The sequence below is a fragment of the Mastigoproctus giganteus genome, chromosome 10 (genome assembly GCF_048544385.1).
Source record: "Mastigoproctus giganteus isolate SK-2022 chromosome 10, ASM4854438v1, whole genome shotgun sequence".
NCBI lineage: Eukaryota > Metazoa > Arthropoda > Arachnida > Uropygi > Thelyphonidae > Mastigoproctus > Mastigoproctus giganteus.
Window position 1 is genome coordinate 223159851 of NC_143584.1, and position 64119 is coordinate 223223969.

General features: G+C 36.7%; 3 protein-coding genes and 1 long non-coding RNA gene across 4 annotated transcripts; 2 read left to right on the top strand and 2 right to left on the bottom strand.

Moving 5' to 3' along the window:
* Positions 1 to 16859: 16859 nt before the first annotated feature.
* Positions 16860 to 23781, bottom strand: LOC150079969 (uncharacterized). Its single transcript, XR_016547508.1, has 3 exons — positions 23712 to 23781; positions 22269 to 22319; positions 16860 to 16902 (listed from the first exon to the last, which is right to left on the bottom strand). It is a non-coding gene; the product is annotated as an uncharacterized LOC150079969 (long non-coding RNA).
* A 5991-nt stretch (positions 23782 to 29772) lies between these two features.
* LOC150079970 (zinc finger MYM-type protein 5-like) lies at positions 29773 to 30543 on the top strand. The gene has a single exon (XM_090383296.1). It carries the CDS (start codon positions 29773 to 29775, stop codon positions 30541 to 30543), a length of 771 nt encoding a protein of 256 aa, XP_090239422.1.
* A 411-nt stretch (positions 30544 to 30954) lies between these two features.
* LOC150079971 (uncharacterized) lies at positions 30955 to 31707 on the top strand. The gene has a single exon (XM_090383297.1). The coding sequence runs from the start codon at positions 30955 to 30957 to the stop codon at positions 31705 to 31707; it is 753 nt and encodes a 250-aa protein (XP_090239423.1).
* An 8434-nt stretch (positions 31708 to 40141) lies between these two features.
* Positions 40142 to 58889, bottom strand: LOC150079972 (TNF receptor-associated factor 4-like). Its single transcript, XM_090383298.1, has 4 exons — positions 58672 to 58889; positions 50729 to 50842; positions 47822 to 47977; positions 40142 to 40243 (listed from the first exon to the last, which is right to left on the bottom strand). The coding sequence occupies exons 1-4, from the start codon at positions 58873 to 58875 to the stop codon at positions 40142 to 40144; spliced, it is 576 nt and encodes a 191-aa protein (XP_090239424.1). The 5' UTR covers positions 58876 to 58889.
* Positions 58890 to 64119: the final 5230 nt, after the last annotated feature.

Consider the following 64119-nt stretch of genomic DNA (forward strand, 5'->3'; position numbering starts at 1 on the left):
AAGGAAGGGGATGAATCAGATTGGTCCACTTGATATCGATGGTTCAACTGTTCATGATCCTGCTCATGTAGTAACAAACTAAATCAATATTTTGCATCTACATTCACACATGAGGAGTTATTCAGAAAGGGGAATGCCATAGATAAAGTAAACACTGGCAGTGAGCTAGATGATCTTGTAATAATTGAGAGTAAAGTGGAGGAGAAATTGTTGAAGATAAATACAAGAAAGGCACCTGGGGTGGGTGGGATATATCCAGTTATATTAAAAGAGGCAGCAAAGGAAGTAAGCAATCCGTTAGCCATAATTATGAGAGCTTCCTTGGACTCAGGGAAGGTACCCACAGACTGGAGAAGTGCAAATGTAACCCCAATTCACAAAGGAGGATCAAAGGCTGACACATGTAATTATAGACCTGTGAGTTTAACTTCTGTTCCAGGAAAATTAATGGAAGCGCTGGTTAAAGAAGCACTGCAGGATCATCTTGACAAGAATTCAGTTACAGCTCAGACACAGCATGGTTTTGTTAAGGGAAGGTCCTGCCTGACCAATTTGATTGGATACTATGATGTAGTCACAAAAGAATTGGATGCAGGGAATAACTTTGATATTATATATTTGGATCTTAGAAAGGCTTTTGATACTGTTGCACATGGAAGACTTCCGCACAAATTTGAGCAGTGTGGCATTGGTGGCAAATTGTTGCTATGGATAAGGGGATGGTTGAGTGGCAGAAGACAGAGAGTGGTAATTAATGGACACTGCTCATCGTGGATAATGTTATTAGTGGAGTCCCTCAGGGTTCAGTGTTAGGTCCATTGTTGTTTTCTGTATTTATAAATAATATTGATGATGGTATATCAAGCTTAATGTCCAAGTTTGCAGACGAAACAAAGGTTGGCAGGGTTGTTAAGGACGCTACTGACGCTATGCTGCTGCAATAGGATCTGGTAAGGTTGAGCAGATGGGCTGAGAGGTGGCAAATGAAGTTTACCATTGACAAATGTAAAGTACTACATATGGGAAACAGCAACCTCAGAGCAACGTATCAACTCTGTGGTACTACAATGACAGTGGTAGAGAATGAAAAGGACCTGGGGGTAATTGTGCAGGCAGATATGAAGTTCTCTGAGCAGTGCAGACGGGCTGCAAGAGTAGCTCATGGTGTCTTATCAATGATATACAGGAATTTTTCTAGCAGGGATAGGGAGGTGATTATTCCCTTGTATAAGGCGATGGTCAGGCCGCACCTTGAATACTGTATACAGGTCTGGAGGCCTCATTTCAAGAAGGATGTAGAGCTGCTTGAACGAGTACAGAGAAGGGCAACAAGGTTAAGTTTTGCAAATTACAGTGTCTGGAAACTAGGCACCGGTGAGGTGATCTGATAGAGGTGTACAAAGTCTCGAATGGTTTGAGCATGCCCAATGCTGATGGGATATTGCCTCTTGCTCAGAATAATCACCTGAGAGGGCATAAATTCAAATTGAGGAAAGACAGATGTAGGATAGAAGTGCAGAAATTTGCCTTTAGCAAGCGGGTTGTTGGTTGGTGCAACAGACTTCCATCGCTTGTTGTGGAAGTTGATAGCCTAAATAAATTTAAGGCTCAGCTGGACAGGTATTTCGAACGAACGGAGGGGTGAAGTGGAAGGTTTTTTTTTTGGCTGATGCTGCACAAGCTTGCTTTCTTGCATCATATGCCTCTACTAATGCTAATGCTAAGATCACATTTATCACATCTATAATGATAATACACAAATTATCTTTGCTTTAATTTAATACAATCTTTTTAGAAATTTTCATTCTTTCAAAGCAAAAATATAAGTTAAAGGTGTCCACAAAATAAGCATAGTACATTAAGTATAGATAGGCCATTACTTCAAAAACACTTCAAAAGAAAATTACAAAAATCAATGGAACATAACAAAATATAGATGAAAAATATCCTCGAAAAAAGGGGTCCTGCTTATAATGACTTCCCACTTATAGTTCTCTTTGGGGCCAGTTCATCAAAAGTATTATCAGAAAAATACATAAGATGATTATAAATTATCAGAGGGACACAGAAACGTACAATAAGTACAAACTAGTTTACAATCAAGTCATTAGCATAGGCATATGATGCAAGAAAGCAAGCTAATGCACATAAGCCAAAAAAAAAAAAACACACTCCCATTTCACCCCGCCATTCGTTCCAAATACGTGTCCAGTTCAGCCTTAAATTTATTTAGGCTATCAACTTCCACAACAAGGGATGGAAGTCTGTTTCACCAACCAACTACCCGCTGGCTAAAGGCAAACTTCCGCATGTCTATCCTACATCTGTCTTTCCTCAATTTGAATTTATACCCTCTCAGATGATTATTCTGAGCAAGAGGAAGAATCCCATCAGCATTGAGCATGCTCAAACCATTCAAGGCTTTATACACCTCTATCAGATCACCTCGCAGGTGCCTAGTCTCAAGACACTGTAATTTGCAAAATTTAAGCCTTTCTTCATAAGAGCAACCCTTTGTTCCATTCACTAATCTTGTTGCTCTTCTCTGTACTCGTTCCAACAGCTCTACATCCTTCTTAAAAAGAGGTGGTCTCCAGATCTGTATACAGTACTCAAGGTGTGGCCTGACCATTGCCTTATACAAGGGGATAATCACCTCCTTATCCTTGCTAGAAAAATTCCTGTATATCAAAATTCCTGCATTGACAAGACACCTTGAGCTACTCTTTCCTATCCTGTCTATCCTTCTTGTACACATTGTACTCCCCAAATTCCAGTTCTGCATTCTTTATATCTGTGTGACACCACATCTCTGATATCCCAACAATATCTGCCTTTGATGTTCTGAACAATACCTCAAATTCATCAAATTTATTTACCAAACTCCTAGCATTGGTGTACATGCAAGTATACATGCACCTGTTCCTATTCTTGGCTCCCCTAACACAACCCATGTGTTTACTTGTACTGCAATAACTCTCAGAAGTCTCTGAAATACCCTGCATCTTGTTTTCCAGGCTGCTGCTCATTCCAATAGAAGCAGTGCAAGAATCACTTTCACCTCTGCCAGTCGCTACTGTTAATCTATTTATCCTTGTATCCCCCCAAGCTAGCAGTTTTCCGACCCACCTAACACTGCCTCGATAGCATCAGCAAATAATCTTGCACCCTTTCTATTTAAGTGTATCCCATCCCTGTAGAAGCAGTCTCTCCTGTTAACAAGTACAGACCAGGCTGAAAAAAATTCTACCCCTTGAGCCTTGCACAATCTTTCCAGGGCCGAATTGAATGACAGGGCTCTCATCATATACTCCCTCCTATCGTGTCTGGGCAGAATTGCAGACACTTTCAAATTCAACCCTAATTACGGCTTTTTTTCAACAGAAAAAAAGGGGATCATGAAAGGGTATTGGGCAAGTTAAGGCAGATTATTATTATTATTATTATTATTAACCATAGGGTGCAAGGAAGCCTGAGGCTTATGCTGCACCAAACAAAAAAAAAAAAAAATTCTGAATTCACCAAGAAAGAGAAGAATGATGATATCCAGCTCAAGACCCTGGGTGTGCCAAGCCCATACTCACCAGATATGAGAAGCCTTAGGCTAAGAATGCAAAAAAATGCAGAGGATTTCTTGGTTGCTGCACATTGGAGCAGAGTCGGCTGAATGGTATATGGTACCTCCTCCCGCCAATGCAAAAATTTTCATGATTAATTTTACCAAATTGTGCCAAGGTTTAGTGTGTGTTGGCACACCTAGACCAGTGCCTACTCAGCCTTATCCTAAAATTGGCCCAGGATTGGAGATGTGCAAATGTCTCTCCTATTCACAAAATACTCTGGAATAGAATGGAAAATAATGCAGCCAGTGGCTAAAAACGTATTGCAGAATCATCTTGAGAGGAATACAGTTATATGGAAATCAGAGCATGTATTTGTTAAGAGGAGATATTGATTGACCAATCTGATTACCCGCTATGATGCAGAAACAAAGGAACTGGATACAAAAATAACTCTGACATCATATATTTAGATTTCAGTAAAGGTTTTAACACTGTGGCATTAGGAGCAAATTACTGTTATGGATAAAGGGATGATTGAGTGGGAAAAGATGGAGGGTGGTTATGAATGGGCACTGCTTTTCTTGGACTAATGTTATTTGTTGTGTCCCTCAAGATTCAGTTTTGGGCCTTTACTGTTTTCAATATTTATTGAAAATCTTGGTGAAGGCATATCAAGTTACTGTCTAAGTTTGTAGAAGGTTGGCAAGGCAGTCAATGACAGAAATCAAGCTGTACTACTGCAACAAAACCTAGAAAAATTTAACAGATTGGTTGAGGAAGTGACAATTGAAGTTTAACATACTATATATGGGCAGCAGTAATCCCAAAATAATATAACACACTCAAGGTGGTGGAGAACAAAACAGACCTAGATATAACTGTAGATTCTGACTTGAAGTTCTGTGGGCAATGCAGATAGGCTCTTAAGACAGCTCATGGGGTTTTGTAAATGATATACAGGAATTTTGCCAGCAGGGACAACAAGATGATTATCATGTGCATAAGGCCAATGGTTAGGTCACATCTAAAGTACCACATATAGGTATGGAAGTCTCATTTTAAGAAGGATGTGTATCTCTTGGAATGCAGAGAGGAGCAACCAGATTAGTCAAGGGCACAAAAGAGTACTCATACCACAAATGACTTCAATTCTATAAATTGCAACACTTGAAAACTAAACACATGCAAGGAGACCTGATTGAAGTGCTTAAGGCTTTAAATGGATTGAGTAAACTAAATTCATCCTTGCTCTTTCTCAGACAATATATACATGGGGAAGTAAACTTAAATTGAAAAAGGATAGCTGCAGGACAGATGTGTTAAAATTTGCTTTCATTCTGTGAAAGCAAAAACAGAGAGTGGATGATTTTTAGAACAAACTACCATCTGGTATTGTGGAAGTGGGTTGTTTGAATAAATTTAAGGAAGAATTAGCAAATTATTAGAAGGGATAGACAGATGAGGTGACCAGTGTTTTTTTTTTAGACAGAAGTTGTCTAAGCTTGCTTCCTTGCATCATTTGCTACAAATACTATTGTGTGTGTGTGTGTGTACTATACCTTATGGACTATGACCATTTTAAAGCAATTAAATTAGCATCATAGGGTTTTTTTTCATAGTTAAGGTGCAAATTTTCCTCAACTAAGAGTTTCAAATTTTTGCCAAAATTATGAATATACTTATATAAGATTCATTTATTTTTGAAGTTATTTATCAATACTTACTACAATATTTGTACTAGATTTTCCAAATTAATCACCCTCAATAAGCTTTGGTACTTGCTATCAAAACCTTAAGAACAGACATCTGCATGGAGATTTTATAGAGATAATTAAAATTTTAATGGGGCTTGAGTAAATTAAATAATGGAGATTTTATTTTTTAAAGGTATCAAAATGTGGAGGACCTTGCAGTTAAATTAAGAATTGCACATTGGATTTAAGAAAATTCCTATTTAGTCAAGGGGTCAAATTTGTTATTGGAACAAATTACTAAATCTTGTAAACCTACATTGCTTATATCAGTTTAAGGTTTTTTAAAAGCAATTCAGCTACAAAGAAAATAATAATAATATGAGTATATCTCTATAAAATTTCATTTTGGGATAAAAAAAAAAAAGAAAAAAGCAATAACAAAAACAGTGCTGTAACTAGTTTTGTAGCAAAGTTTCTGGAGTTACAAGATTACATTATCATGGGTAAATACCTCAATATTTGAGAGCTGCTGATATCCAGAGTATTGAAGGATGCATGTTAAGTTAACCAAATTATGGAATTTATTGCCACATCCCAGACAGCCAGTTTAGCGCTAATTGGTTATTGGGCTTTATTAATGGGAAGCCAGTTATTTGTGAAAAAGATTTCTAATGAAAACATACAAAACTTTTTTGCTTTATGTGTATTCTTCTTAGCTTATTTAATTTTCATTTTAGTTGGCAGCTCAATTTTGATTTCCACCTTGACTTTGGAATGCTTTTGTCTGGCACAATGTAACGTGAGTGCTTTTCACTTCATTTTCATTAGGAATCTTTTATGCAAATGGCTGGCTGATTCCCGACCAATTATATGCTAATTATAACTGAATAGATCATTTGTAAAGTTGAGAAAATTTCCATAATATGTTTACTAAACATCTTTTAAAACTTGGATAATTACTTTGTGTTCCTTTTAAATATTAATGGTTTGTGAAATTGAGGCACTGCCCATAGTTACTTAAGAATTTTATTGAGATAACAGCACATTTTTGCTTCATATATAACATATCAACATTAAAATTAGTAGACTCTGAAGAACAAAAGGGTTGGAGAAATAAAGCAATAAAAAAATATTGGCAAAAATCAGAGACTGTGTAAGCAAAACTAACATGTACCCTATATTATAATATATGCAAACTAAAACAGGGGGCAGCAGAACGGAAAAGCGATGAGAAAAGAGAAATATTAAGGAGTTAGACAAAGCAAGTATTTAAACCAATGTAGAAGTAAAAAAAAAAAAAAAAAAAAAATTAGAAAAGAAGTACTGTAAAAGATAAGCGTATCAAAAATTTAGAACATTTAAATAAAAGGCAAACGTAGCCAAGACTACGAGCCAATAAATAATGGATTTAGACCAACGACAACCTGAAACAATGCCGCGGCCAAAAAATGATATATCACGATTAAATACAATAAGCAAACCACAAGAGTATAATAGATAAGTGAAAAATATATAAAACAACTAAAAGCAGACAACACTGAGCCCATTCTCATCAGAGGACCACTGGGCAACAATAGTCATGGAAAATACTCTATATGCATCTGTATATTCCATCTATAAACTATATTAATTTTAATTTCACTTTATTGTCTATACCTCTCTCTCTCTCTCTCTCATTGGCAGTCTAACTTTGCATTTGGCAAGTGTTTAAGCTTTCTCAGTTGTTTTTACTGCATTAGGGCTTCCATAGTGTGGATCTACTGGTTTGGTGGGCTGATGTTTGTTTGTCAGTTGCCTTCTGTTGTAATGATTTGCATTGCATTCAAAATGCAGTATTTTTTTTTGCAACTACTGTTGTCCAGTGGCTTTCTAATAAGAATGAACTCAATGGTAATCCATTTTTATATTTTTTCTCTTTTATCTATTTTTTGGTTGCTTCATTTATTCCCTATTTGTTATATTTATTTATTTGTTATACATTTGTGGTTGGCTTATTGTATTTCGTCATGATATTTCACATTATTTTGGCCTTGGCATTGTTTCAGGTTGGCACTGGTCTAAACTCTTTATTTATTGGCATGTAATTGGCTACATTTGCCTTTTATTTAAATGTTCTAAATTTTTGATGTATTTTTCTTCCATAATACAGTACTTCTTTTCTATTTTTTATTTATTTTTTTGCTTCTGCCTTGGTTTAAATACTTTCTTTGTCTAACTTCTTGATATTTCACTTTTTTCTTTGTTTTTGCCTCCTGTTTTACACACACAGATCCTCTGGTTTTGGCCAAAACCAGAGGATCTGTGTGTGTAAAACTACTGCTTGTGTCCAAAAAAGAAATGCTAAAATGGGAATGGTTGCCAAGAAGTGATCTAATTCATTATATCAATACTAACAGTAGCGGATTTAGGGTAGGGGCATGTGCCCCCTGTTATTTTCAGAAAATATACACCAATCGTTTCTCTTAGTTACTCTTAATTCTCTTAGTTACAAAAAAGTTTTTTTTTAGAATTTTATCTATTTTTTGCATTGTGGCTCAGCTATTTTCAACTGACTACAGTTGGCAACACTGATCCTAAAGTGATCGATATTCTAGTGTACAAAATGGTGCCCCTCCTTTCATTTTTTTCTGGATCTGCCACTGAATACTAAGATAAATCAATACTAATGAATAACGGGGACAAGTGAGCTTCTACCTGGGGGGGGGGGAGGTAAGAATAGCCAAATCTGCTAGTCCTATAGAGAGAAAGCAGACTGAAAGAAAGAGAAAACAAATCAAATAAGTTTGCTTTTTGCTGATAAACTAAGCACAATAAAATACCATAAATAGCTAAATTTTAAAGACTATAAATTATGAAAAACTCTTACCAAATGTTTGAAAGGCCACTCTAGAGCATCATCAAAATCTCCCTTTTTAATAACAAAGGATACTGCTAGATGAGTGTCGGAGGTCTTGTCATATCCATTGAGACATACCTGCAAGCTGAATCTGTAACCAAATTGACCACCCTGGTTTACATAGAAGGATTCTGACCCTCTACAAAAACTTCTATTATTATGCAAATCTTTGTCTTCTTGTTTTTTTTTCCAATAATTGTCTATTTTCCATATGAACTCTCTTGAGCAGCTTTTTACCCATTTTACATTTAAGTCCTATAATGGCAAAAGAAAATTTGTTCATCTAAGTTAAAACAAATGAAACATTGCTACAGTCAGCTTTGTTTGATATGCGTTATAACTGAATACTAACTATGAACATACTTCAACTGGACTGAACTATGAACATATTAACCCCCAGGGGCTCACATCTGGTGAGTATGGGCTTGGCACACCCAGGACCATGGGTGTGCCAAGAATGATATCATCATTCTTCTCTTCCTTGGCAATTCCCTTTTATTTATTTCTCTCTCGCTCAAGGTAGTTCAGAAATTTTTTTTTGGCTGGTGCAGCATAAGCCTCAGGCTTTCTTGCACCATATGGCTAATAATAATAATAATAATACTTTAAGGACTGAACTATGAACATACTTCAAATGGACTGAACTATGAGAATACTTCAAATGGACCGAACTATGAGCATACTTCATAAAGCTGGATGAGGCTGGAAATTTTTCAGTGCAGATAACCCTTTCCTTTGAAAAGGAATATCCAAAAAGCCTCATCCAGTTTCAGAAAGGTTTAAAAATTTGCATTTTTATTTTCTCTGTTTCTGTATCATTACAATGGCAAAACTCCTGCTGGTTTCTTCTGGAATATATTTTTATTCATTATATCTGCCACTTCATGCAGTTTTTCAAGGAATGATGCACTTCACAATGATTATAATCTGTTAACAGTTGTGTATAATTGGCTTCACATATATGCCATGTAAATTAGATGCTATGTATTTGTGGTTGTAATATTGCTAAATTAGAGTTGTATCATCGTCAGCTGGTCATGTGGTACCTTGAAATATATTACAGGTAGTTTTATTAGCTGATGGATACCAAGGTTTATTGAAAAATAAAACTGCTTGTTTGTTCTTAATAATTCTGACACTATACTATACACATACTGGTCAAAAATATAAAAATCTTTATTCAGTATCAAACTGGGCTGCTTTGTTTTGAGTAACAGCAAGTGTGAGATGCAGCATGAATTCTATAAGGTGTTTTAGTGCATTTTCACCATTCTAGTTGTAACCAATTGTAATCATTCTTCCAGCAAAATATTGCATAGCTATGATAAAGTTGAAGGAAGAGGAGTTTGTTGCCGAATAGTTCTCTCCAGCATATACCATATATTCTCAATAGGACTGAGATCAGGTGAATGTGGGGGCCAGGGAAGATGGTGGAAATCCATACCATGTTCTCTGAACCATTCTTGTATGATTCTGACACAATGCACTGTTGCATTGTCATCCATAAAGTGGCCTTCACCTCCAGGATAAAAGTGTAACATTGCAGAGTGCAGTTGATCTGATACAAAATTCAGGTATTCCCTGGATGACACCTGACCTTCCACTGGTATCAATGCACCCAGTCTGTGCAAAACAAAACATTCCCCATACCATGATACTACCTCCAGATGCTTAGGTTGTCTTAACAAGGCAAACAGGGTTCCACTGCTTCATGAGGTTCTTGCCACACTCTCTGCCTACCATCAGTGCAAAACAAAGTGTATAATGATTTGTTGGACCACATGACTTTCTTCCATTGTTCAAATGATGTTCTCAGCACCACTGGAAGCAGATTTTTCTCCCTGAAACAAGTGGCTTCTGAATAGGTAGGTGACTAACTATTCAGAAACTTGGTTGAATTCAGATATATTTCTGAATACAGTCCTCCTTAGAATACAATTGCTTTGCTCTTAAAGTATTGTTTTCTGACACATTTATGACTTTGAGCTGTGGAAGAACTGCTTGCTTTCCAGTCATTAAAACTTTTGAAAAACCAGTTATGTCTTTTGCTTCTTAAATCGTAACTCCTGCTAAACGTGCATACCCACAATCAGTGTTGCCATTTTAGCGGTTTTCCCGCTAGATTTAGCGGAATTGCTTCAGGTTTAGCGGATAAAAATATGAAATAGCGGATAGCGGATTTTTTAGCGGGAAGAGTATAAATGTTCAGCATTTTATGTATTTTGGCAATGTAACATTTATATTAAGAAATATTCATTTAAGAAATATTTAATTAATTGTTCAATTAATTATTTAATTAACAATAAAAATAATTCATAATTGAAATAGTAGGGATATCATATTTCATAGTTTTTTTTTTATAAAGCGAAGAATCGGTTTTATATTATTCTGGATTTTCCTGAGGAGAACCCCAACAATTTTACGTAGTTACGCTCGCGGTCAAACGACCTGATCATTGGGTCATAGCTTTAAATTGTTGAATCAAATCTAAAAATGTGGAAAAAATTCTAATGACGCCTTTTTTTGAAACAGCGAAGGAATGGCATTGGATAATTTTTCTTCGTCCTATTTGTTTGGCTTCCAAGAAATGCGATCCGAATTACCGACATCTCTTTCAACGTTTCTAATAACCACAGAGCAATAAGTAATAAGTAATAATTATTTCTAATAACCACAGTGTAATAATATCTTAGTATAGTCAGTCCTCGTATAGCACGATAGTTGTATTCCTAGCAACCCTCGTGCAATGCAAAATCGTGCGTTTAGTAAATCCACCAGCCAACAAAATCAATTTAAATATTTATACAGTGCCATAAACGATGGTGCAGATCCGAAAAAGATAGTTCATTCGTGTCAAACAAGGTGGTTATCCATTGAAGTTGCTATAACAAGAATTTTAGAACAGTATATTGAATTAAAAGCCTATTTTGAAATAACTCGTTTGACTGACAAATGTTATACTGCAGAACTTCTTTATTCAATGTTCAAAGATGAAAGTAATTTAGCATATCTTTTATTTTAAAATCTATCTTATCTGAAGTACAAAGAGTAAACAAATCTTTTGAATCAAATACTGCCGATCCTACATCATTACTACATGATTTAAACATGCTATTGTCGATGATTGCCAATAAAATGTTTTTACCAAATACACATATTGAAAGGATAGAAGAAGACATTAATAATTATTTAGACCCTAAGCCATATTTAGGTTACCAATTTGAAAGAAAAATAAATGAGTTAATAATGAATAAACTTATCAGATGAAACGGCAATAAGAGAGAGAGGTCGTAATTTCTTGATTGATTTGTATCTACAATTAAACCAACGCCTTCTGGACAACATAAAAGAATTAGAAAAAATATCATTAATCTCAGTTAACAATATATTAAAGCAACAAAAAGAACCACTGATAAATTTATTACAAAACTTAAAATTGTCTGAAGTAGAAATTGAAAAAATTGAGTAAAAGTATATAAACATTACTCTCGTTAAATGGGAAAACATCAACAATACAATGAAGTTTTGGTCAGAAGTTTCAAATTTTTCGAGATGCAAGCGGTAAAAATCCATTTAAAGAAATTAGCGATTTGCATTGGGTATTTTAATTTTGCCATTATCCAATGCAGATGTGGAAAGAATATTCAGCAACTTAAATCTAGTAAAAAACAAAACACGCAACAGAATGAGTGTTGGCACGGTTAATGCAATCTTATCAGTACGATACGGGCTCGAAAGAGTTGAAAAGTGTTGTAAAAATTATGTTTTACCTGAAGAAGTGCTTCGCAAAATAGGTACACAAGAAGCATATGATGAGGAGGTATTGAATTTCGAAATTAATTTAGATTTTTAGATATTGATTTTATATTAAAAACAGAAAAATAAATAACTATTTATATATACTATTTGTTTGTTTGTTTTTATTCACTACAAAGTACGAACAAATGAAAATTCAAAAAATTTGGCGGGTCAAGTGCTAAAAATAGCGGATTTTGAGTATGCGGCTAGCGGGAAATATTATTAAGAGTTGGCAACACTGCCCACAATAAGACTTTTTTCAATGTTTGAGAGATTTCCCCATTCTGTCTTCAGATTACTGCAGTCAAACAGTATGTATGCAGTAACTTTATACTCAACAAGACAACAAATTATCACACGTCACAATTTTATTTGCATTTTTTCTGCCTGTAACTGTCTTAATACAAATGTTCATATTTTTTTTGTCAGTGTGTGTGTGTGTGTGTGTGTGTGTGTGTGTGTGTGTGTGTGTGTGTGTGTGTGTGTGTGTGCATAAGCTCAAAAACATCCTTAGAAACAAGTCTTCTAATTTAAAAAAAAAAAAATATATATATATACACACACACACACACACACACACACACACACACTGGTGTTCAAAGAAAGTTCATCACCTAGGAATTTCACATTTCTAACCCTTTTTCGCGATGGTATGTTACATTAATAACTAGCTAGTATAACATATAGAAATATAAACAAAAGATATTTATTAATAGTTAAGGCAAAGCTAAGTAATATTTGACAGGTACTCTCAAAATATTCCAAAATGAGCATTTGCAATCTTTATACAACAGTTTTGGTAAACATGACAATTATGGCTGAAATGTTATCAGAATTTGCTTCAGTTTATCATTTTCAATGGAAAACAAAATGAAAAGTTCACCAGGTGCAAACTAATATTTAGTTGAACCGCCTCTGGCCCTGATGACAGCAGCACACCGTCTAGGCATTGACAAGATCAATATCTGAAGATAATCAATCCGAATTATGAAGTTCACAAAGGGTCTTTGGTTTCTTTTTGGCAACTGCAGATTCCACACTATGCCAACAGTTCTATAGGTTTCAGGTCCGGGCTGTTTCCTGGCCAGCTAAGAGTTGTAATGGACCTTTCTTCCACCCATTTTTTCACCTGTAATGTAAACACATTACTGTCGAACCTCGAATGAAAAAATGAAGCTAAAGTAACTACAGAATGCCTACTTACACTTTTTGCCCGATGACAAGGAGCAGAGTCATCCTGAAACATGCATTTACTTGGCAGGTTGGAATGGTCTCTAATGGTTGGCAGAAATTTGCCTTCCAATATAGCCAGGTATCCATTGGCATGTACGGAACCTTTTATAATCTGCAGGTGACCTACTCCACCATGGATATGAAATGCACCCCCATATCATTTGGCTGGTAGGGAATTTCACTGTAGACACCATACAGTCTGGATGGTATTCTTCACCATATCTACAGCGAATCGTTTGTCTCCCATCAGAGCCATGCAGGTTGAATTTCTTCTCATTCGAGAAAATAACTGACTTCCACTGCTTGGGGGTCCATTTGACATGCTCCTTACACCAAATTAATCGGGCCTTTTTAATTTTTGTGTGAGGAGGAGCTTCTTCTTAGGATGACGGGCTACAAGTCCATTTTTGAAGAGGCATCTTCTGACTGTTACTGCACTTGCTACCACTCCTGTATGTTCTTCCCATTCTCTTTTCAGCTCAGACAAAGAAGCTTTATGCCAAAACTGGACCGCTTCAAGATGCGGTCCAGTTTTGGCATAGAGACTCATTTGCATCTGGTTCCTTTTTTCATACAGCAGAACTAGTATTCTTGAGTTTGGAAAGAAATCTACTCACTGTCAACTGATTACAAGGTACTCTATGAGCAATATGATGGGAAGAACATCCTTCCTCGCATAAAGCAACAATAGCACTCTTTCTTCGTGGCATCAACTGCACATAACTCACCATCCTGACACAAGCAAGGAGTGGCAGAAGACAGAGAGTGGCAATCAATGGACACTCCTCAATGTGGACTAATGTTATTAGCGGAGTTCCTCAGGGTTCACTGTTGGGTCCGTTGTTATTTTCTGTATTTATAAATGATATTGATGATGGTATATCAAGCTTAATGTCCAAGTTTGCAGATGATACAAAGGTTGGCAGGGTTGTTAAGGACACTACTGATGCTATGCTGCTGCAACAGGATCTGGAAAGGTTGAGCAGATGGGTTGAGAGGTGGCAAATGAAGTTTAACATTGACAAATGTAAAGTACTACATATGGGAAACAGTAACCTCAGAGCAACGTATCAACTCTGCGATTCTACACTGACAGTGGTAGAGAATGAAAAGGACCTGGGGGTAATTGTGCAGGCAGATATGAAGTTCTCTGAGCAGTGCGGACGAGCTGCAAGAGTAGCTCATGGTGTCTTGTCAATGATATACAGGAATTTCTCTAGCAGGGATAGGGAGGTGATTATTCCCTTGTATAAGGCAATGGTCAGGCCACACCGCGAGTACTGTATACAGTTCTGGAGGCCTCATTTCAAGAAGGATGTAGAGCTGCTGGAACGAGTACAGAGAAGGGCAACAAGATTAGTGAATGGAACAAAGGGTTGCTCTTACGAAGAAAGGCTTAAGTTTTGCAAATTACAGAGTCTGGAGACTAGGCACTGGCGAGGTGATCTGATAAAGGTGTATAAGGCCTTGAATGGTTTGAGCATGCTCAATGCTGATGGGGTTCTTCCTCTTGCTCAGAATAATCGCCTGAGAGGGCATAAATTCAAATTGAGGAAAGACATTTGTAGGATGGATGTGCGGAAATTTGCCTTTAGCCAGCGGGTGGTTGGTTGGTGGAACAGATTTCCATCACTTGTTGTTGAAGTTGATAGCCTAAACAAATTTAAGGCTCAGCTGGACAGGTATTTCGAACGAACGGAGGGATGAAATGGGAGTGATGTTTTTTTTTTTTTTTTTTTTGATGCTGAATAAGCTTGCTTTCTTGCATCATATGCCTCTACTAATGCTAATGCTAATGACGGCAACTCTTGCAGAGTGTGATTATATAGCTGAAAGTAACAGCTGATGCAATATTACATCATCACCTATGCGTGTCAATCTTATGTGATGCAGTCTGTAAGAAATATTGCCATATACTTACGTAATTCAGACAACAATTACAATTAAGGGGTGATGCACTTTCCTTGAACACCAGTGTGTGTGTGTGTGTGTGTGTGTGTGTGTGTGTGTGTGTGTATATATATATATATATATATATATATTTCCTCAACTATTCTGCACAGCCAATTATCAAGTTGTGCAGCAAATCAAAAAAAAAAAGAAAAAAAAAAAAAGAGAAATTGAAATTTTATGCATAGCAATGTTGCTGTGACAAATTTTTTTTTTTTTTTTTTTGGCTAAACTTTTCCAATTAAAAATATTAATATAGGAGAGTGAAATATCACTGAACAATCATACTGGAAGAACAATAAAATTCATAATGATGTAATTTTAATAGAAAAGTTTTACAGTTAACATAGCATACATTAAGTTCTTATGTGATTTCTCTTAGAAATCACATTACATGTATAGTAAAATACTATTCTGATGAAAATTTTGCTATAACAAAATTATTTACAGGTCCTAGCACTAAAAACAAGGCAATTTCCCTTCTTATTATTGCTTTATTAGCCTTACTTGAACAAAACTGCTTTTACGAAACATTCAATACAATGAATTATTCTGCAAATATATTTATGTATAGTTTATAACACAAAAAATTTCATGCAAAAAATAGAATGATAAATATGGATATCATTTGAAGAAAAAATGAAATTCATAAACGATGGGGAAAAATCACTATCACACTCCTATTATGTTATCCATATTTTTAAATGATTATGTTCAAATCCAAGACCCCCACCCCCGTGCTGTACACAATTGCAGGGTGCACCAGCACTCTTTCACCAAAAAAAAAAAAAAAAAAAAAAAAATCTGCAAATTTTGACATCATGCCTTCTATCCCTTCGTCAATGTCATTTATGAAAATGAGAAATTTACCCATCTCTGATTTTCAAGTTGATATTTAAGCAAATTGTCAGGAATTTCTTTTTCTTTGTTTTTGACTAGGATTGTAACAGAATAGCCAGAATGCTGCCAGATTCTTTTTATATGCTTAAAATAAAAGATTTAAAATTTATTTTACTTAATCTGATGGATACTTTAAAGCCATTCTTAAGCTATTATTTGATCCAATTTTACAAATTGTTTTCACGATTTCTTAGAGGCAAATGTGCAAAAGGAATTTACTGTTTGATTTGTACATATAATTACAGGAAATATAAAAATAACTCTGGATAATGCTATATATAACAATTAAATACTCTAATTAATTAGAACCTCTGATGACCTGAAACTGTGGTAAAAATAGCCCTGAAACTATTTTTATTATTATCATCATTAGCCGTATGGTGCAAGGAAGCCTGAGGCTTATGCTGCACCAGCCAAAAAAAAAATTTCTGAATTACCCTGACAGAGAGAACAAGAGTAGAAGAACAGAAGTAGAAGGGAATCATCAAGAAAGAGAAGAATGATGATATCCAGCTCAGGATCCTGGGTGTGCCAAGCCCATACTCACCAGATGTGAGCCCCTGTATGGTAAAAATAGACCTGAAACTATGGTAAAAATAGTCATTTTTACCAGAACACACCAGTTGTAAAGGTGTGTTCTGGTAATAACTAAAGTAAACTGCAATTAAACAGTAAAAGAAAGAAGAAATTTGAAATCCATAACTGAATAATTTGGAATTTTATTGCATATAATTTTTAAAATAAAACTGTCTAAAAATACCTCAGCAAATTCCACATTTGCAATATGGAATTTGCTGAAAGTCTCAGGACTGAAAGAGAAACTCACCTGAATTATTTTTTGAAGTGAACTGTTCTCTTCTTTAATTGCCTACAGAAAAAAAAAAAAAAAAAAAATCGCATGCATGCACACAGAAATACACACACACACACATATATATATATATATATATATATGGGGTCTTATGAAGACCTGTCTTTACATAATTTTGTTGTGTTTAATTAATGAAGCATAATAGAATTAAATGCAAAAAAGAATAAAGACAGCCTACAAATATATTATACACAATATTGTAGTGCAATACTTTGTACACTATTTTTGAACATTAATAAAATGCTTAATTTTACAGTTACTTCAATAGCTCATACTGAGTTTTAAAAAAACGAGTTAGCATATAATTCCCTTATTGACTTTTCTCTCTATTTGTCATTTCTGATAATTAAATTTTTTTTTTCCAGTACAAACTTCAGCCAAACTTTATGAAATAACTCTGCTTTCTATTAAACATTTTCCCACTAATGGTTTTTTCACAAAATAAACAGCTTTGGTGTAACAGCATATTCTAATTTATCTGAAATGCTGTATTTCTAAATACACAGTGTTTCATACTAATACACAGTAATGCAAGAATATCAGAACTATCATAGCACATTTAGTGCACCTCTTTCTGCCATACAGTCAAGACATAGTGCTTATTCCTGTTGATATGCAGATATAAATAGGTGATGTATGATCAAAACATTCCTGAACTGTATTAAAAAAATAGCATTGCAGTGTTCAATTTATGCATTATATTCCATTAATAATTTCTTAACACCAATTTCTTTGTTTTGCATATTTCCTAGACTGTAGATCATTACAATGTATTTGCAACATATAAGATCATTCATTTTGTGAGACATTTAGTACTAATATGTAGTACAGTTCTATGAACTGTAATATGTATTTAATTTTTAAGGTGATTTGGATTGCAGAAGTAATATCATACTGCTTATACCTCATATTAAAAATATTGGAAAATTATAACACCAATAGAGGAGGTAGCATTTGAACCAGCAACCTTTATTTTTTAAGGCAAGTACATTACCTACTACAATCCAGCAATATGAGTTAACATTTTGGTTTAACTGGTGACTATTGTTTTGTGGAGATTATAGGGATCACAGATACTGTATTAAAATAATTATCTTTCCTCCCCCCATACCTAAACTGTGTGTATAATCTTAAAAAACCAACATGTGCTGGGCCCTGAGGATGCCGGATTTATCAGGTTTTATTGTATTTTTCTCCATTTTTTTGACCATAAAATAAATGTATATATATATATATATATATATATATATATATATATATATCCAGCAACATTTCTTGGATCTCTGAAATGTTCTGATGTCTTGGTCCTTTTAGTGCGAATTTTAATCCTAGGAATAAGAATGCTTCATATTCAATTTTGTTCGTGATCAGAAATTGTTATACATTCAGGTCAATATCGATAAGTTTTCTTGAATGTCAAGAGCATATAGACTATTTTTTGTTTTGACCCCAATGGGATCACACATGAAGAATTTGTTCCCCTGAACTAACCAAGCTGTTAATCAGCATTTCTACACAGTTCAATGGCATATACTGGAGTGTATGATACAAAACATCTCAAAAATGGCATGCTACAGATTGGTTTGACCCATCACAACTCCTTTGCTTATACCAGTCTGAATGTAGAACAATTTATTATCAAGAATAACATGGCTTTTGATCCTCCATCCCTCTGTATTCTACAGACATAACCACTTATGATTTCTTCTTGTTCCCAAAACTAAACTTTGCCCAAACAGCTGGGAATTCCTGATATTTCAGAGATTTAGAGAGAAAAAAAAAAAAAAAATCACAGATCTACTGAAGGAGATTACAAAACAAGAGTACCATAAATGCTTCCATCAATAACAAAATCACTGACCTCACTCATTCACTTTATCAAGTCCTGAAGGGATTATTTTGATAGTGAAGAACAGAATATATATTAAGTCCAGAACTTGTTAATCACACTTTTATAATATGTACAAGTTTTAACAATTAAGTTCCAGGACTGAGTTAGTTTAAAGAAAACCAAAGATTAAAATTAAACAAAAAAAGTAACTACTTTGACTAGCTAAACACTCATCCATAAAGTTGTTAGAAATATCTGAACTTGCACAGCAAGTGAACTTACCACCAGTTCCTTTTTAACATTTCTTTTAATATCCTCTACATTGTGTTTTCAAACAGTGCTCTAAGAGATATTTAATGGGAGAGAAAGATGATTTACAATCCTTTGTTTGTTTTCATATATATTTTTAGAAAGAGTAGCAAATAATGTAGCTCACCATTGCATTTTTTTTTAATATGCAAAAGTTCTAGCAGAAAAGAAGACAGTCTGAAAAAACACAGTCTTCTAATTAGTACTTTCCAAAATACAACATTGCAAAATGTAGTGCAATATAAAAAACAAACATGGGTACATTTTGCTTAATAGAGGATTAAGTTCCTTGATTAAGTAAAATGTATTTAAGTAGTAAAATTTAAATATAACAGTTGTTAGAGCATAATGCAGAAATAGGGATAGTAGATTTACCTGTTTTGCATAAATAACATAACAACTGCCTAACTAAATAACAGTTAATGTAAAGTGTAATTATAAGGGAAGATTGAAACTGCATACATTTATTTATGTGAGGTGATCTGATAGAGGTGTATAAGGCCTTGAATGGTTTGAGCATGCTCAATGCCGATGGGATTCTTCCTCTTGCTCAGAATAATCACCTGAGAGGGCATAAATTCAAATTAAGGAAAGACAGATGTAGGATAGATGTGCGGAAATTTGCCTTTAGCCAGCGGGTGGTTGGTTGGTGGAACAGACTTCCATCCCTTGTTGTGGAAGTTGATAGCCTAAATAAATTTAAGGCTCAGCTGGACAGGTATTTCGAACGAATGGAGGGGTGAAATGGGGGTGGTGTTTTTTTTTTTTTTTTTTGGCTGATGCTGAATAAGCTTGCTTTCTTGCATCGTGTGCCTCTACTAATGCTAATGCTAATTTAACATGTAACCATCCCCATTAACCCTATAATCACAGTCAATCATAGTCAATGGTACTTCTGTTGTAGGTGACTAGGTTTTTAACCATGTCTATTGACATCTACAACAGTAACATTTGTATATGTGTTTTATTTATGTCCCTGTTAAATTCTGTTAATTCTGCTGCTCTGTAACATGCCTTCTTCTTTTTCAGCAAAGATGACCATTGGACTTTCCAAATATGTAAAAGCTTCTGACATGTCCTTGGTTGTTATTAATTTTGTGGGCTGCAGCATTGGCATTTCTTCACCCTTGCCTTGCATTCTTTGGTCTTCAAGTTTAAGGAGTTCTTTGGTAGTCAAATCTTCACCATGTGATTCAAGTAAGTCAACCACATCAGCCTCCTCAACATTATTCAATCCAAACTTTTTTTTAAATCTCCGCCACTATGTTTATTTGTATATTATATGCTGACTCTTCCAGTCCAAGGTAATTTAAAATTCTCTATTCACACTTGATTTCTTAACTTCCATCCATGCTGCTTCTTCCTTTCATGAGCATTTTGGATCCAAAATTATTTTTACTCAAATTTGAGTGCTGATGTATGGTAGTGAACTTTTTCAATATTTCTGGAAATAATGAAGGCATCATTAATAATGAGATTAAGGATGTCACAAACTGAATATTGGTGATAATTTTCAAGTGTTATTATAATGAAATGTCATTTAGCAAGGTATTCTTGTATTTTTTTTGAGAAAATAATTTTAAAAAATAAAGGAACACTGTATTATGTTTTCTGTCATGACTGTCTGGGAACATTTTTGTCCCTCCAAGTGACAGTGTGAGCCAAATAAGTCTGAAACCAGTCACACCAATGCCTTCAAGTTTTTTGTGAATAATGAATTCACCTACTAGTTGACATTATTTGACTAAAAATTATATTAGCTATTTTAGGCCAATTCATAGATAAACATGTCTCTAAAGAACCTAAGCCAAGCTCATTCCCTATCACTGGAGGAACAAAATCATTCCCAAAACAGTGATGACAGAAATATATAATGCAATTTTGCATTATGTTCTCAAACTATTTCAATAACTATGTTGAAATGGTACCATGCTTCTTTATTGAACTCACTAATAGGGGTTATAATTTATACGTAACAAAGGTTATGTTTTCAATTGGAAGTTTACTTCTGCACATTGCTTGGCTGCTAGTTTATATTTGATACATTGACAATTTGACACAAAGTCACTAACTGAGGCCACCTGTTGTCTGATGAATGCCTCAAATAGGTCTGAAACTGGTCACAATAATGCCTGTGAGTTTCTAATGAATAACAGATTCACCTATTAGGTGAAATTATTTCATTAAAATTAATATTAGTCACTACAGGCTGACTCGTGGATAAGCTTAGTCATTTCTAAAGAACCTAAGCCCAAGCTCTGTCACTGGAGAGAAAAAAAAAGGTCCCAGATTCTCATGACAGAAAAAAATAATGTAGTGTTGCAGTATAGTAGTAATGGCAAATGATGCAAGAAGCTAGCTTATATAGCATCAGCCAAAAAAAATTTATATCACTATAATAAATAAAAAAAAAAAAAAAATCCACACCTACACAGTTCACCCATCCATACCCTCCACATATTTGTCTAGTTCTCTCTTGAATTTATTCAACCCATCATCTACTTCCACAACAACAGATGGAAACCTGTTCCACAATCAACCACCCACTGGCTGAAGGCAAACTTCCACATATCTTCCCTGTAACCATTCTACCTCAACTTGAATTTATGCCCCCTCGTGTGTAGTCTTAGCAAGTGGAAGAATACCATTAACATTCAGCTTACTAATCCATTCAAAGCTTTAAACACCTCAGTCAGATCTCCCCAAAGGTACCTAGACTCAAGATGCTGCAATTTGCAGAACTGAAGCCTTTCTAGGTAAGAGCATCCATTTGTTCCCTTCATCAATCTTGTTGCCATTCTCTTCACAGGTCAGCAGATCTACTTCCTTCTTAAAGAGAGGCCCTATAAAGTATAGATTACTCAAGGTGCAGCTTAACCATTTTTTTCCAGTTATTTTCTCATTCAACTAATTTCAATACGTGTTAAAATAGTACCACACTTCTTTACTAAAGCATTTTTACTTTAACGAGTCATCGCAATTCCATAAAAGAAACAAATTCTATAAATTTAGTGAGTCACTGTTTCTATCACTATAATAAATAAATAAATAAATATTTTTAATTGCAGAGATAATGTAAACACACCCTTCGTGGCCAGTTTGGCCAGGGATTTCACAAAACTGCTTCTTCTAGATAAGAATACGCATTACATTTACTCTGATTATAAGAAATAATCTTTTAAATAGATTCATTCATGAAATACAATTAAAATAAACAAATTACTTTGAGCTCCTCCTGTAATGATTCCACTTTTGTTTTGTTGAGCAGGATTATCTAAAAATAAAGAAATCTAAAAATTAAATTACAAATAATAGTTTAATCTTAAAACTTATTGCAAACTTTAAGTAAACTTAAAACTTATTGCAGAATTACAAAATTAATGAAATATTTAATGTTTTTTGCATTTTCGAAATCATTGACATCAGAGCAGATAATCATTGTGTCTGTTCAAAATGTATTTTCATTGTTTAGTTTTGACTTATTTTTCTCTTTAAAAAGTTGAATGTTCAAATAATGGAATATACAAGCATACATTTTGTGCATAGTTTCTGCAAAGAGAATTACTGTCAATTTTCTAAGAGAAGGCATCTTAATTTTATTATTTTTAGTAGTGTCCATCAAGAGCTTCAAGAAATGGGTGGGCATCAGTCACATATTATCAAAATATAATGGTCTTCGATATAGCCCTTTTGAGTAACCCTCAAAAGGGCTATATTTATTCTGAACCCACCATGCTTAATCTTATCTTGGTGATGTTAAGCTTTGTGTCCACTTCTGTTACTAGTTTGTTTATGCCCTTGTCAATAAACAAAACTTTCAAAGTGATGTTATGAATGGATGAGGAGCAGTTCAAGAGGAATGGGCTAATAACATAAAAAAATTCATATGCTTTACTGTTTTCGATCATGATCATGGGGATCTTTCTGCTTCAACTAAAGACCAAGGTTGAGCATTTGACCATAGGTTGGTGAGGTATCATTTTTAACTTAAAGACTATTCCACTGATTTCTACTGAACACCTGCCATGAATTCTGTAACCAGAAATGTGGTTCCAGTATGATAGAACAGCTCTGCAATATGAAAGGCAGTGAAGCCTAGGCTACATGAAAATATCTCTCAGTAATGGACTGATTTTATGCTCGATCCACTGCAACAAGGGACCAATTATGCAACTACTCCATACTCCCTATCTAAATTGATCAGATTTTTATCTGCTTTACACCTGGCATACACGAGGGGTACTAACTCTGGACTAGTTACTTCAACGTTATCAGAATGATCAATCATTACTATGTCTTAGGTGATATAATAGTATACCACTGTAGTTGCAATACATGCGGGAATCACTTATTTGCTGGCATTAGGTATGAACTGAGTTAACAATAGACAACAACCACTTCATTTTTCTTTGGAAAAACTGAAATAAATTACTAAAGAAATGTAATAAATAAAAGAAAGAATGTTTAACTGCTTCTTGTCTGAGTGGTAAAATTTCAGGGAACCTGATTTCAGCAAAAAGTTTTGAAATTGCACCATATGCAGGGATTTTTAATTTCTTGACACCAAGCCATATATGTACTATTAAATATTAATTTTTTAATTCACCTTTAGCTTTCTCAACATTTGTTAATATGAATTATAATTTTTAAAATTCCATTGACTTACCTGTTGTTGAGTTTCTTGTTTTTTTATGAGATACAGTAAAGCTTCTGGATGCTGATCAAGAGATCTCTCGTGAATCCTCAGATGTTGAGTAGTACCCTGAAAGGAGAATTATTACTAACATGTATAAATAAATTGAAAGTTGAAAAAGAGAAAACCCACTAAATAAATTTAATTTCATAATTATTTTAAGTAACTTATAATAATTTACAAAAACATAAACAAAGATCTGGTGTAGAGAAGTTCTGATTGAGATTCAAAAAGCAGTAGGTGAGGTTGGAGTCAGCTGGACAGAGGGACTTCAATTTAATCTGGATAAATAAAATTATAACAAATGACTGTACCAATGGCAATAAACCCAATTTAAAAAAAAAAGATAAAAAATTAAAAAGGAAATGCCAAAGCTACAAAGGAATTATTACCTTACTATGGAAAGGGTGCCAACTGTCTTTAAAAGTTTAACTTATTTTCTAGAGTAACTCTATATTCCTAGTTACTATACTTAGTTTAAATTTTAACTTAGATAGAGATTTTGTGGGTTATTACTTAGTATCGGTAAGGATATCCAATCCATGTGTTTTAAAAATTTTACAGAGCTGGCGAACGGGAAGTTTTTTAGCTATATTTAGCCGCTTTATAGACTAACTGTTATATTAAATTATTTTCTATAAATAGCTTATAGACCTAGTCAAGATCCTTTGTTTATTCTGAATTGAGACTAGCAATTGAAAATTGCAAGAATATTTGCTGATGCTATCGAGGCAGTGTTAGTTGGGTCGGAAAACAGCTAGCTTGGAGGGATACAAGGACAAATAGATTAACAGTAGCCACTGGCAGAGATGAAAGTGATTCTTGCACTGCTCCTATTGGAACGAGCAGCAGCCTGGAAAACAAGATGCAGGGTATTTCAGAGACTGCTGGGAGTCATAGCGGTACAAGTAAACACATGGGTTGTGTTAGGGTAGCTAAGAATAGGAACAGGCGCATGTATACTTGCATGTACACCAATGCTAGGAGTTTGGTAAATAAATTAGATGAATTTGAGGTATTACTCAGAACATCAAAGGCAGATATTTTTGGGATATCAGAGACATGGTGTCACACAGATATAAGGAATGCAGAACTGGAATTTGGGGAGTACAATGTGTACAGGAAGGATAGACAGGATAGGAAGGGAGGAGGGGTTATGCTATTAGTTAAGAAACACATAAAATCCAAGGAAGTGAAGCCAGTCGACATTACTGGACAGTGCAGTGTCGAGTCAGTTTGTTGTGACATAAGTATTGGGAGATCAAAATTAAGAGTAGGAGTGCATTATAGGCCTAATGACTCTGATGAGTATAATAAGAAACTGTACAGGGAAATAGAGTGGGCCAGTAAATCAGAGAGCCTTATAATGGGGGATTTTAATTTCCCAGATATTGACTGGAATTTGTGGGTTGGTCACTCACACACTAGCAAGGCTTTTGTGGATTTATTGGATGATTGTTTTCTACATCAGCATGTTCGGGAGGCAACTAGAGGGAGTAATACTCTTGATCTGATTATCAGTAGTGATTCTTCATGCATTAAGAATCTGCAGATAAAGGAACCACTAGGTGGCAGTGATCACAATGTGCTGAAGTGGGATTTTACTCAAAGAGGTAACTACCATCAGGGGTAAAAGGAAGGATTTTTGCTTTCGTAAAGGTGACTGCGGTGGTCTGAGACAGTATTTAAATTCTATACGGTGGGACCAACTGATGATGTTACCAACAGCAAATTCAAAACGGGAAGCATTCAAAGAATTTATCTTGGAAGCTACTAGGCTTTACATACCAACTAAGAAATATTGTTCAAGGTTTAGGCCTAAATGGATGTCAGATGAACTAATGAGACATGTGGCAGAGAAGAAAAATGCATGGGATACATATAAATTAATGGGTGATATGGAAGCCTATGACAGATATAAGCTGGTCTCTAACCAAGTCACAATTAGGCAGGCAAAGGCAATTATGAGAAATCCTTGGCAAAGGATGCAAAGAAAAACAACAAAGAGTTTTTTACCTATGTAAACTCTAGAAGGAAAGGGATGAATCAGATTGGTCCACTGGATATTGATGGTTCAACTGTTGATCATCCTGCTCAGTTGGCTAACAAACTAAATGAGTATTTTGCATCTACATTCACCCAAGAGGAGTTATTCAGGGAGGAGAATGCCAGAGGTGAGTTAAACTCTGGCAGTGAGCTAGACGATTTTGTAATAACTGAGAGGAAAGTGGAGGAAAAATTGTTGAAGATAAACATAAAAAAGGCACCTGAGGTGGACAGGATCTATCCAGTTATATTAAAGGAGGCAGCAAAGGAAGTAAGCAAACCCTTAGCCATAATTATGAGAGCTTCTTTGGACTCAGGGGAGGTACCCATGGACTGGAGATGTGCAAATCTGACCCCCAATTCAAAAAGGAGAATCAACGGGCAACACAAGTAATTATAGACCTGTTAGTTTAACTTCTATTCCAGGAAAATTAATGGAGGCACTGGTTAAAGAAGCACTGCAGGATCAACTAGACAAGACTTCAGTTATAGCTTGGACACAGCATGGTTTTGTTAAGGGAAAGTCTTGCCTGACCAATTTGATTGGCTACTATGATGTGGTTACAAAGGAACTGGATGCAAAGAATAACTTTGATATCATATATTTGGATCTTAGAAATGCTTTTGATACTGTTGCACATAGAAGACTGCTGCACAAATTGGAGAAGTGTGTCACTGAAGGCAAATTGCTGCTATGGATCAAGGGATGGTTGAGTGGGAGAAGACAGAGAGTGGTAATCAATGGACACTGCTTTTCGTGGACTAATGTTATTAGTGGAATCCCTCAGGGTTCAGTATTGGGTCCATTGTTGTTTTCTGTATTTATAAATGATATTGATGATGGTATATCAAGCTTAATGTCCAAGTTTGCAGAAGATACAAAGGTTGGCAGGGTTGTTAAGGACACTAATGACAGTACGCTGCTGCAACAGGATCTAGAAAAGTTGAGCAGATGGGCTGAGAGGTGGCAAATGAAGTTTAACATTGACAAATGTAAAGTACTACATATGGGAAGCAGCAACCCCAGAGTGACGAATCAACTCTGTGGTACTACACTGACAGTGGTAGAGAACGAAAAGGACCTGGGGGTAATTGTGCAGGCAGATATAAAGTTTTCTGAGCAGTGCAGACGGTCTGCAAGAGTAGCTCATAGTGTCTTGTCAATGATATACAGGAATTTTTCTAGCAGGGATAAGGAGGTGATTGCCACCTTGTATAAGGCAATGGTCAGGCCAAACCTTGAGTACTGTATACAGGTCTGGAGGCCTCATTTTAAGAAGGATGTAGAGCTGTTGGAACGAGTACAGAGAAGGGCAACAAGTACATTAATGAATGGAACAAAGGGTTGCTCTTAAGATGAAAGGCTTAAATTTTGCAAATTACAGTGTTTGGAAACTAGGCACCTGTGAGGTGATCTGATTGAGGTGCATAAAGCGTTGAATGGTTTGAGCATGCTCAATGCTGATGGAATTCTTCCTCTTGCTCAGAATAATCATCTGAGAGGGCATAAATTGAAATTGAGGAAAGACAGATGTAGAATAGATTGTGTGGAAGTTTGCCTTTAGCCAGCGGGTAGTTGGTTGAGGGAAGACTTCCATCCTTTGTTGTGGAAGTTGATAGCCTAAATAAATTTAAGGCTGAGCTGGACAGGTACTTGGAACAAATGGATTGGTGAAATGGGAGCAGGGTTTTTTTTTTTTTTTTTTGGCTGATGCCTGTATATGCTTGCTTTCTTGCATCATATGCCTCTACTAATGCTAATGCTAAGTTCCAGCCGTGAATTACAAGCTTCATAAGTGTTTTGCCATTTTATTTTCTTAATTGTCATATTATATTATACTTTATAAGTAGCTTTATGGTTCTAGTTGTGCTCATTATTTTTTTATTTTTAATTTTACATCTTCCTTGGCTAGAACAGGCATGATCTAGCCAAGGAAGATGTGCTAGGTGCAGAGAGTGTCAATAAATTAGGTGCCAACTCAGTGTTCTGATAGGTGCTTATGAGAGTTTGAGGAGATGGGTAGATGCCTTTGAAGGTATTAAAATGAGGTACCCATCAAGCTCTCGCCCCACTCAATGCCAGAGCTCACTCTGGTGCATCAGGCAACATAGTGGCAATCCCCAAGGCAGAATGTGCTGGTCCCACAGGAGTTAGTTATTGTCAGTGACTCTACTGTCAGGGAGACAGGTAATATACTGTGTAAAAGGATAGGTGGAGTAGGACTAGGGTATGTCTGCCAGGGGCAAAAGTTGATGATGCTGTAGAGCAGATATCTTTTAAGGGCACAAAGGGTGATACTGCTGTAATTGTGACATTAAGAGCAGGAGATCTGCAGACTTACTTAACAAGTACAGGTCAATGTTCAAAAATAGTAGTGAGTTACATTTGAAAGTGTCTGGAATTCTGCCCAGACACGATAGAAGGGAGTACATGATGAAAGCCTTCTCAATTAATTCAGGCCTTGGAGAAATCGTGCAATCTCATTTTCTCAGCATGGTCTGCAGGGCCGTGCCGTGCTATGATACAGAGAGGCGGCCACATCAGGCGGCACCGTAAGGGGGCGGCATAAGCAGTGAAATCAAAATAGTTTGAACCATTCAATAATTGAAAATCTTTACGCAACGCTTTTCTATATTGGTCTATGTTATTCTGATATTGATGTATACGATTTATGATTTATCGCGTGCCTCTGCCTAAGCGCATTAGGTACCCTTTGATTTCGGTTTCTGGTGTAGGTGCATTGTTGGCGAGCGCTCGCCGAAAGACTTTTGATCTGACAGCGCGAAGCTATTATTTTTGTTTGTAATATACTGCGCGGCCACTCCTAAAAGCTGAGGCGGCAATTATCACAAAAGACAATTGCACGTGTTACGTGTTGATAGTTCTGCTTTAAGCTTACAATTATTGACAATATTTGATTTTAATGTTAGTTTGTCTCGAGAAGTGGCAAGTGGCTGCGCTGTGTTTAAATCAGTAAATCAGATATATAATATATCTGTATCAGTATAATATTTTTGCATTTAAACTAATTCAGTTTTTGTGTTTAAAAAGTAGATCAGGTAAGAGAATTATTGTTTTTTACAGCACTTATAGTTACTTATTATCATTGAAAATGATTATGTTATGACAATAGGGACTCAAAATTAAAAAGTAGCATTTGCATGGACTGGGTATATCTCAGGTGTGGAACGTGTGCCTGTGTGTGATAGATAGAGTTATTTAGGTAATATTGGGCTACTTTTGCATTCTGTGTGTGATAGAGAGAGAGTTGCTTAGGAAATATTTGTATTTGCCTACTTTTGCGTTCGTTATTTATTGCTCTATTTTTACCAAATTCATATATGTTGAAGTGGAGACAATACAATAACAAGTTAAAGAAAGGGATATGTCAAAACGGCTGCTAGCTGTCAATTTGACAGATATTCGTTATCTATTTATTATGTTCTGTTACCTACAAATCTTACTAGCTTTGCAACTCATTTTTATCGTTATTTTATCTACCCTATTTTAATAGCATGATAAGCATCATCATATTTAATCATTTTCAATGACCCCCCCCCCCTGCTTATCATCATCAAATGTGATGATGATAAGCATCATCACATTTAATCATCTTTGCGAAGGACTGTGAATTTTTATTTAATATTATTATTACAGTATGGAACAGAAAAGGAAAAAATTGTCTGGAAGTCAATATAAAAAGAAACGCTTAAAGAAAGAAGAACAAGGAAGAAAGCTAAGCTATGTTATGAAGGAATTCTTAGTACAAAAGTCCTGTTTAGATGAGCCGTCCACATCAACAGCGACTGCTTTGGATTTGGCAAATAAAAACTCAGTGCCGCCCCAATCACTTCCAGAAGAAGTTGTTGAAGAGAGCCAAAAAATAACACCATCAGAAGTTCATCAAGAGCTGGGTAGCAGTAGCAGTGGCAGCCAGAGATATTAAACGAAATTCCTTCTGATCCTGCATTATGGAATGCTTTCTGCATGTCATCTGAAACTCGTCAAATACTGGTTGAGAGAGGTCCACATCAAATTAAAGAATTCGAGTTTCCTATTAATAAAAAAAGGCGTAGATTTTCGCCCTCGCATTATTTGAAAGTGTTGAGCAATGGTGAAGTCGTTGAAAGAAGTTGGTTGATTTACTCTGTTACAAATGATGCCGTTCTTTGCTTTTGTTGTATGTTATTTGATAATTCGTCTGCTATTAGTGACTGGCCCAAAAAAGGCTATTCTGACTGGGGAAATCTTATAAGAGCCCTCACAATGCACGAAAAGTCTGTAAATCACAGAAATGCTTTTAGAGCATGGAAAGAATTGGACGTTCGATTAAAGCAGAAAAAAACTATTGATGCTGAATATCAACGAATTATGGATATGGAAATTCAGCATTGGAGAGGAGTTCTAAAAAGAATTATGTCACTAATTAGACTACTGGCCTCACAATGCTTAGCTTTTTGTGGAACAACTGAACATTTGTTTCAGCCTAATAACAGAAACTTCCTAAAGTTGGTAGAATTGCTTTCTGAGTTTGATCCAGTTATGGAAGAACATATCAGGAAAGTTCAACGCAAGTCTGATAAATGGTCTGTGACTTATCTAAGCAATAATATACAAGATGAATTGATAAATTTGTTGGGAAATGTAATTTTAAGCAAAACTGTCGAAATAACAAAAATCGCTAAATATTTTTCGATAATCGCCGATTCCAAAAATATCCAAGGGCGTTTTATGTGCCCTGCGCATGTCATTCTTTAAACCTAGTTGTGAATGATGCAGCGTCTTCTTCTACAGAAACAACAACTTTTTTTTTCTATTGTACAAGAACTTTACACTTTTTTTCTGGTTCTACAAAGCATTGGGAAGTGCTAAAAAAATGTTTCACAATTAACTCTAAAACCATGGAGTGCTACTAGGTGGTCAAGCAGAGTAGATGCGTTAAAACCTTTACGATTTCAACTTTGCGAAATCTATGATGCATTATTCCAAATAATAGAAGACGTCAACAGAGATGCACAAACTAAAGTTAAAGCAAGAGGGTTAGTAAAAATTATTAAAAATTACAAGTTTATAGGCAGTGTAATTCTTTGGCATGATATTTTATTTGAAATAAATTCAGTCTCGAAGCTATTGCAGTCTGTAACTATAAATTTGTCAGATTGGGTAAGGATGTTATCAGAAACCATACAAAAAGTGAAAAGTTATAGACAATCTGGATATGATCAGATGAAAATTGCTGCTAACGAGATTGCAGAGAATCTTGAATGCAGTACAGAATTTCCTGCCGAAACTGAAGTTAGAGCCAGAAGGAAAAAGCGTCAATTTGACTATGAAGAAGCTGTTGATGAACCCTTAACAGAGGAGAATAAATTTAAAATAAACTTTTTCAATTATATTCTGGACATTACCCTTAATTCTCTGAATGAACGATTCACGCTTCTGGAAACCCATAGCAAAAATTTTCAGTTTTTATATGACATTTTAAAACTCAAGGATATGGATGACAAAACGCTAGAAAATTATTTTACCAGTCTCCAGTTACTACTTTCGGTCGAAAATGAATCAGATATAAATGCAAATGATCTTCAAGAAGAATTACGTGATGTATCCCGAATGCTAACATATTCTATGAAACCTTTGGATGTTTTAAATTATTTGTGCCAAAATAACTTAATTACTTTGTATCCGAATACTGTTGTAGCTCTGAGAATTTTATTAACACTCCCTGTCTCTGTAGCTAGTGGGGAAAGAAGTTTTTCCAAATTAAAATTAATAAAACACTACTTAAGAAGTTCAATAAGCCAAACAAAACTTAGAAATCTGTCATTAATTTCTATTGAATCTACATTGGCTGCCACTCTAGACTACACATCCCTAATTAACGAATTTGCTAAAGTTAAAGTTAGAAGGGTAAAACTGTAGTAGATTGTTGTAGTTGATATCATTATTTTAAAGTAGTTTATATTTTCAAAATAAAAATAGTATTTGTACATTTTGTGCAGTTTTTTTTTTAAAATCACAATCGAAGGTTATTTTAAAGAAAAAACATTTAAGGGCGGCATTTCGAAGACTTGCATCATACTGAGAAAATCTACCACACGGCCCTGGTGGTCTGTGCTTGTTAACACGAATGTTTCTCAGCATGGTCTATGCTTGTTAATAGGAGAGACTTCTTCTACATGGATGGGATATACTTAAATAGAAGGGGTGCAAGAATATTTGCTGATGTGATTGAGGTAGTGTTAGGTGGGTCGGAAAACTGCTAGCTTATGAGTATTCACAGACTAAAAGGTTAGCAGTAGCCACAGGCACAGGTGAAAGTGATTCATGCACTGCTTCTATTAGAATAGAGGATGGGGTGCTGGGGTTTTCAGGGAATAGTGGGGGTCATCATGGAACAAATAAATACATGGGCTGTGTTAGGGTAACTAAGATTAAGAATAAGTGTGTGTATACTTGCATGTACACCAAGGAGATGGGTAGATGCCTTTGAAGGTATTAAAATGAGGTACCCATCGAGCTCTCAGCTGCCCAACTAAATGCCAACTAGGTGTATAGTAAATAAATTTGATGGACTTGAAGTGCTGGTCAAGACATCAAAGGCTGGGATATAAGAAATGTAGTGTCACACACACACATATAAGCAGTTCAAAAATTGGAATTTGGGGTGTACAATGTGTACAGGAAGGACAGGCAGGATAGGAAGGGAGGAGGGGTATGCTGTTAATTAAGAAACACATAAAATCTAAGGAAGTGCATCGAGTTGACAGAGATGGTCAGTGCAATGTTGCATCAGTTTGGTGTAACTAAGCACTGGGAAAGCAAAATTAAGAGTAGGAGTGTGTTATGGGCTTAATGACTCTGTGAGTACAACAAGCAACTATACAGAGAAATAAAGTGGGCCAGTAAATCAGATTGTCTAATAATGGGGGATTTTAACTTCCCAGATGTTGGGTTGGTCACTCGCACACCAGAAAGACTCTTGTGCATTTACTGGATGATTGTTTTCTACAGCAACACGTTAGAGAGGCAACCAGAGAGAGAGAGTAATACTCTTGATCTGGTTATCAGCAGTGATTATTCATGCATTAAGAATTTGCAGATAAAGGAACCACTAGATGGTAGTGATCACAGTGTACTGATGTGGGATTTACTCAGAGATGTAACTACCATCAAGGGTAAAGGGAAGGGTTTTTGCTTTCACAGAGGTAACTACAGTGGTCTCAGACAGTTTTTAAATTCTGTACAGTGGGACCAACTGATGATGTTATCAACAGCAAATTCAAAATGGGAAGTATTCATGGAAACTACTAGGCTATTCATACTGATTAAGAAATACTGTTCAAGATTTAGGCCTAAATGGGTGTCAGATGAACTAATGAGACTCGTGGCAGAGAAGAAAAATGCATGGGATGCATATAAATTATCAGGCAACATAGAAGCCTATGGTAGATATAAGTTAGTCTGTAATCAAGTCACAAAGGAGGTTAGGCAAGCAAAGACAGATTATGAGAAATCTTTGGCAAAAATTTCTAAGAAAAACAGCAAGAACTTCTTTAGTTATATAAGCTCTAGAAGGAAGGAGATGAATCAGATTGGTCCACTTGATATCAATGGTTCGAGTGTTGATGATCCTGCTCAGATAGCTGACAATCTGATCAGCATTTGCATCTACATTCACACATGAGGAGTTTTTAGGGGAGGAGAATGCCATAAGTTTATCAAACTGTAACAGGGTGCTTAATGATTTTCTAATAACTGAGAGCAAAGTAGAGGAGAAATTGTTGAAGTTAAACATAAGAAAGGCACCTGGGGTGGATGGAATCTATCCGGTTATATTAAAAGAGGCAGCAAAGCCTTAGCCATAATTATGAGAGCATCCTTGGACTTAGGGGAAGTCTCTATGGACTGGAGATGTGCAAATGTATAGCCAATTCACAAAGGTCTAAGGGTGATAGATCTATGGATGATAACAGTAATTACAGATGAATTAGTTTAACTTCTGTTCTGGAGAATATAATAGAGTCACTGGTTAAAGATGCACTGCAGGATTATCCAGGCAAGACTGCAGTAACAATTCAGACACAGTAGAATCAAATTTATCTTCTCTGACAAATTTGATTGGATACTATGATGTGGTTAAAAAGGAACTGGGTGCAAAAAATTATTTTGATATCATATACTTGGATTTCAGGAAAGCTTTTGACAGTGTTATGCACGGAAGACTACTGTACACATTGGCGCAGTATGGTATTAAGGGCAAGTTGCTACTAGGGATAAAAGGATTGTCAAGTGGGAGAAGACAGAGAGTGGTAATCAATGGCCACTACTCATCGTGAACTTATTAGCGGAGACCCCCAGGGATTGGTGTTGGGCCCACTGTTGTTTTCTATATTTATCAATGATATTGATGAAGGTATATCAGGCTTAATGTCGAAGTTTACAGATGATACAAAGGTTTGTAGGATTGACAATGACAGTAATGGCAGTGTGCAACTGCAACAGGATCTAGAAAAGTATGGCAGATGGGCTGAGAGGTGGCAACTGAAGTTTAACATTGACAAATGTAAAGTACTGCATATGGGAAACAGTAACCCCAGAGTAACGTACCAACTGTGTGGTACTACACTTAGGGTGGTAGAAAATGAAAAAGACCTAGGAGTAATTGTGCAGTCAGATATGAAGTTTTCTAAGCAGTGTCGATAGGCTGCCAGAGCAGGTCATGGGGTACTGTCAATGATATACAGAAATTTTGAGAGCAGGGATAAGGAGGCGATTATCCCCTTGTATAAGGCAATGGTCAGGCCATGCCTTGAGTACTGCATACAGGTCTGGAGGTCTCATTTTAGAAAAAATGTAGAGTTGCTTGAGCAAGTACAGAAAAGGGCAACAAAATTAGTGAGGGGAACGAATGGGGTGGACTTACCAAGAAAGTCTAAGTGCTGCAAATTGCAGCATCTGGAGACTAGGCACCTGTGAGGTGCCTAGTCTCCAGTCCTTATACACCTCAATCAGATTGAGGTGTATAAGGCTTTGAATGAGTTGAGCAAGCTCAATTCTGATGAGATTCTTCCTTTTGCTCAGATTATGAACCTGAGGAAGCATAAATTCAAATTGAGGAAAGACAGTTATAGAATAGATATGAGGAAATTTGCCTTTAGCCAGTGGGTTGTTGATTGCTGGAACAAACCTCCATCTGTTGTTGTGGAAGTTGATATCTTAAATAAACTTAAAGAGGAACTGGACAAATGTTTAGAGGGAAGGGAATGGATGTGTGAAATAGTTTTTTTTTTTTTTTTTTTAACTGATGCTACATAAGCTTGCTTTCTTGCATCATATGCCTCTACTAATGCTAATTTCACTGAATGAAATTATTCCAAAGAATCTTTTCAAAGCTGACTGCAGAGAAAAACTGCAGAAAAAATTAAGAGATGGATAGTACAGCTTCTGTAGAGAAAATAAAGTGTATCTTATTTATAGGGGGAATAATAGGGAAAAATTGGGAACTGGAAGAGACCTATACATTGCATTTCGGGATATTGAGAAAGCTTTCAACAGATTTTGTGGAGGGAAAACCTGGAAAGTCTTTCAAGAAGCAAGAAGAAGAAATTACAATGATCAAAAATATGTTTAGCTGTTACAAAAGTTGTGTAAAAATCATATGTAGAATAAAAAGGGATTGTTTTAAAATTAAGAATGGACTGAAGAAAGGCAGTGTTCTCTCCCAACTTATTATAATCATAAATACATTCTGGTGGCCACTGATAATCAACATTGGAGAAACTGCTGTTTTTGTTGATAATGAAATTTTATTGTCTAATTTTAAATACCTGAAGAGATGATGAAAAAAAAAAAAGGAAAGACTTTATAACTTAAAATTTTGGTTTAAAAATTAGCACAGACAAGGGTGAGACAATGATTGTAAGCCACAAAGACAAATCCAATTGTGAGAGATGAGTCATAGATCTTTCAGATAAATATCTGAAAGATGCACAATAATTTAGATATTTGGAGAATATTCTTTTGAGGAATACTAGATGTAACAGTGAAATCTCAAAAAGTGTTAACCAAGTATTGTAGGCTGGAGATGTCCCACCCACTAAATAGTAAGTTACGGTCTTTTTTTGTCCCTTTCTTGATCTATGCATCAGAAACATGGATCATGAGTAAAAGAGACAGATGCAACTAGGCTATGGAAATTAACTTCCACAAAACAATAATAGGAAAAGTAAAAAGGGACAGATTCAAAAATGAAGATATTTGAGAAAGAATTAAAAGTGGTAAACCTGGGATAGCAAGATAACCCAATGAAGTCTGAAATGATTAGTACACATTCCAATATCTGTTATTTTGTGTTTATACTTTCATTCAAATAGCACCACATACCTCATCCAAAAAACGTCGTCTGGATAAATTTTTCCATCATGAACTGACTTAAAGAACCAGCATGATGTCATTCAAATAGCACCACATACCTCATCCAAAAAACGTCGTCTGGATAAATTTTTCCATCATGAACTGACTTAAAGAACCAGCATGATGTCATTCAAAAACTACATCTACCATTTTTTTCAGTTTTAACAATTTTGTTGCGATTTTCTCAAAGCACAGCAGGCCCTCGTCATAACGCTGTTCACTCTACGCTGATTCGCTATAACGCTGTTCTTATTGTTATTTGGTTTTTAGGAGCATTAGCAACTAAGGCCATATTGCTCGGGGAATATGCGGTGGTCATTCCCTTGACCTTTCCGCATCCTCCGTATTTGGTGGTGACGGGCTCGAACCCCAGTCTAATCAAGAAGCGTGTGCTATGCACTGCTGCTCCTTCCCACCTGGCTACGGAGGCGCCTGCTCTTCTTATATTACAACACATATCTCACTCTAACACTGTCACAACTCACTATAATGCTCTTTTACCAGCATACAGATTAAATTTTTGGCATGTTTAACGAAAACGTTTCATATGATGTAGTCGATAGCTTTAAACTGAATAGCAAAACAGCATTAAAGTTTCCCACGACGACTTGTGAAATTTTCCCACACTCAGTGAAATTTTCTTCCACGCTAATTTAATTGCAATATGGTGGCTTGTTATGTAGTTTCGAGATCAACATTTTAAAAAATGATCAAGCATATTTCTTGTAATATTTGAGTTATATGCATTTATCTGAAGTCTAGTCATCACTCAGTACAGCGTTAGGTAATGGGCAGTTTACTCGAACATTGTATAATAATTAACGCAACGCAGTTACATTTTCAAAGTTGAATAAGGGCAGATAAGAATTAAAAAGCAACAACGTCTGGATGCGGTACGAAGCCTATTAAGGTAAGAAAAAGACTGGATTTGAAAATTAAATTATAAAAGACTGTATTTGAAAATTAAATTATATGTTTTGAAGCGAATTGATTCCGTTCAATGACAAGAAGATGTGTGCAATCATTTAGGACTGGCAGATTCAACTGTAAGAACAATTATAAAAAATAAAGAATTAATTTTAGCAGCAGGAAAGACAGCTGTTCCACTGCAAACAACTAAATTAGTTATGGCTAGGCCGGCTATTATAATTGAAATGGAGAGACTTCTAAATAATTTTATTGAAGTAATATCCAATGCATAATTCCGTTAAGTTAAATATTATTAAATAAAAAGTGATTAGCCTATATGATGATCTGAGGAAAGCTCATCTTAGAGAAAAAAAAAAAAAAAAAAGTGGAACCATTTAAAACTAGTAAGGGCTGGTTCGATAGATTTAAAATTCATGGAGAAGCCATAAGTGCAGATCAAGGAGCCAAAACTTTCAAAAAAGAACTTCTTAAAATTATTGAAAAGAGGTGTTATACTTCTCAACAAGTTTTTAACATAGATGAAACAGGAATTTTTTGGAAACAAATACCTAAAAGAAGTTTCATATCGAAAGAAGAAAAAAACATGCCAGGCTTCAAAGCGGCGAAGGATCGGTTGACTTTAAAGGGAAAATTTTAAAGTAAAATCCCTTTTAGCTTACCAGGAAGAAGTACATCCCAAAATCGACCAAAGATACAAAAACTCGATGGCCCAGGGCCATTGGATTAATAAATTGATTTTAATTGGCATTTTAAGTTTAATTTTGATACATAATGTAGTTATTTACCACATAATTATATACATATGTAATGGAGAATATTTTATATGTACAGATTTTTAATATTAAATATTTTGACCAACGTTTGGCGTCTTTTCACTACCATTTATTATTTGTGAGTTGCAGCGGTATAGACTCCAACTCACAAATACATGTTACATTATGGGAATACAGCGCTCGCTTAGTGCTGATTCACTTAGCGCTCTGTTTTTCCGGAACGAATTATCAGTGCTAAGTGGGGGTCACCTGTATTTCAACACTTTAGTTTCTAATGCAAGCCTTTTTTTTTTTGCTTGTGTTAATACTCAGTCTTATTTTAGTTTACTGTCCAATAATAAACTCAAAACAAAAAGTGTATTTACAAAGTGAAACTTATTGCTCTGTGGATGATACCAGGAAACTTCCTGCTAAACCTGATGTAGTCAAGTGGTCAGGAGCGAGAGTGCTTATAGCACACACTCTCTGAGTGGCCTGTGGTTCAAGCCCATAACTGCTAAATACAATTAACAATTACAGTAAACCCCCGCTATTCGCGGGGGTTACGTTCCTGAGAAATGTCGCGAATACCGAAAACGCGAATACTGAGTTATGGCTCCCATAGTAATAAAGGGGTTCCGTTCCAAAGTATGAAATATATAAGAAAAACTAGTCTAAAATTTTATCTATGTATGTATTGTATGTACCTTCATAATATGACTATGTACATAGACAGTACATAGTGAAATGCAAGCATATGGCATCGAAATGAAAATAAGAAACAATTTAATATTAAATTGTATTATATTATTGTATTAATTGTATTAATATTAAATTTTATATTAAATTAATATTAAATTAAATTAAATTAAATTAAATTAATATTAATATTTATTAGAAATTTCAAACAAATCTTTCAAACCAGCGCCTTGGTTAGCAAAAAAACTTATCCCGCCAGTGCTATCACCAGTTCCGCTAAAGTGTTGATAAAGGAGTTTTGCCTTTTCACGAATAATGAGTGAACTTAACGGAATTTTATTTTGAGTTCGATCTTCTATCCACAGATTTAAAGCCTTTTCCATTTTTTCTAATTTAACATCACGAGTTACAGAGCAAATTTTTTCTTCCGATTTTTTGATTGATCGTACCGTTGACTCATTGATTTTATAATGTTTTGCCACTGAGGAGACACTTTCACCATTAGAAATTTTATCTAATAACTCAATTTTATTCGCTAATGTCATCACCTTCTTTGATATTTTCACATTTCTCTTGTTATTCGTAGATATTTTTGTAGGGGTTAGAAAGAACTTGTCCACAATAAAGTCACTTTCTTCCGTTAACACACTCGAAAAAGTCTGTTTTACACTGCAAAACGATAGATTTATCATTTTTGTAAGCATATCAATTTATAAATTGATAAATTTATTCAATTTATAAGCATATAAATTAAAAGCAAACGAAGAAACCTTCCATGACAAGCGCATAACACATACTGAACAAGGATTAGCGAGAAACATCCACGCTCGCGATTTTGTCACCCCTCTCCCCCCACCCACTGAGCGCTGTTTTGACCGGGAAAGATAATTTTAGCCACGCCCATGTTTTTTATGGCGGAAAATATTCACGGCGCTTTAAAATTCACATTTTTTTAGGTTTCGCTTTATATTAAATCGGCGATCGCGAATACGCGAATAGCGGGGGGTTACTGTATATTCATGATTTATTGTAAACACTTCTGACCTGGTGATCTTGCCAGGGTATAAACAAAAACATTTGTGTTTTAAACTCTCCAGACACTTCCTGGTGGAATTAGGCACCATAACAACTGCATAAGAACACTCACTCTCTAGCATGAAGTAATCTATGACTAACATGGAGAAATGGCTGCAGAGAACTGGAATAACATGTGAGAAGGCAGCATGTATCCATGTAGTCTCTCCTATCAGAAACCTCTTATAAATGGAGCTAATAGCACCATTTAGTGAAAAATAACATCAATTGGAAGGCAAGTTACACACCCACATGTGCATTTAAAATTGCATACTGAATACAACATGCTGTTATGCTTTCAGATTGATCACAATTGATTGGTAATTGTTACCATACATGATAGACAAAAGAGCAATTCTATCATAACACAGGTTAACATATAAAATATATGGAATTCACATGATCAAAATTATCATTCATGACCAATTTTATAATTTTATATTAAGGAATCTCAATACTGTGATTGAAAATACCATGCATATACATTAAAGAAAACCTACCTTGAATGGGCAACCCACAACACTAAATTTACATTCCTTAAGATCTTTCCATTCAGCTATTCTGCATTTTTCATGAAGTGGAATCAACTACGAAGAAGACAAACCAAAAAACTTCACATTCGTCTGTTTTCTATTCTACTTATCAAGTGTGTATGTACTGGTTTGAACTTAATTAAAAGACATCACAAATGAAAAATTATCATATTGAAGTTGAATAGCATGCTCTACCATACTTTCAATAGTCCTCTCTGAATTTCTGAATTCAGAAAAAATTTCTACATAAAGAAATTTATTTTACCAGTATTTACCATGAGAAACAAGGAAATACAACTGCATTATTTAGCAGTATTTATGTATTTATCAGCCTTTTGCTAATGAATCTTTCTTTACAGTGGCTTGGATAAATATTTTCAGATGCAATTTATTTACCAAAATAGCTACAACTGTTATACAGGAGGTACAAAAATAAAGTATGCAACTTGCATAAGGTATGCAGTTTATTACAAAGCATTATTACAATTTAGTTATTAGTTCAATTTTTTTTTTTATATCACTTAAAACTTCTACATTGGCTCTGCAGCCATCCATTAAAATTGCATTATTTACTGATATGGAAAAGGCAAACTGCATGCTGAAATTTGAATAACATCACTCAACAATGTTGACTTTATGCAAATTGTGGTAAAAAATCTACCTAGGTTGTGGCAGCAACATTCTATGGCCACGCAGTCCAAACTGACACCAACAGATTTTTCATTGGTATTATTATTATTATTACAATACCTGCTTATGTCAAAAAAGTTATACTTCACAGTATGCTAATTAAAAAAAAAGTAAAATGGTAACAATTTTATGATGATAATATCATAAATTGATTGATGACATAATATGTAAATAATGAAGTTGTGACAGGCAACGCTGATTTTTGAAATATGTTACTGTTGTACTTAAGTGTGGTCCTTCTTTCCCTACTACAAATGTTTGCCATTCCAATTTTATGCACCATTCAGTTTCCATCTGTTGAAATTTCTTGTCCAAGGTAAATGTACCTTTCCACTTCTTCTAGTTCTTGTTTATTGGCCATGATTTTCTTTGGTCTGGTAAATTTGTTGAACATAACCTGTATTTCTTGATAGTCATCTTCAAACCGAACTTCTTTCCTTTCATGCTGCAGTTCTTCAATGTTTTGCTGCAATCTTCCAGGTCATTGGCAAAGAGAATGATATCATAGGTAAACTGTAAGTGATTCAGGTAATCTCCATTTCTCTTGAGTCCTTTATTATCCCAATTTAGCTTGCAAAAAATTTCTTCTAAACAGGCAGAAAACAGTTTTGGGGAGATTGTATCTCCTTGTTGGATGCCTTTTTCTATGTTGATCTCAATGTTATCATTGGTGACCCACATTGATGCAGTCACCTTTCATATAACAACTGGAAAATATTGATGTAAGCACTGTCTACACCTTGGTTGATTAGAGCATTGATTATTGCGTGTTTTGTAACTGAGTTGAATGCTTTGACTTCTTTGACTAATGTTGAATACCTTGACAAATGCAAAGTGCTGCATATGGGTGGAAGTGGCCCCAGAGAGACGTACCGGCTGTGTGGTGCTGCACTTAAGGTGGTGGAGGGTGAAAGGGACCTGGGAGTGGTTGTGCGGTCAGATGTGGGGTTTTCTGAGCGGTGTAGATGGGCTGCCTGGGCGGGTCGTGGGGTTTTGTCGGTGATATATAGGAGTTTTGCTGGCAGGGAGAAGGAGGTGATTGTCCCTCTGTGTAGGGCAGTGGTCGGGCCGTGCCTTGAGTGCTGCATACAGGTCTGGAGGCCTCATTTTGGGAAGGATGTGGATTTGCTTGAGCGTGTGCAGGGAGGGGCAGCGAGATTGGTGAGGGGAATGAAGGGATCCTCTTGCCGGGAGAGGCTTGAGTTCTGCGGGTTGCAGTGGCTGGAGACTGGGCACCTGCGCGGTGGTCTGATTGAGGTGTGTGGGGCCTTGAATGGGTTGAGCGTACTGGATTCTGATGGAATCCTTCCACTTGTTCAGATTACGAACCTGGGGGGGGTTGTTGTTTGTTTGTTATTTGGAGCATTAGCAACTAAGGCCATATTGCTCTGGGATATGCGGTGGTCATTCTCTGACCTTTCCGCATCCTCCGTATTTGGTGGTGACGGGTTCGAACCCCGGTCTAATCAAGAAGCGTGTGCTATGCACTGCTGCTCCTTCCCACCTGGCTACGGAGGCGCCCCTGGGGGGGGGACATGAGTTCAAATTGGGAGAGGGCGGATGTGGAGTGGATGTGCGGAGGTTTGCCTTTGGCCGGCGGGTGGTTGGTTGCTGGAACAGGCTTCCATCTGTCGTTGTGGGGGTTGGTGGGTTGAATAGGTTTAGGGAGGAACTGGACAGGCATTTGGAGGGAATGGTGTGATTTTTTTTTTTTTTTTGGCTGATGCTGCATAAGCTCATACACTTGATTTCATGCATCACATGCCACTACTACTGCTACTACTACTGCTTTTTCATAGTAAATGAAGGCTATACATAATGGAAAGTTGTATTCATTGTGCACTCTACAATTTGCTGCACTGTTTGGATGTAATCCATTGTAATGAAGACACTTCTGAAACCTACTTGTTCTTTGGGTTGTGCCACACAAGTACTGTGCCTATTCTTCTTGAAAGTATTTTTGTGAAAACCTTGTAGACAACTGGCAATAGGCTTATTGGTTGGTAGTTTTTTAAATCTGCCTTGTCACCTTTTTTGAGCAGTAGGATGGCTTCTGCATATTTACATGCTACAGGTACTTTGTTAAGTACAAGGCATTTTGAAAACAGTCTATCTAGAGCTTTACATACTGGCTGGCCTCCAGCTTTCAACATTTCGATAGCGACTTTTTCTGGCCCAGCTGCTTTGTCATTTTTCATTGATTTTATAGCATTTTCTCCTTCTACCAAAATTTCTGGTACAGCTTCTGCATCTGGTGTTGGATCCAGTTGTTGTCCTTTATCCTTATAAAGATTTCAATAAAAATTCTTCTACTTTTTTTAGTATTTGTTGTTGGGTTTCTGGCTCTTATTTGAGCACTAGAAGTAAATCAACAGTAACTGTTGATTTACTTCTAGTGTTCTGATGAGATCAACATTGAACTTCCATATTTCTTCTTTTATGTGCTTTCTTGATGGTCTTGCACATTTCTGCATATTCTACTTTGTTTCTTATGTTACCACTTTGCTTCATTTCTCATCGCTTTTTCATCATGGCAATTGTTTCTTTTGATATTCTGGTTGGTTTTTCTTGTTTCACAGTAGGTGCAATGGCACAGGCAGTGTGCCATTGCACCTACAAAAGTCTCAATAGCTCTGTCATTATCAATTGAAATATCAGTGTCAGGAAGGTCTTGCGACACTGATATTTCACAATTGCAACACTGATTGTTCAAAATTTTGACAATTTTTCAATAATTGGTTAGTGTGACTCTTCTTCACTTTAGCTGACTTGACCAATTTCTTGCGTTCTTTCTTACGTTTTGATTTCTGCTCTCGGTAGCCGATGGTCGCTTATAACATTAAAATGGTTCAAGGCTGAGCAGTCAGTGAATATCATTTTACTGCTTCTCAGCATGAAGTCAATTTCACTAGTATTTCCAAGAGGGCTCTTCCACATCCATTTTCACTGAGCCGTTTTCTTAAAGAACAAGTTCATGATGAACAAATATTATTCCTCTGCAAATTAATTAGTAAATTGGTTATATCATCCCTTTTTCTAGTTCCATATCAATTCCACACATTAATTAACTCCAGCACTTTTATGATGTTAAAAAACATTGACAATACAAGCTTAATGGAATGTTTTTAACCACACTATTAAAGTCAATGAACCTAATTCTTGTAAAAACCTGAAATCAGTATTTTCATTATTGTTCATCATAAAAGAAAACATATTTAGGATATCAAAATTTTCAAAAGGTAATAAGCTTTGTTTATCAGCATCTTTAGCAAGCTATACAATTTTTCTTGCCTGTGAACTTATTCCCTGTAAGAAACATAATATAATAATCAACGTATAGTATCAGTACTACCTAATGTTGAAAGACAGCATTAAAGCAATAGCTTCTCTCTGCTTTGTAAAAACCAAGGATCAATTCTGCAACTGCAGCCATTTCAGATTATTAGCAATGCCTCTTCATGCATTAAGATTCTCCATGTAAACAGCTCTTTAGCATTAGTAGAGGCATATGATGCAAGAAAGCAAGCTTATGCAGCATCAGCCAAAAAAAAAATAAAAAAAACCCCACTTCCACTTCACCCCTCCGTTCGTTCGAAATACCTGTCCAGCTGAGCCTTAAATTTATTTAGGCTATCAACTTCTACGACAAGGGATGGAAATCTGTTCCAACAACTAACTACCCGCTGGCTAAAGACAAATTTCCGCACGTCCATCCTACATCTGTCTTTCCTCAATTTGAATTTATGCCCTCTTAGGTGATTATTCTGAGCAAGAGGAAGAAACCCATCAGCATTGAGCATGCTCAAACCATTCAAGGCTTTATACACCTCTATCAGATCACCTCGCTGGTGCCCAGTCTCCAGACACTGTAATTTGCAAAACTTAAGCCTTTCTTCGTAAGAGTACCCCTTTGTTCCATTCACTAATCTTGTTGCCCTTCTCTGTACTCATTCCAGCAGCTTTATCCTTCTTGAAATGAGGCCTCCAGACCTGTATACAGTACTCAAGGTGTGGCCTAACCATTGCCTTATACAAGGAAATAATCACCTCCTTATCCCTGCTAGAAAAATTCCTGTATATCACTGACAAGACACCATGAGCTACTCTTGCAACCCGTTTGCACTGTCAGAGAACTTCATATTAGCCTGCACAATTACCCCCAGGTCCTTTTCATTCTCTACCACTGTCAGTGTAGTACCACAGAGTTGATACGTTGCTCTGGGGTTGCTGTTTCCCATATGTAGTACTTATATTTGTCAATGTTAAACTTCATTTCCCACCTCTCAACCTTTCCAGATCCTGCTGCAGCAGCATAGTGTTCGTAGTGTCCTTGACAACCCTGCCAACCTTTGTATCGTCTGCAAACTTGGACATTAAGCTTGATATACCATTATCAATATCATTTATAAATACAGAAAACAATAATGGACCCAACACTGAACCCTGAGGGACTCCACTAATAACATTAGTCCACGATGAGCAGTGTCCATTGATTACCACTCTCTGTCTTCTCCCCTCCAACCACCCCTTTATCCATAGCAGCAATTTGCCTCCAATGCCACACTGCTCCAATTTGTGCAGCAGTCTTCCATGTGCAACAGTATCAAAAGCCTTTCTAAGATCCAAGTATATAATATCAAAGTTATTCCCTGCATCCAGTTCTTTTGGGACTGCATCATAGTATCCAATCAAATTGGTCACGCAAGACTTCCCCTTAACAAAACCATGCTGTGTCCGAGCTATAACTGCAGTCTTGTCTAGATGATCCTGCAGTACTTCTTTAACCAGTGCCTCCATTAATTTTCCTGGAAGAGAAGTTAAACTCACAGGTCTATAATTACTTTTGGCAGCCTTTGATTCTCCTTTGTGAATTGGAGTCACATTTGTACATCTCCAGTCTGTGGGTACCTCCGCTGAGTCCAAGGAAGCTCTCATAATTATGGCTAAAGATTTGCTTACTTCCTTTGTTGCCTCCTTTAATATAACTGGATAGATCCCATCCACCCCAGGTGCCTTTCTTGTCTTTATCTTCAACAATTTCTCCTCCACTTTACTCTCAGTTATTACAAGATTCTCTAGCTTACTGCCAGAGTTGAATACACCTCTGGCATTCCTGTCGCTGAATAACTCCTCGTGTGTGAATGTCGATGCAAAATATTCATTTAGTTTGTTAGTTACCTGAGCAGGATCATCAATAGTTGAGTCACCAGTATCAAGTGGACCAATCTGATTCATTCCCTTCCTTCTAGAATTTACATAAGTAAAGAACTCTTTGCTGTTTTTTTTGCATCCCTTGCCAAAGATTTCTCGTAAGCTGCCTTTGCCTGCCTAACCTCCTTTGTAACTTGGTTACAGATCAACTTGCATCTATCATAGGCTTCTGTGTCACGTGTTAATTTATATGTATCCCATGCATTTTTCTTCTCTGTCATATGTCTCATTAGTTCATCTGGCATCCATTTAGGCCTAAACCTTGAACAATATTTCTTAGTTTGTATGTAAAGCCTAGTAGCTTCCAAGATAAGTTCTTTGAATGCTTCCCATTTTGAATTTGCTGTTGGTAACATCTTCAGTTGGTCCCACTGTATAGAATTTAAATACTGTTTCAGACCATTGTAGTCACCTTTACGAAAGCAAAAACCCTTCCCTTTACCCCTGATGGTAGTTACCTCTTTGAGTAAATCCCACTTCAGCACACTGTGATCACTGCCACCTAGTGGTTCCTTTATCTGCAGATTCTTAATGTATGAAGAATCACTACTGATAATCAAATCAAGAATATTACTCCCTCTAGTTGCTTCCCGAACATGCTGATATAGAAAACAATCATCCAAAAATCCACAAAAGCCTTGCTAGTGTGTGAGTAACCAACCCACAAATTCCAGTCAATATCTGGGAAATTAAAATCCCCCATTATAAGACTCTCTGATGTACTGGCCCACTCTGTTTCCCTGTACAGTTTCTTATTATACTCATCAGAGTCATTAGGCCTATAGCACACTCCTACTCTCAATTTTGATCTCCCAATGCTTATGTCACACCAAACTGACTCGACACTGCACTGTTCAGCGATGTCGACTGGCTTCACTTCCTTGGATTTTATGTGTTTCTTAACTAATAGCATAACCCCTCCTCCCTTCCTATTCTTTCTGTAGACATTGTACTCCCCAAATTACAGTTCTGCATTCCTTATATCTGTGTGACACCACGTCTCTGATATTCCAACAATATCCACCTTTGATGCTTTAAGCAATACCTCAAATTCATCAAATTTATTTACCAAACTCCTAGCATACACACAAGTATACATGCACCTGTTTCTATTCTTAGCTACCCTAACACAACCCATGTGTTTACTTGTACCGCAATGACTCCCAGCAGTCTCTGAAATATCCTGCATCTTGTTTTTCAGGCTTCTGCTCATTCCAATAGAAGCAGTGCAAGAATCGCTTTCACCTCTGCCAGTGGCTTTATCCCATACACTGCAATAATTCTGCAAATAAGGTACTCCTTTCAAATGTGAGCTTTAGCAAGGGTGACACCCACTTGTTTACATCAGGAATAAACTATAAAGGTTTAGCAGCATTTTACAGCAGATCTTGTATTTTTCCTGTTTGTGCAACTAATGAAGAATTATGGAATTTTCAATAAAAAAAAAAATTAAAGAAAATACTCTTTTTTTTTAAAGATACACAAATGAAACTCTTTTTGAATTTCAGTTGTGTGGATGGAGTAGATGATGAGCATTAAATTACGAAAATGAATATGAAGTTTGAAATCTCAAAGATCCCACAATGTATCCCCAGATTAGTGAAAGTCACATAAGAAAACCTTCAATACATTTCACAAATTCTAATCATAACAGTATAATTTTTAGAGTTAAGAGCAATTATTTTTGAAAACTCTATTTAAACAGAAGGAGTGAAATAGAAATTGATTTACAGAAAGCTCTTTATTGGGAATTCCAGAGTGTTCAGAATTCTCTGGGACCTGAGGACATCTGTTCTTAATGTGGTCAGACAAGTCCTTTACACATACCATCATCTTGCAGTTTTGAGGGCATTCTCTTGTGGCATAGGAACATACATCAATGTGATTCTGAAAGTAAAATAGTCACTGTTAATTAACAGAAAATGTTGACTGACAGTTTTGAAATGAATGAATTATATAATAGAAGAGATCTTGGGCATCAGGTATACTCATTGTAAGAATATTGTAGCCACTTGACTTGAACATTAAACAATTTATTTAAAAAAAAAAAAATACATAGGCATTAAAATAACTACAAAGAAACAAATCTATTACAAGCATAAAGGATATTAAAAGCAAATAAAATAAAATAAAATAAAATAAAATGTAATGCGCAGTATAACAATTAAAGTGATAAGAATATAATATATGAGTATACCTGATGCCCGAGATCTCTGCTAAAGTAACATAACATTTATCAGTCAACCATTCATCAGACTCTGAACACAATACATGACGACTACCTGCTCAATTATTTTCCTGCCATATCACTTCACTATGTAAAATTACAGCCTCCATAATAGGACGTATGTGGGTCCCAGAATCACAATTAATAATGAGACCCACGGCTGACTATATATAAGAGGTGACATACATTTTGAGCCACATCCAATACAATTGATATCCAAAACATGAGGGAGTTAGCCACATTTGGATACATCTGCCAGGATTCTTACAAACTCAGCCTCTCTGTCAGTGATGTCAGTATGCATCCACGTTCGGCGGAATAGTACTAGCGCTGTTTTTGTATCTGTATAGTACAAGTGCCCTGTGGAACTTGTATAGTACAGTGCGAGCACTGTTCTGCTGAATTCATCCAAATAAGGTTCCCCCCTCATGTTCTGGATTGAATATACATCAATGTGAAGAAACTTATTTCTGTCCTAGGCACAACGATTCAAGTTACCACTGTACATCCCCAACTGTCCAGGTGTCTCCACTCATATTGCCAGGATTTTACGAGGTTATCATGTTGGCTGTGTACAACTTCCTGGTAAAAGGTTGCAACTGATTATGCCTAGGATAAATTGACTCTTCCTTTGTTGCATCGTTCACTGGTGGTATACTGTATTGCTTGCCCGGATTGTAGGGTAGGTTACATTGGCAAAACTGAGCTCAGGCTATGTAATTGTTTCTAAGCAGGGGGGGGGGGCTATTGATCAGGCCAATTTTAGTGGTTGCATTTTTGGGTTGAACAGCACTGTAACTTGACCCCCGGATGAACAAAGAAACATCAAATTCAGCTCATAATGCATGCCACTTCTCATGGTTAGTGGACCTCCATATAGCCAGCCATTGTGAGTCGCATTAACATTCAATAAATCGATGATTTATCGAACATTATGCTGTAGAGATGGGGAGGTCATAATCCCACTGTATAAGACAATTATATGACCACATTTGGAATACTGTGTTCAAGTATGGAGACCTCAATTGAAAAAAAGACACTGAACTTCTTGAAAAGGTCCAAAGATGAGTAACTCGAATGGTGAGATCAGCAGAACGACCTTAAGAGGAAAGACTGATTATGTGGGCTACAGAGCTTGGCAACCAGGCACCTCAGAGGCAACCTGATTGAGGCTTATATGGCTCTGAAAGGAATTAGTAAAATGAATGAAGATGGAATTCACACTGTTATAAAGAATTCTAGAACTAGGGATCATAAATTCAAATTACAGGGGTTGAGATTATGGAAAGTTTCTTTTAGCTAGCAAGTCATTGATTGCTGGAACAAGTTGCCCTTGAAGGTAGTTGAGGCTGATAGTTTGAATAAATTCAAAGGTCAACTGGTCGGTAACATGTGTGAGGAGGGAAGAAAATAATTTGTATTTTCTTGTCTATTTTTTTTTTTTTTTTTTTTTTAGGCCAATGGAAATCCAGGGCAGCAAAAGCTTGTGGCTTGCTTGCAGTATATGGTGAATACTATTACTATGCATATTACTAATCAAGACAAATAATTATTGGAAATGTTAATAATTTTTTTACATTACAATTAAAAACTTATTTAATTAGTTTTAGGTATCCCAGAAAAATTCATAAAACACTCAAGTAGAATTATGATTTCGCAATGCTGTTGTCTCATAATATGTGAAAAATAAAATATAAAAAGTAAGAATATACTGATACACAAAGACTACTTGGATTATGCACTTATCAGTCTGTGCATGGGTCACTTTGGATATTGGTTTGATACCATGTGACATAACAGGCATGGTCCCAATAGAGATTAAAGGGCCTATAGTCCCCTGTGATCAAAATAATGTGTTTTTTTTTTATTGCTACATGAATTTTTTTACTGCTAAATTATAAAAGCTTAATGATTATCCGGAACACTGAATTAATCGCTCCCTATAGAAAATCCTGAGATCACCACTGACCCTACTAGAAAACATAACAATTATTAGAAACAGTCACTTTTTCTACATTATAATTAAAAACTTAAAACTATTCTAGTAAAATTTATGTAGTACATAGTAATTTATGACATTTCAATATGCTGTTTTGTTTATGTCTCAAAAAATACAAATAATAAAATAAAATAAAGAAAAATTAAGAGAAATATACTGATAAACAAAGAAAATACAGGTACAATAATCAGAAATGAAGAAATAGTAGTATTCAGCTGAGAACAGCTTATTACCTAACACATATAGTGATATATGTATCTTGGTTGAAAACTACTGATTAGGATTGAAAATGCTAAAGATTTCTTAATACATATTACATGGTAATGATTTATTTAATGCATAAATTATATAAGTGATTGAATCTCTTTCATTTACAGTTTCAATTAAGACAGAATTAAAGAAATAGTCTTACTTTGATATACTGTGCAGGAAGTTCCACTTTGCATCCATTATCACTATGAAGGCATTTTACATTCAATAATTTGGCTTTGTCATGGTTGACACTAAGTTCAACAGTTTGAAATACCTGAAAAATAAGAAAATATACTATATAATCCTATTTTGTTATTTTTCTAACAGTGCCACTTTATTTAGATGTTGTGTGATTACACACACTTCATACATAAGTGCAGGGGCTCACATCTGGTGAGTATGGGTTTGGCACACCCAGGGTCCTGAGCTGGATATCAACATTCTTCTCTTTCTTGGTGATTCCCTCCTCCTTCCTTCCTCTCTCTGTCTGTCTGTCTGTCTGTCTGGGTAACTCAAATTTTTTTTGGCTGGTGCAGAATAAGCCTCAGGCTTCCTTGCACCATATGGCTAATAATAATAAGTGGTATGCGTTTCAATTTTATTAGATGTTGATCAAGTTGACAGCACAACAAGAAATAATTACTGACACTGTTGGGACTAAAGCACTTATATCTCAACCTTCATTTTCATAACTAAGATGTAACATATGAATGAGGTTTCATGCTAAAAGCATTTAAAGAAAATAATCATAATAACACAAACACTTACTTAATCACCATTTTTTCCAAAGAGAGACAAGTCGGTTTAATAATAATGCACAATAGCAATGTAAGTCAAAGTTTAGAGTCATCTGTGATAGACACTATACATTTCTAAAATAACTTATGTAGCAGTTGTGTTCACAATTTGCATGCACACTACATAGTATTTTTTTTTTTAATCTGGCCACCAAAGTTACACTGCCCATGCAACTGTGATGTGGCACTCCAGCAGTTGTCAGTATTTGATCATCTACAGAAGAAAATATTCACAAGCCAATTTGTATGTAGTGCAGTATTGAAAAATCTGGAATAACTTTGCTGCAAAGAAAATGTGGGGTGGCATGATGTTGAAAATCTTTGACATCATGCCACCAAGAAAAGAAGCCTTTGTTCACCATTATAGAAGCCCAAAAAACTATGCATCTCTATCATTATAAAGTCTAATATGAAGTTCTCTGAATAGTGCAGACAAGCTGCCAGAACAGTACATGAGGTTTTGTCAATGATATACAGGAATTTTTCTGGCAGGAATAAGGAGGTGAATAATCCACTGTATAAGGCAATGGTCAGGCTGCATCTTGAGTACTGCAAGCAGGTCTGGAAGCCTCATTTTAGGAAGGACGTAGAGCTGCTGGAGCTGATACAGAGAAGGGAACGAAACTTGTGAAGGGAACAAAGGGGTGCTCTTAACAAGAAAGGCTTCAATTGTGCAAACTACAGCATGTGGAGACTAGGCACCAGCAAGATGATCTGATTGAGGTATTTAAAGCTTTGAATGGATTGCACAAGCTCAATGCTGATGAGATTCTTCATCTTGCTCATATGCACGAGGAGGCATAAATTCAAATTGAGGAAGGATGTTTGCAGAATAGATGTGCACAAGTTTGTTTTAGCCAAAAGGTGGTTGATTACTGGAAAAAACTTCTGTCTGATGCTGTGTAAGTGGAAGAACTAGACAAACTATTGGAGGGGATGAATAGTGAAATAGGAAAGGTTATTTTTTTTTTTGTTTTTTTTTGGCTAATGCGGTTTAAGCTTGTTTTCTTGCATCATTTGCCACTACTAATACTAAATCTAAATATATTTTTCTTCTTTTACATCTGATAAGTTTTCTTGTCTGGCAGTTTAATTATTATTATTATTATCTATTATATTATTTCTCCCTGATTGGGGGATTCCACTCCGTGACAGGTACTGCTACCAAGAACACAGGGTGGTTGTAATGTCTGGTGTTACTGTTGGTCGAGGAAATCTCTGACTATCCTACAGGTGTTCAGGATTGCGACTTTCTGAAGTTCCTTGTAGGTGTTCTCTGGGAGACCTATTGCTGTTAGGCTGTTATGCAGTGTCTTTAGTCCATACTGGTGGTTGACACGATGATTGGGATGGTCGATACTTCTTGCATATGCCACATCTCCTTGACCTCATGTCTCAGGTTCGTGTACTTCCTAATTTTTTCCTCATGGCTTTTCTGGACATTGCTAGTGTTGGGCACTGCTATGTCAATCAGGTAGGTAGCCTTTTCCATCTTGTCCACAAGGGTTATGTCTGCTCTATTGTGCAGGATGGACTTATCCATTATTATGGCGTGGTACCAGTACAGCTTGTGGGTTCGGGTCTCTAGTACTGCCTGGGGTTCGTACTTGTAGTAAGGCACACTTTTGATCAACTGGTATTTCCTCGCTAGCTTCTGATGTATTATCCTGGCTACCTGGTCATGTCTATGAGTGTACTCAGTCTGGGTGATCACCTTGCACCCACGATGATGTGTTGGATCGTTTCTGAGGCCAGGCAGCATGAACGACACGTGTCATCTGACACTGCAGGCTCCTTTGTGATGTATTTTCTATAGTTTCTGGTGTTGATAACCTAGTCTTGGATGGCCAGCATGAATCCTTCAGTCTCTGGGAAGAACGGCCCGCTTGTGAGCCATGGATTGGAAGCAATGTTAACGATGTGATCGTGATGGAGGTCATTGTAGTGTCTTCTTTGCCCATCTTTCTAACTTCGTTTCTTGTACCATCTGGGCGGGAGGGGATTCCTCGGTTAGGTTCAGTGGGATATACCACTTATCTATCTTACTTGTGGCCTGGTGCTGTGTTGTTCTCGAAATAATTCTTCAGGGTAACTATCACTGTTTTCTGTTACTCTATCAGGCCTCAACTGCTGACTGCGGGTGGTGTTGGCGGCTCTTGGTTATCACTGTCCTTGTCTTTCACATGATATCTTCTAGCTCGGTATTAGTCCAATCTATGACCCTGAAGGTGTATGTTAGTACTGGAGCTGCATAGGTGTTTATGGCTTTAACTGTGTTCCCTCCATTCAATTTTGCTTTCAGCAGGCTTCTGAGTCTGTGCTGATATTTTTTGGTCAGGCACTTCTTGATTTTCTTGTGCTCTAACTGCTGAGCCTGCATCATCCCTAGGTATCTGTAGGTCTCTCCTTCTGTCATGGCTTCGATCTCTTTACCAGTCAGCAGCTGGTAGTTTCGGCCAACTAATTTTACCTGCTGCACTGTGTGGGTCTTGCATTTGTCCAGACCAAATTCCATCCTGATGTCCTTGCTGAATTCTTTGGTGATCCAGAGTAGTTGCTGGAGTTGCTTCTTGGTTGCCGCATAGAGCTTGATGTCATCCATGTACATCAGGTGGGTGAGGATGTACAGGTTCTTTCTTCCTTCTTTGAGGTTATATCCATACTTGCTGCCGTTAATCATGGTGGATAGCGGGTTGAGTGCTAGACAGAACCACAGTGGGCTCAGAGCATCTCCCTGAAAGATTACTCTTCTAATGGGGACTGGTCTGGTTGTGATGTTCTCGACCTTATCGGTGGTACTCCATTTCACCATTATTGATCCTAGGAAGTTTATCACTATCGGACTGACCTTTAGATCTTCAGGGTAATTAGGGTTATTAGCCAGCTATGAGGTACGGAGTCAAAGGCCTTGTGGTAATCGATGTAGACCATGTATAAGTTGCAGTGCTTCTTGTGGGCTTGCTCCATAACTGCGGCATCTATGGTTAATTGCTCCTCCGCTTGCATCCTTTCTGCTCTTTGGCCATTATGTTCTGACTCTCTAATTGGTCTGATATCTTCTTGGTTATGCTGTTGATCAGGATCTTGTACATTGTTGGGAGGCAGGTGGTTGGCCTGTATTTCGCTGGGTTTCTTGTATCTTCATCTTTAGGCTTCAGATATGTGACTCAGTGAGAAACTTGGGGATTGTCTCCAGGTGCCTTATCATTCGAGTGAACTGCTCTGCTAGGTGCTTGTGTGTGCAGGTGAGCTTCTTGGACCAGTATCTGTGGATGTTATCAATTCCTGGGGTTTGCCAGTTGTGGGTGTTCCTGATCGACTGTTTTACTTCTTCTCGAATCTCCCACTCTCTCATCTCTTGTATGTCATTGGTTTTCTTCTTTTCCACTTCTATCCAGGGTGCTCTGCTGTTATGTCTTATTTCAATGCTCCAGATATTTCCCCAGAACTCCTCGATCGTCTTCTTTTGGGGTGGTCCGTTTCCTGCTTTCTCATCTTCACCCATTTTCCTGTAGAAGGCTGTTTGGTCCTTATCGAAGATTCGGTTGTTTATTTTCCTCTGGGAGCTCTCTTTGTTTTGGTGTAATCTCTTGCTGAGTGTGAGGAGGTTCTGCTTCAGTGTCCAAATATTCTCCTATTCTCTGATTTTTGGTCTCATGTTTGCTGTGGATGCCATCTCTCTTGAGGATGCTCTTCACCTTTCAATCAATTTCTTACTTCTATTACTCTGTTGGTACTGGGTCAGCTGACCTATCTTGACTCTTAATTCTTCTATTTTCTGCTGAAGACTTCTTTCCTAAGCTGGCGGTTTCTTCTGTTTTTGGTTCTTCTGTTGCTGGTCTCTCGTTTCTTTTCCATTAATCCTAGTAGCTGCTATGGGAGCACAGTATTCGGCTGTGTGGATATCTTGCACCGTTGCACCATTGTTGTCAAGGTAATGTGGCATTATTTGCCAATTGAGGTGGTCTGTTACTCTCCACAGGATTTTATTTGGCCTCTGCTTAGGTATCACGTGGGTTCTTGTGGGGTTCATTCCTTCAAATTCTGTTAGGGCCTTCTTCCACTCGTCTTCTATTCTGGATACCATGAATTCGTCTCTTTCCACTTCAACTACTCTGGGTTGTATTTCTTATTGCTGTTCCTCCTCTTGTTCCATGATATGCTATTCCTCCTCTGGTTCCATATTGACCATATTCTTTGTGCTTTGTAGCTGATCGCTGACATTCTTCTTGATTTTTTCCAAGATGGCAGGAACTATTACGTTCTTCGTGACGATGGTCCTTCTTTGGTCTGCTAATCGCTGTTTGGTGACCTGAATATCTAGGTATCGTTCCAACCACTTGGTATGTAGTCGCGACCTGTACATTGTCATATCGGTCTCTGGCCTAGTTATTTCATAGTATGCTCGCATGATATATGTTTTCATTTCAATGTTCCACTTCATGAGCTGGCGTTTTCTTCCTTCCTGGTGGTCACTAGTGCAGTTGCACAGGAAGCACTTCCAATTGGTGGGGCTGGATGGTCTTGCCCGTCTCTTGTGGTAGGCTTACAGTGGACAGCGCCACTTGCTCCACTCTCTTGCTCAAGAGACTGTCTCCAACTTTTCGAACCAACCTCTCTGCCTAAGGCTTGACTTTATCGTGCACCACACTCGATGCAGTATGAATAATATTTCATACTGTGACATCATCCATCTATGGAGGTGAACTTGTTTAATTTTATTTAAAACTTGTTTAAATAAACCACTGGACATTCTTATGTCCAGTGGTTTATTTTATTTATTATTTTTAGTTCTCGTGAGTGACCCCAGATGGCACCACTATCTGTCACAGCTGTCACTCCAACTTTGGGGAAGGTAAGTCCAATGGGGTAACTTTTGCGATGTTTTTTTTTTTATCATCATTTAATATTATTATTATATTGGTCTCCCAGCGTAATAGAGCTGCGTTTGCTTCCACCAAGGCAGGATTCGAGCCCGGGTCCATCAGGCTGGTAGTCCAGTGTATTAACCACTGGGCCATCGCACTCCCATTTGTTGTTGTTATTATTATTAGGTATATGGTACAAGGAAGCCTGAGGCTTATGCTGCACCAGCCAAAAAAAAAAAAAAAATTACCAAGTAGCCCTGACAGAGAGAGAATGTAGTAGTAGTGGCATGTGATGTAAGAAAGCAAGTGTATAAGCATATGCAGCATCAGCCAAATAAAAAAAATTCACACAACCATTCCCTCTAAATGTTTGTCCAGTTTCTCCTTAAATTTATTTAACCTATCAACTTCCACAACGACAGATGGAAGTTTGTTCCAGCAATTAACCACCCGCCGGCTAAAGGCAAATTTCCACACATCTATTCTACATCTGTCTCTCCTTAATTTGAATTTATGCCCCCTTAAGTTCGTAATCTGAACAAGTGGAAGAATCCCATCAGAATTCAGCGTGTTCAACCCATTCAAGGCCTTATACACTCAATGAAATCACCACGCAGGTGCCTAGTCTCCAGCAACTGCAATTTGCAGAACTTAAGTCTCTCTTGATAAGAGGATACCTTCATTACCCCACCAATCTTGTTGCCCTTCTCTGTACACACTCAAGCAAATCCTTCGTAAAATGAGGCCTCCAGACCTGTATGCAGTACTCAAGGCGTGGCCTGACCATTGCCTTATACAGAGGGGCATTCACCTCCTTTTCCCTGCAAGCAAAATTCCTATATATCACTGACAAAACCCCATGACCTGCCCTGGAAGCCTGTCTGCATTGCTCAGAAAACTTCATATCTGCCTGCACAATTACTCCCAGGTCTTTTTCATTTTCTACCACCTTAAGTGTAGTACCACACAGTTGGTACGTTTTTCTAGGGTTACTTCTACCCATATGCAGTACTTTGCATTTGTCAAGGTTAAACTTCAGTTGCCACTTCTCAGCCCTTCTGCCCAAATTATCTAGATCCTGTTGCAGTAGCACACTGCCATTACTGTCATTAACAACCCTGCCAACCTTTTATCATCTGCAAACTTCTACACTAAGCCTGATATACCTTCATCAATATCATTGATAAATATACAAAGCAACAGAGGACCCAACACCGAACCCTGTGGGACTCCACTAATAACATTAGTCCACGAAGAGCAGCACCCATTAATTACCACCCTCTGTCTTCTCCCACTCAACCATCCTTTTATCCATTGGAGCAATTACCCTTAATACCATTCTGCTCCAATTTGTACAATAGTCTTCCATGCGCAACAGTGTCAAAAGCTTTCCTGAAATCCAAATATATGATATCAAAATTATTTTTTGCATCCAGTTCCTTTGTGACCACATCATAATATCCTATCAAATTTGTCAGACAAGACTTTCCCTTAACAAACCCATGCTGTGTCTGAATTATTGCTGCAGTCTTATCTAGATGATCCTGCAATGCATCTTTAACCAGTGACTCCATTATTTTACCTGGAACAGAAGTTAAACTAACTGGTCTGTAATTACTCGTGTCACCCTTCGATCCTCCTTTGCGAATTGGGGATATATTTGCACATCTCCAGTCGGTGGGGACCTCCCCTGAGTCCAAGGATGCTCTCATAATTATGGCTAAGGGTTTGCTTAGTTGCTTTGCCGCCTCCTTTAATATAACTGGATAGATCCCATTCACCCCAGGTGCCTGTCTTATGTTTATCCTCAACAATTTCTCCTCCACTTTGCTCTAAGTTATTTATCCAAAATCATTAAACACCCTGCTACAATTTGATAACCTTCTGCCATTTTCAAACCTTAATAACTCCTCATGTGTGAATGTAGATGTAAAATACTCATTCAGTTTGTTTGCTATCTGAGCAGGATCATCAACAGTCGAACCATCGATGTCAAGTGGACCAATCATATTCATCCCCTTCCTTTTAGAGATCAACCATATAATCTAAGGTTAAACTTTACAAGCTGGTACCTTTCCGGTTGAGTTTCGAGGCGGCGTTATGTCACTGAATATGCCTAGCCCGCTATGATTATTCTTATGGTGTTTATTCCCCTCCTTACCGGGACTCGTTTTCCGATTTTAAAACAGCGGCAAAGGCGGGGGGGGTCGATAAACACCCTAAATAAATCTAACCAGAGCGGGCTAGGCACATGTCAATCACTGCTACTCGCAACGATCAACTGGAAGGGTACCAGTTTGTAAATATTAACGATTAAAATAAAAATCTAAGAAATTTCTACTTCATTGTGTAGATTACTTTTATGGACTTGCAACAGCGTCGAGAGGGCGAAGGGATACGACGGAATGAGAATTTAAAGGGGTATACTTTCTACCTACCTCACAGCCGTCCCTTGGGCATGATAACGGGCAAACATAAATGCCATCTTTTATTTTTACGCATTTTACGCAAAGGGTGTGCCCACACTTCATCTGCCACACCCGAATTCTTTTCTTTCTGCATACTATGCAAGTTTGTTTAATAGGGATCAAATTGTCATTCACTTCCAAACAGTCCACGATTGGAGGCAAGCTAGACACCATAACTGATACTTATATATCACAGTATAAAGTATTTTTCGAATTAAAATATAGAGTAAAGCATCTCACTAAATATAAACGTTACAAAATTCCAATTCAATTATGTTTAACCTCGCCACCAGACGGGGACAATTGCGATTCGAGTGGCTTTGTTTACTTTTGATTTAATATGATTTCCAACATTTTTTTTAAAATTATTTTTAAAATTTAATTTCTGCTCAAATATTTCCGATACCTGAAAAGATATCATAGAAATATCTATCTGATCTGATTTCAAACATGCGAGAAAAAATAAATAATAATAATCGTAGATTTGCTTGAGCGTGTACAGAGAAGGGTAACACGATTGGTGAGGGGAAATTAAGGGATTCTCTTACCAAGAGAGGCTTAGGTTCTGCAAATTGCAGCGGTTGGAAGCTAGGCACCTGCGAGGTGATCTCATTGAGATCACCTAAGGGGGCATAAACTCAAATTGAGGAAAGACAGTTGTAGAATAGATATGCAGAAATTTGCCTTTAGCCAGCGGATGGTTAATTGCTGGAACAAACTTCCATCTGTCGTTGTGGAAGTTGATAGCTTAAATAAATTCAAGGAGGAACTGGACAAACTTTTAGAGGGAATGATTGTGTGATTTTTTTTTTTTTTTTTTTTTTTTTGCTGGTGCTACATAAGCTCATAAGCTTGCTTTCTTGCATCACATGCCTCTATTATTATTACTATAACGTAAAAATACGTTATCTAGTTACGTGCTTAAGAATTGTTTCTAAGACAATTAGCAAAACAGTTAAGTCCAAATCATTTGCATATGCCTGAAACTCAGTTCAATCTTCTCATTAATAAGTTAGCTCCTATAATAATACTAGCCGGACGTAACAGTCGCCCTGTGCACTTGTAGCAGTATCCGTCACGGGGTGGAACCAACCCCCAACAGAGAGGAATAATATAATAATAAGGATTCTTTTGGAAATATTTATTTATTTTTTAATAGTAATAACCACTGGTATAGTCCCAAAGAGCCTACACAAGAACCTAGCAGCAATAGGCCTCCTAGAGTACACCTATGAGGGACCTCAAACAGTCCCAACCTGAGCTCGCAAAGATAGAACAAGAAAACCAGATCGACGATTCAGCGTCCGCGTGTATCACAAAACCGAAACCGTAAATGGCCCATGCAGAAGCGTGACACTGATGACGTGTTGACTTTCTAGTACGCAAGCGCAATCTTTCCTTTGAACGTTGCTATGGAAACGATTCTGAACGCACACTGCTCTTGTGAGACATCTGTGAAGGCGACTAGTGGTCGTTACCCATGTGATTGAATACACTATTTGCTTTTAAAATCCAGCAAGCTGGGGACTGAGATATGCAGGAATTTCGAGAGTACACATAATGATTGAGCAGTTTTGTAGAAGCACACTTTATTAATGAAAATTAAACACTAACAACAGAACTTATTTATAAACATTTATAATGACTAAAAAGGAGTGCTAGTGGTTACAAATGTAAATAAGTTCAATTTGTTAAATATAAAATGCCAATTTTAAACATTGGCATTTGTAGATGTTGTTGTCATATGCTGTGATATTAATAAGTGCATGCCTAATGACCGAATCAGATAAAATATCAATGAATAGCCTTCAGAGAAGAAATTCGAAAGTACATACTTTCGTATTTACATAAATGAAAAAATGCGAACATGTTACCAATACGTTCGCATTAGATAAAAAAAATAATAATAATAACTATGGAAATGATCATTTCAAGGAATTTATATGGCATTTTGATCTTAATGTATTATGGAGGAATTCAGTGAGTTTCTCGCATATACGAGGTACATTCAAAAAGTTTAGGAATTTTACTATAAAAGTTTATTAAGTGAACAGTTCGGCTTACTAACCTAATCACCTTCAAAATTCTGCGCACACTTTCTCCATCGGTCTTCCCAAGCTTTGAGACATTCTTTAAAATCGTGTTTTTTTTTAGCGCATGTAGAATCGCTTCGGTATATTCTTTGATGTCATCCACTGTAGCGAAACGACGACCCTGAAGTCCCATTTTCAGTTTATATTTTCTTTCTGCCTCCAGGGCAATAAGCCCAATATGCACTCCCATTTTCAGTTTATGGAACAGCTAGAAATCAGACAGTGCAAGGGAGGCTGCTGTATGACTGTGATTTTTTTTTCGCAGCTAAAAACTGCTGAATTGCCATCGCCGTGTGACTGGGTACATTGTCATGGTACATGATCCAGTCATCCTTTCGTTTCTGGAGTCATCTTCGCCTCACATTCTCACACAAACTGTCAAAACCTCAATATAGTAAGCATTAATAGTTCTTCTCCCCTAGTCACAAATTTATGGTGCAATATGCCATCATCGTCGAAATAATATTGGCTTTTGTTGCATGAGACTTCTTGAGCAGTGGAGACATTTTTGTGTATCATTTAATGATTCCACTTTGGTCTCGAGGTCTTAGGCGAACTCCCAACTCTCATCCCCAGTGACCACTTTTCTTAGGAAGCTTGCATCCTGCTTAGATTTTTCGAATAAATCACTTGCGATGGCTTTCCTGCAGACCTTTTGATCATAGACAGCAAGCATAGTACAAACTTTGCACAGACTAACGCGACGTATCCCTAAACTTTAAGTCAGGATTGTGTATGATCTGAACCTACAGACAATCCAAGTTCATGAGCGATCTCGACAATCATTCGCCTATTATTTCGCATGAGTTCCTTCCCTTTCGTGACATTTTCGTTTTTCCTGATGTCGAAGGGAGTCCACTGCGAGGTTCATCATCCAATGTTTCCTCTCCGTTTCTAAACCGATTAAAACCACTCATAAACTGCTGTTTTTTCAAAGCATGCTCTCCATAAACTTTCTGTAGTGCTTGCAGCGTCTCTGTATTATCACTTTTCCCAAGAAGAACTTGATATTAGCATGCTGTTCAAACTGCGACATTGGAGAATCAATCAACTGTGACACACGAGTGAAGTCATCGAGCCACTTCGCACGCGTGCGCATCAAGGTCAACGTCAAGACCCCACGGCACGCAGTGCGCTATTCTGGGGAACTTTTTGAATGTACAGTACTTCGTATTAGCAAACGTCGCCAAGTTTCGTGTAAAGTGTCGGATTTTTCAGTGTCCTGTATTCGTTATGAATTTTATAAGAACAAAAATTGCTGTTTCGGCTTGTTTAGCAACTGACGAGCTGTATAACTGTGTCATACAGCTCGTCAGTTGCTTGACAAGTTATAATATTGGATTTTGTCTCGTTTGTCTTCCATCGGTTACCTTTTAAATGTTAGGCAGCTGGCGTGCCAGTAACCTTTAAAAATGGGCTCACATCTGGCGAGCATGGGCTTGGCACACCAAGGCTGCTGAGCTGGATATCATAATTCTTCTCTTTCTTGGTGATTTCCTTCTACTTCTCTCTCTCTCTCTCTCACTCAGGGTAATTCAGAATTTTTTTTTTTTTTTTTTTTTTGCCTAGTGCAGCATAAGCCTCAGGCTTCCTTGCACAATATGGCTAATAATAATAATAATAATGCCTACATTGTATTGTGTGAACAATTTCAACCTCATCGGTTTTAGTGAAGTCAGTTCTGTGGCCCAAACTAATACAGTGTGAGGAAGTATCGTGGCAGGGGATAGACATCCATATGGGAGCTTCGCTAAAGTCCCCTATACATTTCTCATATTTTGGGTTTAGAGCCAGTTCATGTTCACAGATCAATCTGAATAGTTGTGTGGGATTAAAAATTTAACCTAATTCATAAGGAGAATCGTATCTCCGCCTAAAGATCAGAAAATTAGAGTCCAAATCAGTAGCGGATTAAGGTCGGTTGAGGCCCCGGGCGCAGAAGAAAATATTGGGCCCCTTAAAAAAAAGAGAGAGACAGGGAAAATAAAAATACATGTTAACCATTTTTTTAAATAAATAAAAAAATATTATGTACTATTAATGTTTTATTTCCAATAAAATTTGAATATAATATATGTATAATATAATTAATAATAGCATAATAATAATCACAAAGTTTTAAACTAATAGTTGAACATATTAATTCAACTAATTTGTTGGGGTTTTGCGTGGGCCCTTCAGAAGTCGGGACCCAGGGCGCGCGCCCGGTGCGCCCGCCGTTAAATCCGCCTCTGGTCCAAATTACAAAGGCTTTAGGGATTTCTTTAATCACCGACGGGATTTGAATACAGACTTTCCCCGAACATCTGATAAGTCCACTACATATACATTAGTGTTCAAAGAAAGTTCATCATCTAGGAATTTTACATTTCTAACTCTTTTTCGCGATGTTATGTTACATTAATTATCAGCATCACGAATAGAAATAAACAAAAGATATTTATTAATAGTTAAGTCAAAGCTAAGTAATATTTGACAGGTGCTCTCAAAATATTCCAAAATGAGCATTTGCAAACTTTATACAACAGTTTTGGTAAACGCGACAATTATGGCTGAAATGTTATCAGAAGCCTCAGTTTGCTTCAGGTTTATCATTTTTAAATGGAAAACAAAATGAAAAGTTCACTAGATGCAAACTAATATTTAGTTGAACCGCCTCTGACCCTGATGACAACAGCACACCATCGAGGCATTGACAAGATCAATTTCTGAAGATTATCAACTGATAGTTTGTGTTTCCAAACACGAATTATGAAGTTCACGAAGACTGGTTTCTTTCTGGCAACTGCAGATTCCACAAGATGCCAACAGTTCTCTATAGGATTCAGATCTGGGCTGTTTCCTGGTAAGCTAAGAGTTGTAATAAACCTTTCTTCCAACCATTTTTTCACCTGTAATGTAAACACATTACTGTCGAACCTCGAATTCAGAAATGAAGCTAAAGTAACTACAGAAGTGCCTACTTACACTTTTCGCCCGATGACATGGAGCAGAGTCGTCCTAAAAGATGCAGTTACTTGGCAAGTTGAAATGGTCTCTAATGGTTGGCAGCAATTTGCCTTCCAATATAGCCAGGTATCCATTGGCATTTACAGAACCTTTTATAAACTGCAGGACCTACTCCACCATAGATACGAAATGCACCCCCATATCATTTGGCTGTTAGGGAATTTCACTGTAGACACCATATAGTCTGGATGGTATTCTTCACATCTATAGCGAATCGTTTGTCTCCGGTCAGAGCCATGCAGGTTGAATTTCTTCTCATCCAAGAAAGAATCCTTACACCAAATTAATCGGGCATTTTTCATTTTTTGTGTGATTA

What these genes read in the sequence shown, in the direction of transcription:
- LOC150079970 (XM_090383296.1), top strand. Translation starts at nt 29,773, where the DNA reads ATGTCATCTGAAACTCGTCAAATACTGGTTGAGAGAGGTCCACATCAA.
- LOC150079971 (XM_090383297.1), top strand. Translation starts at nt 30,955, where the DNA reads ATGTTATCAGAAACCATACAAAAAGTGAAAAGTTATAGACAATCTGGA.
- LOC150079972 (XM_090383298.1), bottom strand. Translation starts at nt 58,875, where the DNA reads ATGGTGTCTAGCTTGCCTCCAATCGTGGACTGTTTGGAAGTGAATGAC. An exon ending in GCCCAAGGGACGGCTGTGAG is followed by an intron (nt 50,843 to 58,671) that starts GTAGGTAGAAAG and finishes CTTATTTTTCAG; the next exon opens with GTATTTCAAACTGTTGAACT. An exon ending in TTCCTGCACAGTATATCAAA is followed by an intron (nt 47,978 to 50,728) that starts GTAAGACTATTT and finishes TTTTACTTTCAG; the next exon opens with AATCACATTGATGTATGTTC.